The 59,379-nt window shown below is 34.3% G+C and overlaps 3 protein-coding genes across 4 annotated transcripts; 2 read left to right on the top strand and 1 right to left on the bottom strand.

Moving 5' to 3' along the window:
• Nucleotides 1-1,855: 1,855 nt before the first annotated feature.
• On the top strand, nt 1,856-6,022 carry LOC114194812. Its single transcript, XM_028085223.1, has 4 exons — nt 1,856-2,026; nt 5,210-5,266; nt 5,363-5,509; nt 5,612-6,022. Exons 1-4 carry the CDS (start codon nt 1,856-1,858, stop codon nt 6,020-6,022), a joined length of 786 nt encoding a protein of 261 aa, XP_027941024.1.
• A 4,103-nt stretch (nt 6,023-10,125) lies between these two features.
• Nucleotides 10,126-32,996, bottom strand: LOC114194451 (protein FAM135B-like). Of its 2 annotated transcripts, XM_028084670.1 has the most exons (17): nt 32,810-32,947; nt 31,905-31,932; nt 31,557-31,642; nt 31,381-31,466; nt 28,010-28,164; nt 27,134-27,198; nt 26,816-27,010; nt 26,602-26,656; nt 24,547-24,792; nt 24,323-24,456; nt 23,780-23,969; nt 23,603-23,662; nt 23,288-23,527; nt 20,740-20,998; nt 20,460-20,665; nt 11,466-11,516; nt 10,465-10,755 (listed from the first exon to the last, which is right to left on the bottom strand). In XM_028084670.1, the coding sequence occupies exons 3-17, from the start codon at nt 31,625-31,627 to the stop codon at nt 10,465-10,467; spliced, it is 2,304 nt and encodes a 767-aa protein (XP_027940471.1). In that variant the 5' UTR covers nt 31,628-31,642; nt 31,905-31,932; nt 32,810-32,947. The 2 variants fall into 2 exon arrangements, with proteins under 2 accessions (XP_027940470.1, XP_027940471.1); XM_028084669.1 differs by having other exon boundaries at nt 10,126-10,755; nt 31,557-31,932; nt 32,810-32,996.
• Nucleotides 32,997-44,214: 11,218 nt separating this feature from the next.
• LOC114195258 (lachrymatory-factor synthase-like) lies at nt 44,215-44,903 on the top strand. The gene has a single exon (XM_028085661.1). It carries the CDS (start codon nt 44,266-44,268, stop codon nt 44,797-44,799), a length of 534 nt encoding a protein of 177 aa, XP_027941462.1. The 5' UTR covers nt 44,215-44,265; the 3' UTR covers nt 44,800-44,903.
• The last annotated feature ends 14,476 nt before the right edge of the window (nt 44,904-59,379 follow it).

Raw genomic sequence — 59,379 nt, 5'->3', positions numbered from 1 at the left:
TAAAAAATTATACAGGTACCCACATAACGGATACCCAACGGATATGGATATGTGTACGGGGCATATATTTATCCAGCGGGTAGGGTATAGGGGAGCTACTACCCGTAACCTACCCACCCCATTGGCATCTCTAATCCGGATCATTGAGTTTAGAGTCATTTGTTTATGATGCATTTGTTTGATTATATGTTTTGTTGGTGAATTTGATTAGATTTCTAATTGTGATGTATAATTCTATATATATTAGCTTACCCTTGTTCTATGTTAATTGCAATGATCACTTAAATATATGAAAAGAGAGTAGTGCAGGTGAGATACTCCTTTATTGGACAACAATGAGTCTATCTAGTAGGAGTTGCATAGTAGTTGTAACTTGTTTTGTTATGTGTGTTAGAACTCGTGCTTCCTTCGTCCTTGTATCTTTTACATACGTATGAATATAATTTTGTTGCTGATATATATATATATATATATATATATATATATATATATATATATATATATATATATATATATAAAAATAGCATACTTTTGACAAACCCAAAGTTTTTATATTTGTATAATTTAATATAAAATATAAAATATATTTTTTAAAATTTAATATTTTTAATATATTTTATATATTTGATATTCTAAAAAAATTTATACATCTATATTTATATATAAAAAATAGTCTATTTTTTGTTTTATATATTTATTTTTCAATTTTACCTTTTAAATATTTTTAATAAAAATAATTATTTTATTAACATTATCTTTAAGTGATTTTTATTTAACTATTTTTTTATTTGATTATTTTTTTAAACTTAATAATTACAAAGGAAAATTAAATATATTAAAATTATTAAAAAAGATTATATTCAATTTTACAATTATAATAATAACAATAACAATAATTATAATTTTATTATGTTTTATTATCATAAAAAAAGTGAATACAACATTTTTATTAGTTTATATAAAAAATGTTTTGAAATATTAGCTGAAGATCCACCAAAAAAAAAAAAAAAAAATATATATATATATATATATATATATATATATATATATATATATATATATATATATATATATAAAAGCAAATAGCAGAAAAATAAGATAGAAAAAAATTATATATATATATATATATATATATATATAAAATATTGTGTTTAGTATTTTATGACTATTAAATAGTATATTACTTAAATGATATACATAATTTTGACCATAAATTATTTTTAATTTTTTTAAAGCTCGCTAAACCGCTCTAAGAGCTGCTGCATTTCTCTATTTACACCCAAGAACCCAGCTGTTGGCCCTTTTCCAGGTAAGGGAAGCTAGGGTTCACCCTTTTTGTTGTGTATATTTCGTTTATGCTACTGTTGTACCGTATATTATGCTTGGTGTGCTATTACAAATATGTGAACGACCTTATGGAACCATGTGTGGGCTGTTGTGTGCTTGTATACGCGAGAACAGTGGTGAACTCTGGTTTTCTTGCCCAAGCGAGCATGTCTTGCCTAGGCGAGATCAACAAAGGCTCGCCCAAGTTGCTTCACGCGAGCGGTCGCTAAGGCAACCCACGTCCTTTTTGAGCGAGCGAGCGTCTCGCCCAAGTGAGAGGGGTCTCGCCTAAGCGAGATCTCGCGTGGTGCTACTGTTCCCCTTTTCGAGCCCTCGCCTAGGCGAAGGGGGCTCGCCTGAGCGAGAGCCTCTCGCCTGAGCGAGACCCTTCAGCCTGAGTGAGGGGCTGGGCGAGGCAGTATGATGATTGATTGTTTATTGTTCTTGGATGATTTGCACTTGCTTGGGTATGATTGCTATGATGAAAAATATATAATGAACTGCTATCTATTAGTGATATGATTCATGGATGGTGAATGATGGGTATGGTATGAATTTGGCATGCAAACTAAATGAGATGGTTGGTGTTAAAGTGGCATGGTATTGGCATGAACTGAAATCCCAGATCTATGGTTTGAGAGAAATGGATGGGTATAGAACCACTGAGAAAGAAATGAAAACGGTGAATTATCAAGAGATGGTATGTGATGTATATGTGTATGCGTAATAAACCTTTATTGTTTGGTCTGGTATGCTTGGTCCGTGTCAGTGCGTAATTCCTTGGAAATCCCTGGGTGGGATTTCAGGGTCGTGCTTCAGTGGTCGGGACGTAATTCCATGGCCTCTGTTAGTGGGTGTCCATGGTGGTGCCCCATCTATATAACTTGGTAAGGATTCAAGGTAAGGATTGCATCCTGACACTCTAAGGAGTCAATTAGTCTCACTTAGAGCGGACTGACTCCTGTGGTGAGAGTAGTAGGAGGCCTGAAACTCATTAAGGGCTAACCTTGTGTGTGAGGGAAATTGATTCATTGTAACACTTGTAACACATAGCTCGGGGGTGAGCAGAGGTATCCACCACAAGTGCAAGCATCCGCCGAATCCGACCAGGTTATATGTATCCAGATGAGTCGAGTCGAGTCGTAGTGTATTGATTTGGAAGGTCATAACATGTTTGGGTGATGTATGTATGTGGAACTGTGAACGTATATCTGATTGCTTGATGAAATCTTTATGGCTCTAGCTTACCCTGTTTGCTTGTTTGATTGTCTTGTATGTTGTCCTTCTACTTTTGCGATGATCATCAACTTGTTGATGTGAGCAGATGTGAGAAGCACTCGAGATCAACCAGGAAGAGATGATTCCGCTGCATAGTCCGTTTGTGCTGGACATCGCGTTTTGTTGGGCTTTTGTTAGGGCTATGGCCCATGTATTGTTTTACTCTTTAATACTCTACCTTTACCTGTTAGACTTTTCAATTGGTTTACTGTTGGCATCGTGGTGTGCCTAATTTTGTAGAGATCGTGTTTAAGACCACAGAACTGTGTTGTACTATTTGTGTGTGACGTTTCTTTTAATTGCGCTTATTAATTAAATAGGTGACAGAGTGTATCCACATTTTTTAATTTTTATAAGATCAATAATATTTATTTTTAAAACATATATAATAAATTTTAAAATAATTGTTAAATAAAATAAATGTTAAAAACATGTTTTTAGAATAACAGTCAAAATAAAAAGATTTAAAAAAACGGTTAAAAAAATAATTATAAAATAAATAATTTTTAAAATAATAATTAAGGATAAAATTAGAAAATGAAAAATAGACAAAAAAAAAAGAATTTCCTTTATATATTATTATAGATTATTAATATAAAAAAGAATATAGATATTTTTAAATATACAGGTATAAAATTGTGGTAAATAAATATTACTTATTAACAATTTACATGCATTTTTTATATTATTTTAAATACATTGGTATTGTTCTAAAATAAAATATTACTTACTAAGAATTAATGTAAAATTTTGATAGTCTTACAAAATTCATTTTATAAAATGCACTTATTCCACGAATTCATTTAAAAAAAGGATTTTTCATTTTCTCGTAACTCTTTAAAATTCGAATTATAAGAATTCAAATTTTATCTTATAAACCCCTTTCTCATCTTTTTAAGTATAACATAAATATCTTTCTAAAAGTTAAAATTGTTGCTCCTATTTACTTGCAAAATTTAAATCCTGATAAATATTAATCAAGACAAAAATTTAATAAATGTCTATAAAATTATAATTAATATAATTATTTAATTACAATTTCTCTATAATAAATATTAATGAATGTAATACTGAACATATTAGTTAATTATGATTCATCCATGATCCCAAATTAGACAACAACAAATTTCAAAACAAAATCTAAATTGTGATCAATAAGTTATTTAAAACACAATAAATGCAATCCATTCCTCTACAATGACTGTCAATATACAACAATTAACTATTGTAATTCAGTATGCTATTTTTCAAATAACATAACTCATTTAAACGTAATAATTAATTATAATTCATCCTTCTTACTAAAAATAAATATTTTTACCAATAAATATAATAATCATTTATAATTGATATTTTTGTAATTCTTTCTTAATTGTTAATGACTATAAAGAGGCAATTATATGTGATCCAATAGGCACTCATTTTATTTGATAAATAGAACGATCCTGCAGAGAAGCAATGATCTTGTTCTTTGTATTGTGATTGGTAAATAGCCATGATAGTTATAGAGTTCATGCGATTCAGATAGATGATTTTGAGTTAGAAAGACAATTACAAGTTATTAACAAACCCTCTCTCAAGAGTATTCAAGTATATATTCTTCTTCTATTTCATTCTATTTTACTCTAGTTATGATTATTTTTTTTATATACTTTAGTTACGATTAATTTTTTTTTTGTATATTTTGTATTTTAAATTTTATAGACAGAATTTAGGTATATTGTTGATTGTGTTGATATTTATAAACAATTAGCATTTGATCATCCTCTATTAAAAGACCATAAATTACAGGTACATTCTCTTTTCTTAATATCTTTAAATGAATTAACTTTTAGTCAAATTTTTTTATAATACTTGTTTCATTTATTTATAGAGAAAACCTAGCTTTCGAAACTCATTTGAAAAGACAAGTATAAATAATTCATCCCGTGAATTCATATTTGGACTTCCAAAAGAAAAATGTCCAAAGGGAACAGTTCCCATTCGAAGAACAAAAAAAGATGATCTCATTCAAGAAAAATCATCATTCTATAATCAAAGCATGGTTCAAGATGTTCCCGGTGTTCATGTAAGTTTTTTTCTTAAATTTCAGATTTTGTAATTTTATTTATATTGAATTCATGTCTCATTCTTATTTTATTTAATTCAACTTTGTAGATGGCAGAAATATATGTTACTGAAACTTTTAGTCCTTTTTATAAAGTTAAGGATATATGTTACTGAAACTTTTAGTCCTTTTTATAAAGTTAAGGGAACAAATAGTGTTTATAATCCAAGAGTCAATAAAAAGAACCTAAATCAAGAAAGCATTTCTCATATCTGGGTTCAGAACGGAGGCACTAACAAAATCGCTTTTGGGTGGCATGTAAGTTTTAATTCATATATTATTTTTAGGTTAAATATGTTTTTTTGTTATCAAATTATTATAAAAAATTGTGTTTCGTTCCTAAACTAAATTATAAAGTATTTCATCCCTACATAAAATTTTAATAATAGTTTTGAGAATAAAAATATATTTAACTCATTATTCCTTTTGTTAAAAAAATAACACCCTTTTACATTTATTGAGTTTTAATTGATACTTATCATTTAATTTGTGTTAAAGGTGGCTCCACAATTTCACAATGGTAGTACTGGAACTTACGTCTTCTCAGCATGGACAGTAAGAAGAGACTTATTTAATTGTTTTTAATCTTCACTTTCTCTTTTTTTTTGTAAAAGATTCTTACTAACCTTATAAAATTATATAATGTTGTAGTCGGATAATTTCAAGCAGACAGGATGTTATAATCTTCAGTGTTCAGGTTTTGTCCAAATTAGTCAGGATAATTTCATTGGTTCACAGTTGCACAAGATATCTGTCTACGGAGGGCAAATGGCAGATATTACAATTTCTATTACTATGGTGATGTTGATTCCTATACAATTTCACAATCAACTATATAAAAATTTCACTATGAAATGTTAAGAATAATGTAATATTGTCAATAACTATATACATTTTCAGGATCGATATACTAAAAATTGGTGGTTGAGTGTTGTTGGACATGATATTGGATATTATCCAGCAGAATTATTCTCAAACATGGCCTCAGCAGATCGAGTGGGATGGGGTGGGAGAACAGTTACTCCTCCTGGTCTTCCCAGTCCTCAAATGGGATCTGGAATTTTTCCAGATGGAAACTTTCTTCATGCTGCTTACTTTAAGTTTATCTCCTTTCAAAATGAAGATAGAAAAGATGTAGCACCTAACAAACACATGATAGATGCATTTGTCGACAAATTCGATTGTTTCAACACTACGGAGAAAAAGGAGGAGATTTCGGAAGTATTCTCCTATTTGGAGGACCCGGTGGCATGTGTGGCGATTGATGATAGGAATATACAGCTCTCTAAAGTTGAAAATGAATCAACATAGCATTTGTATCCATTCATGAATAAACATTATAAAATCTTCAAAATTGGCTTGTGCTTTTACACCTTTAATTATTTATTTCCTCTCTATTGTTTTCTTCTTTTTTCTTTTCTTTAACATAATGAATGTCTTTTCTAGTTCTAAAACTCATGATGATGTATGCAAAGTAGGCATGAAAATGAAACTTGGAAGTATGGTTGACATGATGAAGATATTATTCTTTGTATTGCGGTTGTTATATAGCTATGATTGTTATAGATTTCATGCTATTCACATAGATGATTTGGAGATAGAAACACAATTACAAGTCATTAACAAGCCCTCTTTTCAAGTACATATTTTTCTTCTATTTCGTATTATACTTTAGGTACGATTATTTTTTTTTGTATGCTTTAGGTAAGACTAATTTTTTTTACTTGTATTTTGGATTTTATAGACAGAATTTGGATATGTGGTTAATTGTGTTAATATTTACAAACAACTTGATCGTCCTTTATTAAAAGATCACAAATTACAGGTGCTATCCTCTTAATATCTTCAGTTGGGGTTAACTTTTAATCAATTTTTTAATAATACTCTTTTATTTATTTACAAAAAAAAAAAACTACCTTTCAAAACTCTTTTGAAAGGACAAGTATGAAAAATTCATTGAATGAACTCGTCTTTGAACTTCAAAAAGAAAAATGTCCAAAAGGAATCGTTTCCATTCGAAAATCAACAAAAGACGATCTCATTCAAGAAAAACCATCATTCTATAATCAAAGCATGTTTAAGATGTTCCCAGTCTTCATGTAAGTTTTTTTCTTATATTTTAGATTTTTTATTTTTATTTTTATAGAATGCATGTCTCATTCCTTTTTTTTATTTAAATCATTACTTAATTCAATTTTGTAGATGACAGAAATATATGTTACACCAAATAATGGTTAAGAGAAGGAGAAAAACATTTGTATCCTTTTTGTGATCTTGTAAACCCTAAGAAAGCTTATCAAGACCAGGACTGAAATTATGAACAAAACATGAAGACCCGAAAACTCTTAGAGTTAAGGAATGAAGAGGTTCATGAAGGAATAAAATGGAATGAGGTATGTTATTATCTAAAACCGAAGAAAGCATGTGATTAATGAGATAACCTGCAGTAAGAATAGTATCACCCCAAAAATGTTCAGGAACTTCTCCATGAATTAAAAGAATGCGAGTTGTTTCAACAAGATGTTTATTTTTACGTTCAACTATACCGTTTTGTTGAGGTGTATAAGTACAAGAAGTTTGATGCAAAATACCGTGAAAAGCCATAAAATGTTTAAACGAAAGAGAAAGATATTCCCAACCATTATCACTGCACAAAACTCTAATGAAAACACCAAATTGAGTCTTAATTTCCTTAAAAAATATTCAAAGATACGAAATAATTCTGAACGATTTTTCATTAAAAATAACCAAGTAAATATGGAATAATCATCAATGAAAGGTCCCCAAATGTTAGAGTGAACCACAACAAAAGGGGACAAAGCACCACGTGTGACACTACGAGGAAAGGAAGTACGACTATGCTTGCCTAATTGACACGACTCACACACCAAATGAGACAACTTGGATAAGGCAGGGACAAGCTGATGTAACTTGGCAAGGCTTGGATGACCTAACTGAGCATGACGAAGAGATGGAGACTTCATAACTGCACCAACATGTTTTGAGGGACAGAGATGATAAAGACTATGAGACTCACATCCTGTGCGAATAACCTGTTTTGAACTCTGGTCCCGTAAACACACAAAATTATTGGTAAAAGAAACAACACAATCAAGAGAACGAGTTAGACGACTGATGGACAACAGGTTAAAAGGAGACCTAGGGACATAAAGAACATTATCAACGATTAAACAAGGAAAGAGTTTAACAGTGCCAACACCATGAGATGATACTCTAGAACCATGGGCCAGTGTAACAGAAGGTAAAGGATTAGGAGGATAAAGAAGAGAACAAAGAATTGTTACCGGTAATATGATCAGTGGCTACTGAATCAAAAACCCAAGGACCAGGAGAAGAAGATTGGGTCAGACCAGCAAAATATGTACCTATGTGTACGACAAACACAATGGAACTAGAAGATTATTGATCCTTATACCACTTAAGAAATTTGTTGAACATAGTAGGTGCATCAGACGAAACAAAAGAAGGAGGATTCCCAGCATATGAAGGTCAGGAAAGATCGGCCTGAACAACTGCAACAGATCGAGGAGGACGATCGTGTAATGCATAACACTTGTCAATCTTGTGACCTGGCTTGCCACAATGTTCACACTCATGTAATGCATAACACTTGTCAATCTTGTGACCTAGCTTGCCACAATTTGCACACTTAGGACGCCTTTTTCCCTGTTTGCGAGGGCAATTCTGATCATCACGGTGAGATGCCAACATAGACAAATCATCAACAGAAGTAGGTGTATTAGTATTGGGTTTTTTTGGTACACGCAAAAAGAGTAGAATAGGTCGAAGTCAAGGTGGGAACAACTAGAGAACCCAAAATCTGATCATGAAGAAGAACTGTGTAATGCCTTTAGCATGAAGAAGTTTGATCGTTGCGGTCTCTGTGGCAGGGTCAGGAGAAAGAGCCAATAACTCATTGAACTCATGAAAAAGAGCATGAATTTTTCCCATATAATCAGTCATAGAGTCTTGATGTTTAGAGGCAATAAGACCTACAAATTAAGAACAGACACCATAGAGACGTTGAGTATCATTGGTGTATAATAACTTGGCATGCTACTAGATTTGAGCACACGTTTCATAGGAACGAAAAATCTGCTTTAAGAAAGGATCAAGAGTACCATTGAGAACCACACATAATTGAGCATCTATTGTGTCCCAACGGTCTTCCTCAACAGGAGTGAGAGGAGGTGCGTGCGGGGCAAGATGATCAATATACCTTTAACTCTTAAGCCATAATCTGATGTTTGATGACCATGTGGCATAATTAGGGCCAATTAACTTGTCAATGGATAAGTGCACATTAACATAGTTAGTGTAGATGGAAGGATTAGATGCAGCACTAGCAAAATTGGAAGTAGTAGAAGAAGCAGAAGAAGTCATTGGAAGTAGTAGAAGAAGTCATGAAGGGAGGAACAAACCCAAAAAAAAATGAAAGTGGTCTAATGGAAACACGAAGCCCAGATCTAGAAAAGTTGAGGATGAGGCGAGTGCAGCGGTGGTGATCGACATTGGAAACAATGATGCAGACACTACCACGCACAACGGAAGCGGACGACGACTAAAATGGTGCGACGGCACGTGGGAGCGCGTGACAACTCCGATGACCGTGAAGCCAACGACATTGAAGTCGCCTAGTAGAGGCGATCACGACCATGTGGTCGCCAGTTGAAATTGGATCTTTGGCGAAGTTGACAACGACGGACGATAGCGACGACGATGCTGACGACGTCGAACAGTGGCAGGTTTGACGGTGACAATAGGCAGAGGCAAAAAAATTTCAAACAAACACCTTAAGCTCTAGATACCATATTGAATATAGAGTAAATAAGGTTTGAGAATAATCTCCCTTGTGTATAAATCACACGTAAAGTAATCTATTTATAATAGAGAGAAGTACAACTAAAAAGAGTAACTGAAAATAAATAGAGTAAATAGAATATATTGTTTGATATTGTGATTAACAATATCTAACAATATCTTATCAATATTAAACAATATCTAAACAATATCTAACATCCACGATGCTTTCCTCCTCAGAGCCTTCCAACAAATGGAGGTGCGACAATGGAAGTCCACCATTTCGATAATGGAGGTGCATATGTGTGGAGGTGCGTCGCTTATGTGATGCGGGGTAAGGTTAGGATTTTCAATATTTTTTAATTAATGGTACTTAGGTCATTTTGATAGGGCTATTGGGGTGCAGGAAGAAGGAGCCTCCTACTCAACAGGGCAAAAGTTTGGTCCAAATTTCTCCTAATTTAAAATTGAAGTGTGATTCACACCCGCTGTCACAAACGAAAGGATATATATAGTTCAGTGTTTTTATACAATATGAACTCCCGTTTCAAATGTAAAGGAGCGTAGATTGAACAACTTAAAGCAATATAACAGAAAAAGAAAACCAAATTCACAGAACTGATTTTGTAATTGCGTTCCAATGAGTAAGATAAAAATTTAGTATATAACATTACATGGCATTAAGAGTCATCTACCCAACTAAAATAATTACATCACTATACTAAGAATTGTTCCTAAAGCTATGTGTACACGTGTGGCAAATAAACATCTTGAAGCAGCTTAGACGTCTATATCCTCCAGCCAATTTACACATACCAGGGAGATCATTCTGAGTAAACTTGTGACTGAAATCTGGCCAGAATTGGTCTCTGATGATATTTAGTGGGAATGCTCTACAAAACATGAATGCAAACAAGGATTTATAGGAATCACTACCGAAATAATTCCGGAAATGACCACATTATGAACCTTGCAAAAGTGTCAGACTCCAGAAATTCAATATGAGCAGCCCTTCCAATCATAGAGTTTAAATTCTTGCCGTAGGAAGTGGCATCAAAATTAACATCACAACGAATGAAAACTCGACGTTCAGAGGGATTGGCACGAATTTGGTCCAAACAATCATTCAGCATCTCTAGGAACACTCTACCCTTCTTTGAATTGTCATGTGAAGCAGCCTGGCATGACTCAATTCTAGCAGAATGGTAAGGCACATAACCATCCTGAAAAAATTAATTATTTACCACCAAATCAAATCAATCCAAGTAAAACCAATAATAAGAAGCCACAGGGATGGGAAAAGAAAAACGCAGAGATTCAAAGCGGATTTCCTTAACTTAGAAATAGTGCCTCATCGCACACCAGATTCCTTACATATTTAAGGTCTGCTTACTTTGAATAATTTTTTATTTATTTATAGTTTTCACTTTTAATTGTAAAAATGCTATCTTATTTCCATTTTATTTTCTTATTTACAAACTTTCTTCAAAAATAAAATAAAATGCAAAAGTGACAATAAATGACATTTTTATTATCAAAAGTGAAAGCAAAAGCATTTTCTGATACCAAACAACCACTTAGTATTCCATTTGATCTAAATTCAGAACGATAAAATAGTTCCAACAAAATCTTACTACTTTTGAATATAAAGTTCATCTGCCAGCTTTTTATTCTAAAAAAAAGGAAAAATCCAGAATTCTTGTTTATTTGGCATTTGGATTCATTTCAGATGCGCCATGATACTAGACACGTAACATTTATTAAGAAAAAATTATCAAACTTCGAATGCATTTATATATGCGAAAGATACTATCTATCAACTCCAATTTAAAATACCCATATTATACCTAAAGTGCAAGTGTATTCACTGTTAAGAAATGATAATAAAAGGAGTGTCCGGAAATGATTTCAATAGTCAGAGACAAGGGAAAACCTGAGGGGAAGATAGCAAGATTATATTTCTAAAATGACTCAAGGTCTTCCGCTGAAAAAGAAGAGAAATGTGAAGAAATATCAGAACTTCATCATCTGATTAATGAAACTACACACAATATATGATCCAGGTCTTAGAAGAAAAAGTATGTGTTGAAATATTGTGTAAATATTACACATTTACTGTACAATAAATATAGATTGATTGGATAATAAATATAGGTTTGTTTGCGAGAAATCCCTATAACTAAGGGATTGGGATTAAGAATTTATTTGGTAAATTTGCTCCAGAATTAAAGTCCTTATGTTTGGAGATTTATTTCGTTTATTTCAGAAGATTTAGTTTCATTTTTTGTTTCGGGAGATTTATTTCCTTTTAAATAGGATTTCGTTTTCCTTCAAATAGACCTCCATAATTATGCTTATTGTCTACACTTTTTTTTTTTCACGTGTTATCAAAGCTCTAGGTTTTTCCTAGAGCCCCTGGTCTCTATTCTTACCACTTACGACCTTCATTGCCATTTTATCTTCAAGAGGGTGAAGCCTTCATCCATGCAGTTCTAGTGTAACAGCCTTCATTCATTCATGCTTTATTGTTGTAAAAGCATTATTTCAGTGTTAAGAAGCAGTTTAGAGGAGTTATATGCTGACTCATAGGAAGTTGGGTAATGGGAAGTTATGTTTTTTAGTTTTGGGAAGTTGGTTTTTGTGTGTTGTAATACTGTAATTGTGTGTTGTAAAACAAAATAGTTATAGTTCTTCCCATCTGAAGATTTGTTTTAATTGTTGCAATACAACTTAGTTCTTGAAGGACCATTACTAAGAATGGGTATTACAGCTTTATTCTTAAGGGACATGTGAGAATAAAATCTAAAAGCATGGAAGTAGATTCAAATCTATCAACAATAGCACTACCGGTCTTCAATGGTGAAAATTATCATATTGGAATGTTCGAAGAGAAGCCTACTTGGAGGTTTTAAATCTATGGAAAGTAGTAGAAGAAGATTATGAAGTTTCTACACTACTCAACAATTGAGCAATGACTCAAATAAAACATTGCAAAAGGTGAACAAATTTAGAGAATACTCTAAAAGGCTTTTAGGCATAGCAAATAGAATAAGATTGCTTGGTAATGTGTTTAATGACTCTCGCATTGTTGAAAAAGTTTTGGTTACTATACTTGAAGGATTTAAGACAACCATAACCATGTTGGAAAACACCAAGGACCTATCAAACATCACCTTGGCATAATTGTTGAATTCTTTGCAAGCACAAGAACAACAAAGGGCTATAAGAGAAGAAAGATTTGTTGAGGAAGTATTACTGGCCAAACATGAAGATGGTGGGAGATATAAAAATAACATTAATATGGAGGGGCAAATAGTTTTTTCAATAAAAGAAAATGTTGCTTAGTTGTGGCACAAGATACTTGGGCATTATCACTATCAAGGGCTTCTCAAAATGAAAAATATATGAGATGGTCAAAGATTTACCTGATTTTGAAGTGATTTCGAAGACAACTTCGCTGTATTAGTCCAATAGTTTGGTATGAGTTGAAGTGAGGTTGATCATTGTGTTTTTTCGTCATTTAGGAGTTGAGTGTATCTATCTAGCAGTGTTTGCAGTGTTTGTTGACAAATTGTTCTTATAGGTAGCAATCAACATTACATTTTACAAAAAGAAAAACACCTTCGTCATCACTTTTAGAAAAAGACATCAAAAAACTTATATACTTCATGGGAATTGAGATAGCACAATCCAAAAGTGGAATTGTAATATCTCAGAGAATGTACACAGATACTCTAGAGAACATAGAGCTAATGAATTCCAAGCTCTTTGTTGGAAGTCTCACATCAACTAGAGATAAGACTAAATTATAGTATATAAGGTGAAAACCTTAACTTACAAGCGAGATTGGTAAGGTTGAGTTAGACTTAAAATCCACTTCTTAACATGGTATCAGAGCCATGAGTTAGAGCCTATCTTAGCGAAATTTGTTGTCTGCTAGGTTTATTGTTCCACTTGTTATCGGGCCGCCATCATACCACCCACTAATGTCTAGTCCCACGCTCCATATGTATATGCCTCGACAAAGGAGTGTATGTTGAAAGTCCCACATCGACTAGAGATAAGGCTAATTTACGGTATATAAATGGGTGCAAACCTCACCTTATTAACCGATTTTATAAGGTTAAGTTAAGCTTAAAATATACTTTTTAACATCCATTAACACAATTATGGATCATGTCAAGGAGCAAGTTGTTACGATAGCCAACATTAATTGCAGATTTTTTATTTATTGTGTCTTAATTAGTTGAGATATTGTTTTAATATTAGGAAGATTGTAATAAGAATAAAATCCTGTAGTTATAGGGATTTATTCTTTCTATGAATATGGTCCGTTACATATGTATATGTTTAAATAGGCCAGTTGACCTAATATCAATAAGGAATAAACAATTATTCCCTTATGTTTTCAAGATGGTATCATAGCTCCAGATCCTAGGAGTCTCTGACCGTAACCCAAAGCACTAAATCGCAATTGCCACTGTTGCGCAGCCTTTATCCATTTTGTTTCATCGCTGCCTATGTTTGTTTTTTTCACTACAGCCTTCAATGTTGTTTTTATTTATTATTGCAGCCCATTGTTGCATCTTCAAGCAGTCTTCATCACTGCATCTGCAATTGTCTTCTGCAGCCTTCATTGCTGCACTTTATCTTTTCCATTCCATTATTCTTGCTTTTATGGATGAGGCGGTGAATTTTGTCCCTGATTCAGGTGACAAATTCGTCCCTAATAATGGAGAATTGCAAAATATTCACTCTGCATACAGATTCAAAGGCAAAGGCAAGGGTAGTCATCTTACATGAACCATATTAAAAGGCAAAGGCAAGGGTAGTCATCTTACAGAAAATCCTCCTAGTGAAACAAAAACCAGATTCAGATCATGGGAAGAAGAAGATTCAATGATTATGGCGTGGCTTTGGAATTCTATGATACCTGAGATTAGTGACATGTGTATGTTTCTAAACTCACCCAAAGAGATTTGGGAGGTAGTCGAACAAACCTACTCAAAGGCTAAGGATGTTGCCCAAATATATGAAGTGAAGGTAAAAACTGTGGGAGCTAACAAAGGGAATAAATCTGTCACAGAATATGCTAATCAGCTCAAGTCCCTGTAGATGGAATTGGATCATTATCGTGTGATAAAAGCAAAGTGTTCAGAGGATTCAGTTCTACTCAATGAGTATATTGAGCAAGACCGTGTATATGATTTCCTAGTTGGCCTAAATCCTGAATATGATTAAGTTCGGATTCAAATTCTAGGCAAAGAAAGAGTTACAAGTCTGAATGAAGTCATAGCCATTATCTGAAGTGAGGAAAGTAGAAGAAATCTAATGTTGGAAATTCCTACTGCTGAGAGTACCGCAATGAAGGTAGAAGAGGGAGCAGCAATGGTGGTTAACCAAAAGAAGAACAATTTTCTAGCGGGGGAAAAGAAACAAGAAGAAGTGTGGTGTACTTATTGCAAGAAACCACGTCACACAAAGGAGAAGTGTTGGAAACTACATGGGAAACCACCAAAGCGAGAATGGGGCAGCCAAAAATTTTATAACCAAAAGAGGGGAGGCCAAGGACAAGTAAATTTTGTAACCGGGCAGAATGAAGAGATGGGGCAACTGAATCGTGAAGAGATAGAAAGAGTAAGATCAGTTCTAAGTAAGATGGACAAGTCTGCATGCATGTGTACCTTGATACATTCTGGTAAGATTCCATATTCTCTTGGCTTTAATGTTTCGGATACAAACTTTTCACACTCGTGAATATTAGATTCAGGAGCCACAGACCATATGACACCTCTACCTCTATATTTTTCCACCTACTCACCTTGTCCTGGCAATAAAAAATTTCTACAACTGATGGAACGCTTATAACTGTAGTTGGACAGGGAGAGATCCACATAACCCATCCCTCACATTAAAAAATGTCCTTCATGTTCCTAAATTATCCACTAACCTCATTTCTATTCAAAAACTTACAAAGGATCTCTCCTGTACTGCTATATTTGACAACAATATGTGTATTTTACAGGACAGGAACTCGGGGTGGACGACTGGACGTGCTAAAGAATGGAATGGTCTCTATTACATAGAAAATCCCAATTTGTCTACAAAAGTCACTCTCTTGTTACAGAATTTGCCATGATCGATAAAGAAAAAATTCATCTTCACCACTATCGGATGGGGCATCCTTCATTTCAAATTGTAAAAACTATCTTTCCCTCTTTATTTAAAAACATAGATATAGGGAGTATGTGTTGTGAAGTTTGCGAGTTAGCCAAACATAGACATCTCCCTTTTCCTATTAATAATAAATTGAGTGATCAACCTTTTTCTCTTGTTCATACTGATGTCTGGGGTCCTGCGAATATTCCAACTTTTTCGGGTGCTAAATGGTTTTTAACCTTTATTGATGATTGTACTAGAGTTACTTGGATTTTTTTATTAGAACACAAATCTGAAGTCAGTTCCATGTGTATAAATTTTGTCTCAATGATCAAAACTCAATTTGGTGTCACCATTAAGAAAATCAGATATGATAACGCCAAGGACTATTTTAACATTACTCTAAATTCTTTTTGTCAAAAAGAAAGTATTATTCATGAGTCTTCGTGCGTTCACACACCTCAACAAAATGGGGTGGCTGAGAGAAAAAATGGGCATCTTCTAAATCATACTAGAGCCCTTTTTCTTCAAAATCATGTCCCGAAAATTTTTTGAGGGAAGCTATTCTCACTGCCACATACCTAATCAATCGTTTACCCTCAAAACTTCTAAATTTACAAAGTCCTATGCAGGTCCTGTCCTCATTCTATCCCCAGATAGAGTCCTCAAACAAACTTCAACCTAGAATATTTGGGTGTATAGCATTTGTCCATGTTCACAATAATGAAAGGGGAAGACTTGATCCTAGAGCTGTCAAGTGTGTTTTTGTAGGTTACTCAAATACACAAAAGGGATATAGATGTTACCACCCTATATCTAGAAAAATTTATGTGTCTAGAGATGTTACCTTTCATGAACAGGAAAGTTATTTTAAGGAATCTCATCTTCAGGGGCATAGTATAACAAAGGAAGATGAACCATTAAGGGAAGATAAGCTTCTAATATTCTCAAGACCTTAAATTAATGTTGGTGTCATGAATGTGGACATACCTGAAAATAGTCCAACCCAACCTGAAATTGAAATACAACTAGAGACCGAAACTACTATCACCAAAACTCAACCTGAGATTGAACCTTTACAAATTAAAAGCCAATCTGAAACTGAGATTACTAATGGTAGAAATATTGGGAAAATTTTGGTATATTCAAGGAGAAAAACGAGGGTCATTCCAGCTTCTAGTCATGTTCAAGAATCCAATCTGGTACCACTATTTGAGATAACATCTACTAGTCCTGTAAATTTGTTTAATGAATGTGATGCTGGAATTTTGGAAACCTCAGAAGTACAGCAAGAAAACCTTAGCCTACCCAATGAGCTTGACCTACCTATTGCTCTTAGAAAGGAAACTAGAACATGCACTAAAAAACCTATTTATCCTTTATCAAATTTTCTATCCTTCACACAGTTCTCTCCTACCCATACAACTTTCCTTACAAATCTGAATAACATATCCACACCATCTTCTGCATCTGAAGCATTATCTAATAGAAAATGGAAATAAGCCATGGATGTTGAAATGGAAGCACTGAACAAAAATAAGACCTGGAAGCTTGTTATCTTACCTAGAGGGAAAAAGGTGGTGCAAATGGGTATTTACTGTGAAGTATAAAGCAGATGGAACAGTTGAACAATACAAGGCAAGGTTAGTGGCTAAAGGATTTACACAGACGTAAAAATGAATACGGTTAGAGTCATATTATCATTAGCAGTGAGTAATGGTTGGGACTTACTACAATTTGATGTAAAGAATGCATTCCTACACGGAGATCTTGAAGAGGAAATTTACATGGAGTTACCCCTAGGTTATGTTGAAATGGCAGTCTCAAGAACTGTATACAAGCTAGAAAAGGCCTTATATGGATTTCTTAGAGCATGGTTCGGTAGATTTTCTAATATGATGACAAGTTTGGTTATAAACAGAGTCAGGGAGACCATACTCTTTTTTTCAAACACTCAGTTTCAGGGGAAGTAACTATTTTGCTGGTTTATGTAGATGATATTATTGTAACCGGAGATGACAAGAGAGAGCAGCAAAAGCTGAGTGAATGTCTTGCAGCAGAATTTGAAATAAAGATATAGGGAAACTCAAGTATTTTTTGGGAATTGAAGTAGCCTACTCTAAGAAAGGAATCTTCATTTCTCAACAAAAATATGTTACGAATTTGCTTAAGGAAACTGGCAGAACAGCGTGTAAACTAGCAAGCACTCCAATTGATCCGAATATGAAATTAGGAAGTATGGAGGAGGATGTGGCTATGGATAAAGGGATGTATCAAAGACTTGTAGGCAGGCTCATCTACTTATCCCATACCAGGCCAAACATTGCTTTTGCTGTCAGCCTAGTAAGTCAATTTATGCACCAACCAAAAGAGGCACATTTACATGTTGTCTTCATAATTATTCAGTATCTAAAAGGTACTCCAGGCAAAGGGATTTTGCTCAGAAAAAACCAAAGCCTAAGTATTGAATCATACACTGATGCAGACAATGTTGGGTCAATTGTGAACCAAAGATTGACCACTGGATATTGCACATTTCTTAGTGGAAATTTGGTGACTTGGAGAAGTAAGAAGCAGAATGTCGTGGCAAGATCAAGTGCCGAAGCAGAATTTAGAGCCATGGCTCAAGGAATATGTGAACTTCTATGGTTAAAGATTATACTAGATGATCTGAAGATAAGATGGGAGAAACCTATGAAATTATATTGTGACAATAAATCTACCATTAGTATAGCTCATAATCCAGTACAACATGATAGGACTAAACATATTGAAGTGGATAGGCACTTTATTAGAAAAATTTGAAAGTGGGTTGATTTGTACTCCTTTTGTATCTACACAAGATCAACTTGCAGATATCCTTACTAAAGGTCTACACAGTATCACGTTTGAAGGAATTGTATCCAAGTTGGGAATGAAAAATATTTATTCACCAGCTTGAGGAGGAGTGTCAAGGAGCAAGCTGTTACGATAGCCAACATTAATTGCAGATGTTTTATCTATTGTGTCTTAATTAGTTGAGATTTTGTTTTAATTTTAGGAAGACTGTAATAAGAATAAAATCCCGTAGTTATAGGGATTTATTCTTTCTAAGAATATGCTCCATTACATATGTATACGTTTAAATAGGTCAGCTGACCTAATAATCATCAATAAGGAATAAATAATTATTCCCTTCTGTTTTCAAGAGATCACAATAGTAAACTTCCACCAAGTTAGGGGGCAAACTTCCAGATACCAAGAGATAAGATTGGCTAGGAAAATAAGCAACATTATGGTCACCCATCCTTACCTCTCCTTTGCGGTCGGTGTGATAAATCAATTTCTTAATTTTCCATGTGCATGACATTGGAATGCAATCATTCACATTCTATAGTACATTAAAGGAGACTTGGTTTGTTATATGGACACAATAGTCACTTAAGTTGTAGGATACTCAGGCCCTCCCACTAATAGGAGATCCACTTCCAAAATATATTGTCTTTATAGGTTCCTAAAAAAGCAAGAAACACAATGTAGTGGCAAGATCTAATGCAAAATCATAGAATAAATCTATGACTTCTATGTATATATATGTGTATATATATATATATATATATATATATATATATAACATGTTTCTTCGCTGTGCTTGAGACACAAAAGGATTTCACCCTATGACTTTGTATGCTTTATTCCTACAAATTATAATCAAGAATTCAATTTCTATGATTTGTTTGACATTGATTAGGGATGTTCATTGGATGATATTAAAAACACTTCCGGTTATTGCTTTATATTTGGTTCTAGAGTGTTTTCTTGGGCTTCCAAGAAGCAAGATATTGTAGTTTTATACTGCAGAAACGAAATCTACAGCTGCTATTGCAAGTTAATAAAAGCCTTGTGGTTGAAGAAAATTCGGGCTCATCAACATGTGCTTCAGACAGGCTCAACTAAAGTGTTCGTAGATAATCAACCAGCAATTGGAATTTCTAAGAATTCAATTTTTCATGGCAAGAATAAACAATTCAATATCAAGCTATATTTTCTTAGAAAAGTTAGAAAGAGCATGAAGTTCTGTTAGAGTATTGCAAGATTGAAGATCAATTGGCAGACATCTTTAGAAAGGTGCTTCCAAAAGGGTGTTTCGAGAACTTGACAGAGATACTTGGAGTCAATAGTACTAATACAAGGAGTTTTGAAAATCCAAAAGTATTTATTATTAGAGTTTATTGGAGCATTATTCCTATTGTTGAGTTTTAAATCTAAAAAACATGGGTGTTAATGGGTGGCAACAAATTTATGGGTAATTTTATTTTTGATTTATTTTCTGATTAGTGAGTGGAATTGTTATCAATTCTCAGGTATGTTTTTCTTGTATTTAAAGGTTATCAATATGAATAAAAAGTATGCGAGAATTTTTAGCCTTAAAAATAGGATCTAAAACGTAAAACAACCACAAAATGGATGAATGTTCTACATATAAAATAACCACAAAACATGATCTAAAACGTAAAACAATAAAACATCTCTATTTATTGCAAGAAAAGACCACAAAAAACGTAGAATTTTCTTAATAGCAATGGCAAGTTAAATAACTGAGGTATAGAAAAATGGGACAAAAATACTAAGAAAATTAGTGAAGAGATAGTAAATTGTGAAATTTAGAAAATGTTACGACCCCACAGTAACAGCTAAATGTCACATGTCAAATAAAGTTATTCAAAAGAATAGACTTTAAGTTAATGCTTCTGTTAATTGATTCTGACCATTGTAGAACACTTCTTACCTTGCATAGTTTATAGAGGAATGTATTTTGAATATCTTGATCATCTGTGAAGGTTAGTTGATGAATACACTGTGTACCTTTTAGTTTCTTCAAAAGCCACAATCCAGAATTAAACAAAGAGTTTGAACTGTAAAGATACCCTAAGTGTGGACCAGATACCGAAACATATGTATGTAGATATCTTAGAAATGGTTCCATCATGCTCTCTGCAAACATAAGACAAAATTTAGCTCCTAATTTAAATTAGATGAAAACCATCAATTCTAAAGTTATAACCCACCTGCTAGTGCTGTTCTTATAATGAGGTTACCAATAGAATGTCCAACAAAACTTAGTCTAATATCTCCTAAACTCCCATATTTTGCGGCTTTATCCATTTTCTTTTTAACAAAAGAAACAACTTCCTTAGCTAGCCGCCGACCCATTTCTCTGAAGTCTCCTGAAGTTTTATCCTCATTAGTCTCTGACATAAGATATTCTATCTTGGGGTCTAACAGAAGCCACTGGTTTCGAATAAGCCGTAGATCCAAATGATGCCCCTGAAATATTTTAAGTCATGAAGAATAAGCATCCAACCATCTTCGAACAATGAAAAATATACACACACAAGAAATTTGTGAACGTTATGCTTTCGTGCAATTCTTTACACAACCATTCCCAAGTCTGGATATAAAAGAGCATGGTTGTTAAATTTTACAACCAACGTAAAACTTTGTTGAATATTTATGACATCGATAGACAATGTAATTGTGTTAACTTAGGTGGTACAAGTAACTAATGCCTTGTTTTTTGTTCAACTCACGTATCGTTTCAAATTTTCAGAGTCCAATGTATTAGACCTCATGTGTAGTGGAAAATAAGCATGTTTCCTATATTTCATGAACCCAAGATTCATTTTGGAGCACGGAGTACTGTCACATTTACACATATATCTATGGAAATAGTCGAAACCATGATCAGGTGAAGAGAAAATAAGAGAATTAAATCAAGAGACATGAAGTGCATAAAGAACCAAATCATAAGGCTTTTGGTTGGTAGGTTATTTCTTAAGTTATGTATGCTATTTACAATATTATGTTTTTAGTCACTGAAATATGGATTAAACCCTTTTTTTAGTCCCTAAACACTAAATTTGGCAAAGTTTTTGGTTACAAAATAAAATATCAAGGAACAAAGGATGGTTATTTCATGAGTTATTAACGTACTTAAAGATTTTATAGGTTTAATTATGCTTTTAGTCTTTGAAATTTGGATTAATCCATTTTTAGTCTCTCAAATTTAGCAGAGTTGGTTTTAGTCCCTATTGAATAAAAAGAAAATATAGTAGATATGCTACAATAGGATATTATAATTAATTACATGTGTTCTTTTAGACGATTGCAGAGATCTCTTTGTATTCATTACTTTAGGGTTAGAGTTATCTGTATGTTGTTTCAAAAGTTTGATTCAATAAAATTTTCTCTTATTCTTTAATCTTTTTCAAGTTGGTATCAGAACAATATTAAATATAGTGAAATTAGATATGGGATTAATCTCCTTTGTGTAGAAAATACACATAAGAACTGTATTTATAATAAATAAAGTATAGGTTAAGCCCAAAATACACATGAAGAATAATAACAATAGAAACTGAAAATAAGATAGAGATAAGATATCTAATGATATCTTAACACCTAGTTTGGATAAGTGGGCAGATATTCTCACCAAGCCTCTTTCTTCTAACCGTTTTGAACTTCTTATGAGAAAACTGCCCACACCTTGAATTTGAGAGGGGTACTAGAGATATAAATGTAAACATTCAGTTATTCAACTGGATGTTAGTTACTTATATGGTTTTTCTACTTTCTACCATGATTAGTGTGTAACTATTGTAACCTCTCTTGAACCTATATATGCTCACCTTGTGTATTCTTTCTGATTCAATGAAATAATAATAAGTTCTCTCCATCTTTCCTCTCATTTCAAAATTTTGATAATTATATTTGTAACAAGTTTGGTGCATATGATTTATATACTCCAACTTGAGGTAGAGTATTAGATATATTATAGAAATATTTTATATTTGGGTTTGGGCCATTCCCTCTATAATGCTAGGTACGATATATGTATAAATTTTTCTTAGTTTTTCTATTTCTATCACATGAATATATACCATATCTCTCTACACCTAGTTCACACGGAAATTTGGAAAGAGGAAAAATAGAAATATACAATCCATTCTTGGCAAATCTCAACAACACTTTTACTATTATGCCAAAAAACTCTTTATGATGAGGTTAGGCTTTTTGCTTTGCCAGCTTTCTCGAAAGACAGCCAACTATCCGTTCATTTTTGCTTGACCCAATGTCTATAAAATAAGGTGGGCAATCCAACAAACTAAGATATATAAAAAATAGGGTTAAATATGTTTTTGGTCCCTTAACTTTCAGTAAATTTTGGAATTAGTCCACTTTGAAACTTTGAACCAATTTAGTCCTTCATCTTTTGAAATACGTGGATTTAGTCCTTTTAATCAAATTTTGTTAAATTTATTTGACATTTCAAGCGCGTTTCACAATAGTATTTGACTTAACATTAAAGCAAAAATGTGTCAAACAGTATAAACAACTCAAATACAATCTTAAAATGCGTACGAAATATCAAATAAACCTAACAAAATTTGATTAAAAGGACTAAATCCACGTATTCTGAAAGATGAAGGACTAAATTGGTCCAAAGTTTCAAAATGGACTAATTTCAAAATTCACTGAAAGTTAAGGGACCAAAAACATATTTAACCCTAAAAAATACAGTACTAATTCCAAAAAGTGCATGGGTATAAGACTTACCTGAAACCCATGAACAAACACAACAATCTTCAAGACACGAGGACTACTTTGTGGAGCAGATATATCGTTTGCCGAGTCCAAGTTGAGCCCAGTTTGTATGCTAGTGAGTTCTAAATTTCTCAAGTATGAATTATCACTGATAGTTCGGCGTGGTGCATTCATCACACGTTCAACAATCACAATTGGTATGTGTAAAGGATCTCCAAATATGTGCATATCTTGAATTGACCGGTTGTTAATCTGCAAAGATGGAATCCATTCAAAGGCCATGTGCAAATGAAAAAAAGAGCTACTGGTTCATGAGCTGATAACTACCCTCATTTGTGCTATGCTTCTTCGACGAAGTTCTGCACGTGTAGCAGCAGTCTCAGGAGGCTGTATAGTTTAAGGCAAAAGAAGATCATGCAATTAGTTATTTGCTCTAAAATTAATTTTACAAAGTACCTCTGCAAAGCTACTTTATAGAAAATGAAGGAACAGTAAAGTACCTACCTCATCAGGTAGCTTCCACATACTGGAAATTCTTTTGTTAGCTGCACGATGGGGAGACTCATCACTCTGGCTGTTTATATAATGATGAGGCATCTCAACCTTAGAGTACACCATCCATATTGACCATTCAGCTTTTCGATCCTTAGCCCATGTCTCATGCAAAAATTCTAGAATCTTTATTTTGTTATCCCTAGAAACAAGAAATGTTATAGCTGATTAAACAAGGTAATTTTTTATCATTATTCTCTTGCATGGGTAATGAAAAATGCTAAGTATATTGGCCACAGTTAACTGCAACATTCTCACGCTATAAGAATGCCAGCATGTGAAACACTGAATGTGGATTTGTATGCAAAAATATCATCTGAAACGAAATATAGAAAAGACTGAACAAGGGGAACAGAAGCTAATGTGTCATTTATCTGCCCCTAGAAGAAAACATTCCATAATTGACCAAATGGGCAGCTGAAACAAAATATATACTTGCATATTAGGTGAGTAAATAAACCCAGACTTCTGAATCATAGCCTTTAAAAAGCAAACCTGTGGAACTTCAGAAATATGTTCCATAAATACAACAATTGATTTCCCACTGAATGATAACAGTTCAACAGCTCTCTCGTTGACAAAGAACTAAGCTTTTCAGCATTCTCAGAAGCTAGAGCTCCATTTCCACCCTGCACAAGAGACCACTTAATTAATAAAATCCTAGAGTGACATAAAAGGAAAAGCAAGAAGCAATTGTTTTTTGAATAAAGCCTAAGGACCTCGGGACCATTTTGTGGCTTGTCTTGACCTGAAATTTCAACTTCAGTTGTAAACTGATCAAATTGCGGAACACAGTTTATTAACTTCATACTGTTCCGTTTGGACAGAACCTGTGAAACATCTATAGCTTGACCAACTGCTTTGCTAAGCTTTTGCAGTTCTTCAAATAATATATCATGAGCTGTTAGTAATGCTTTAACAAGCATGGCATTTTTCAACTTTACAGAGGCAACATCACTCGAAACCTAGTTGGTCAAAAAGAATTCAGTTAATGCCCAAAAGTAATGTATACAAAGGAAAAAGGTTGAAGGATATCTAAATTATGTTTCATCCCACACACATACATACCGGTTAAAATATAACAATAAAATAATTAAATTAAATTAAATTAAATTAGGATACGATCATCAAGAATCCCTAAATAATAGCCATACAATATTTCCAACTTCCCTTGTTTAAATAAAGATAAGATACAATATAACCAGTTGTTACAAATTTCTAGAAAATCAACCCTTACATAATCTCAAAAATTAGTATGATTAGTTCCAAAACAACACTCAATAGGTTAGCTAAGAGTGGCTGGGTTTCAAAGAATACTTGGTTGCTTAGCCAAGAGGGGCTGAGTTCCAAAATATACTCAAGTGACTATGTGTCCAAATAATATTTGGGTTTGTTAGAAGTGAGTTTAAAGCCTAACTCAACCCTATAAAACCGGCTTGTAAGGTGAGGTTTGCACCTCACTTATATATTATGAATTGGCCTTATCTCTAGTCGATGTGGGACTTCCAACACACCCCCTCACACCGAGGTATATTCATCTCGTGCGTGGGACAAGAAATTAGTGAGTGGTCCGTTAGCGGCCCGATATCGGATGAAACAGAATGTCCAAGAAAGTTCGCTAGGATAGGCTCTAACTTGGCTCTGATACCATGTTAGAAGTGGACTTTAAGCCTAACTCAATCCCACAAAACCGGCTTCATAGATCTGTTAGAGATTCTCCCAGCTCCTTGTGTTGAGGGTGGATGTGATAGCTCTTGTAGCACATATCCTGATTTTGATGCTCTTTGTCATGGGTCTCGGAGTATTTGTTATGCTTGCCCAACAGAAGTTCCACTGGCTGTGCCATTGTTTCCACCACCACCATCATCATCATCATCATCATAGTGCCTTCTTCACATGAAGGAAGAAACTTGAAGGAGTTTTTGGTGTTTCTGGTTGTTGGATCAGTTGGGGCTTTTGCGGGTCTATGTACTATTGTTTATTTCCTTTGGTTTGGTGCAAAGAGGGTTTTGGTAGGAGAGAATTAAGTAACAGTTTTGTGAAGCCGGTTTTGTGGGGTTGAGTTAGGCTTAAAGTCCACTTCTAATAGGGTTATTAGCCAAGAGTTGTTGTGTTCCAAATAATACTTAGTTTGTAACATGTAGCAGTAGTGAAACTCACTCAGTTGATTGATAATTGAATATAGTCTACACTATTAGAAGAATTGGTATAAAAGTCACAACACAAATCTTTCTTTCCTTTATATTTGTTTATTTCACTAACTAAAAGAATGAGAGATATACGAACCAAATCTTTAGAAAATACTTTTAACAAATGGTCTGTCAAGTAAAATCATCATCTGATTGTGTATTACCAAGAAGTTTTTAAAACACAATTCAACACTCTCTTGTATTTTTATCTATTTTTCACAGGGAACACTTAAATAGAAAGGTACTTTTGAATATGCGCTATGTATCATCTACATGGTAAACAGGTTCAAACAAAGCACAATGTAGAACTTGATAAGGTCATAATATAAGAACATGACACAAAGACACAGCCGACATATAATAATGAACAACTTTTTACCTTTGACTAAGCAAAGTTCACACAGTAATAGAGATTAAGAATGGCACAAATATTATGATTGAGGACCAAGTGCCAGTTTTCAAGAAGCCTAGTGAATAAATGAATGCAAGGATAAATTTGTAATATGTATTTTGAGAAACAACAAATGGATCAGTACTTCAAAGTGATCTCAATGAAAAAAGAGACATCCAATCTCTAGAACATACTTGGTTCAATGAGTCATAACTTCTATCAGCAACAAATGCAGCATTGCGAGAAAAGCTAAAACCAGAGCATGTGAAGAGGTTAGTCTATGTAATCAAAAACATACATAAAAAAACTTCCAATTAAATATTTTCTTAAGTGAAATTATAAAAAGAAACAGAAATTTTAAATGAAGGCCTTATAGATTCATACTGAAAATTAGCTAATGTGACAAACCTGGGTACCTTCGATGCAGATTGGTTAGAGGCAGCTTTCAGTAAACTTACATGTACACTGACATCAACCAGCACTGCATGTAAAGCATCAAAATGTACAGGACAATATGAATGCAATCCTAGAAGAGCTTTAGGAGGAATTCGGAATTCATGGACAGCAGCTGGGTAAGCATCCAAAGAAGCTTGCAAGTCAGCACTGTAGATGGTGCACTCCGGTTAGTGTACAGATTTCACTAAGGAGAGATGAACCAAAAAGGAACAACAGTGTGCTTTGGCAACATATCAATAACCCAGTGAATATACTACTTGAATCACTCACCCATTTTCAAATGTAGGAGCATACATAAGCTCAAACTTTAAAATTACACCTGTTGTAGGTAAAACCTGCAATTAAGAACCACAAAAACACAGTTAAATTGGATAAGAATATTGAATTAAAGAGCAAAGGTAGTCAAAATCGGACACTTAATTGTATAGTTAGACAGCTCTGTGCTGTCACTGATAGTGATCCCGTTCCTCCATCAGAACATGATTTCTGATCTAATAGGATCATACTGTTCAGATTTGTAAAATCACATACTAGCACTTCCAACAGCAGTCTCAATTCCCAAAGTCCAACAAAGACATGTTAGTGAGGTATGGCTAATAAAATAAATTTCGCAACAGAAATTTCTTGTCATGAACGAATGATACCAAAAATTTAAACTTTTACGTAAAGTCACATGAATGGTTCTATATGACATGTCAAACATGCACCATCACAAAAATTCCCTAGGGCAGACAAATGCACAACGCAAAAAGCCCACCTGAGTTGTGCTCAAATTTAACTTTTTTACTACAAGAATAAGGGATGAAGAGGACCAAACTGAAGAAAACTTTTATTATATAGGCTCAATACCACGTCATGAACTAAAAACTACAACCGGTCCTCACATCAACTAAATTGTAACTGAAAGCCATTCCGGGTCTTTTGTTGTTAGCATCACTGGACACCTGTGTCTCAGTAGACACGTCTATCATGAAGTGCATAAACAATGTATGAGTAATTAGATCTCAACTTTGTTAACACCTAAAATAGTATTAAGACCTAGGTTATCACCCGACAGATAATTTAGCACCCAACAATGGCAATGCCTAATATTTCCTTTCCCCTCAATACCCTATAGAAAGAGAAGAAAGCGAGATAGATCATCACCTCAAATCTACTTAGGGATAATTTGAATGAGATCATCATACATAAATGAATGTCCTGCCTAGCATATTTTATCCGAAAGGGCTGGGTCGAGAAACTATTGTCCGTGTCATCAATCCTCCAAATACCGTATATACTGCTAGCACGCAGATCATGAGCTGCAAATAAGAAATTTTCTACCACAGTCAATATTGTTTCAGCACATACAGAACAGCTTCTACAAAAGTTTTCATATGAATTAATATGCATTTGCACAAAGAAAATCATTCAGTGGTAGTTTCAAGAATTACAAAAGAAGATTCGGATCTCCTTTCTTTCCAAGAAGCCATCACAAACACCTCAAGTATCAACTTTCATTTCAGCAAGTAAAATATCAAGTAAATAACACTCTAAACTAACGTTGTGTTTGGACTAAAAAGTTGAAGAGAGCAATTTAATCTTTTGGGGTATTCAATAAAGAAAGTATTGCTATTCAATAAAATATAGTTTGGATAAACATAAAAATTCAAAACAATTTCTAGTATGCTATTGTTATAATTTATTAGTGGTATGTCTAAGTCAGTTTTTACTTTTATTTAATTTTGTACTAGCCGTGCAGCTTCATCACTCCAATTATCTCCATTGGAAGCAGCAGGTTGAGCCTGTGGTTAAGGCTCATAAACTCCATCTTTTGTTGTTAATCTGGTTATCCCTCCTCATTTTCACATTGAAGATGACCACGAATCTGGACTATTAACCCCGCATATGAAGAATGGGAAGTCTAAGATCAAATCTCACTTGCTTGGTTTCAATCCACACTCTCTAAGAACATTTAGTCTCATGTTCTTGGTACAATTCACTCTTATCAAGTATGGACCATATCCATCGTTAGATATCTTAGATATCTTATCTTTTATCTTCTACTTATTTGTTATTATTTCTTTTTATCATTATTTGTATTTTGGACTTAGCCCACATTTTCTTTAGTATAAATACAATACCCTATGTGTATTTTTTACACAAGGGAGATTAATCCCATACCTAGTTTTTCACTATATTTAACATGGTACGAGAGTTATGGGTTAAAGTTTATCCTAGCAAAGCCTATTGTTCCACGTGAAACTGAATTAGACTTAAAATTCACTTCTTAATAATTAGTACATATGAAAAAATGTGTAGGCGGTAAGCAATAAATGTGGAATTACTTTTCTTGATTTCAGAAAGAAACAATACATGGGTGCTTAAAAAGAAACATGAAAGCCTAATAAAACTAAATAAATCTCCTAAACTAAAGGAAATGAATCTCTAGAAATAAAGGAAACAAATATCCCGAAATGACTCTAAATCAGGAGCAAATCTACTAAATAAACTCCTAAGCTCAATCCCTTAATTTTAGGGATTCCTTACAATCAAATCTATATTTATTATTCAATCAATCTATAGTTATTGTACAATAAATGTGCATATTTACACCCACATTTCAATAGTACAGTTTATCATTCATTTCATTCTAGTACGATTTTTTATTATTAAAGAAAATTAAATCTCCCTTGTTTATTGTTTTCGATTCTCAATACAAATAAATCCACCTATGTTGTCTTAGAAACGTATGATTTCAGTTCAATAATTCTCTCTGTCTCATTGTTTAACAGTTATCATTTTACAGTAAGAAATTTTAAATTTCACTGAAATAGGTAGGATTTTTAAAATTCCTCACACTCCATCTCAATCCAACAAAACAAAATTTGTTTTCCCGTCACCCCACCTTCAAATTGTTGAAGAAACAAGATATTCTCTAGCACCATTGAAACCCTTTGAAACTTCTTTCTCTTGTCATCACCAGAAACGGTTGCAACAACTTCGAAAGCAACTCATTGAGTCCACAACCAACAATTTCCCCATTTAGAATCACCACACAACAGAGTAATAAACACTCACAGAACAATGTTATTTAGTTCCTTTTTATGTTCTTTAAATAGCTCATGAGTAATGAAAACTCTTAAAAAATTATAAATTAAGTCTAACTCAAGCCTACAAAGCTATTGGCAGAAATATGATTACCGTGATTGTAGGAGCAATATTATATAATGCATAAGTTTAGGGACGTTACTATGGGCACTTGATTTGTTTATGATTTGTTCCAAATTTCTTTTTATTCTCTGCATTAACTTTGTATAGTTGTCAAGATCTTTCTCTTAGGGTTGTACTCTTGTATATATTGTGGGCTTGGGTCCTTGGAATGAGACACAGAAAACAGTTCTCCATCTTCTCTTTTTACAAAAACCAATTTTTTTAAGTTGAGGTTTGCATCCACTTTATACCATAATTTGGTTATATCTCTAGTCAATGTTAGATCTCCAACACACCTCATCATACTGAAGGCTAGACATCTTGACCATGGGACTAGGGGAGGAACTCGATAGAGGGCAACACGATAGACCCAACAAACTTGTTTAGGATGTACTCTGAATGGCTTTGATGTCATCTTAAAAGAGTAGAATTTAAGTCTAATTTAATTCTACAAAACTGACTTTATAAGGTGAAATTTACATCTACTTATATACTAAAATCTAATGATAACCCTAGTCAATTTGGAATCTCCAACAAAAAACAATCCACACTTTTGACAACAGTTTCTTTGCTTGAAAATTTTGTTACAAAATCCAGGACCCTTCTAAATCATTTCTCAAATTGAAGATCATCAAACCTTTGATTTCTAAGAGTCATTACTCAAAACTAAGATCATCAAACCAAAGCATTCTTTGTGAGCATCAAGAGTTAACCATCAGATTTTTTCTTGTGTTAGCTGTGATGAGATAAGAAATCTACAAGAACAAAGACCGTATTTGTTAGATGAAAATCCTTGAAAAATTTAATATTCAAAAAATATTTAAGGATTGAATTGGTTTGTATTGCCCTTATTTTAATTACTTCACATTTCAAGTTCTTTGACAACTTAAAACACTTCTGAGAGAAATCCTCTCAGCCCTTGTTGACATTCAATGTATTGCAAAATTGAATCCCTCAATTTTTAGGATCTCTTAAACTATAGAGAAACTGGAGTACATGTGTTTATTGTAAACAATTACTATTACTATTCAAGTAACAGCATACAACAAATCAAATTTACATTGATTAAGACTACCCCTCAAGCTGATCTATACATGTCCTACACATTAAGTTTGTTACATATGCAACATATTGCAAATGACATGGTAATTTCTCTGATGAAATGGCAGCACAATTAAATGATTGTATTGATAGCATAATTACACTACTTATCAACAGGTTAAATTATGGGCAAAATTTAACTGAATATGTGGCTTAGTACAATAGATGCATATTCCTCAAACACATGGGTATAAATAATATAGAGCATAATTTTGACAAATTACCTTCATATTGAACAACTCTAGCTGGGATTCCAAAAGATACATCTTCATCATCTTCCCATCTCATAGTAAGTTTAATCTGATACCATCTATGTAACACAAAATATGCATGTCAACTAGTGTAACAAAGGAGTCCTTATAACAACACTTGAAAGAAGAAAACAGAAATTGATGTATACCCTTGCTGGAAAAGGTCAAGATTGTGAAACCTATGAATGTAGATGGCAATCTCCTGTACAGCTTCCAACATAGACACCGCCCTGACCTTAAAAGAGTGTGCCATTACATCAGGAATCCGTTTTACTGGCCGGGTACTATATATTTTTCACACCAACAAACAATCCTAGTTATGCCCAACAATAACATATAACAACACACTATGGCCGTTCTTGTATGTCATAACAAGTAGCAAATCCATGCGTCTTCCTTCAGTTCTTATCATATCATATATGCTGAATATTGCAAATTCTTAACCAAATAAATCATTTGCTAAAATGAAACGCTGGATGATAATCTGAAAGACTCACTGTCCTCACCCTCCACGGTCAACTGCAACTGCAAATAAGAACACAACAAGAGGACACAATCACAAGTGAGATCGTAACATAAAAAGGCACAACAAAAAATAAAATGATAATAGCCAGCTCTTGAGAAGCAATTGCAGCACAATCGCACGACACGCATACAGAATGCGCATCATAAACAATTGGCATAAACAGTCACTTGTTTCTTGGGTGGCGATTAAGTATTGCAGGCTCACAAGGGAAAAAGAAATGAAAACCAACTAGAACAAGAGATGACTTTCTTCCCTGCCATTTTATTATTTCAAAATTGTCCTATAAGGACCTTACATATACACTGAAAGAAAATTCCAACACCTATTCATTATTTTAACAGCAAATATTCCTACGTGACAGAGAGAGTACAGCTCCTAATCCAGTCAAATATAGTACCTGAACCATTTGGGCTTAGTAATTGCTCTAGGTGGTGACCAAGTATATATTAAGGTGTTCATGTCATGGTAGTCATCCTAGTACGACTAACTAAGAAGCGTTTGCATAATCTAAAAAACGCAGAATCATGGAAACAAACAAATTCACATTATATGAAGATGAAATAAAGTCAACTTTACGCTAAGATGGTTTTCCTATATAACCAATACACCGTAGCGAATGATTCGGCGATATTACAAAAAACTAAGATTTCTAAAAGGAAAATAAACAACTAATGTGGTGATTAATTGCGCGTAATTAAGGCACAAAATTGCATGCATGTCAATTAGCAGGCACTAATAAATCCCAAAATGATGCTTCGGCCAAAAGAAAAAGGTTGGAGGAAATTAGAAGGACAAGGCAATGAAATGAACCATAGTAAGAAGATGTAATAAAAATTCTAAGAGAAACTTGAAATTAGGAACCGCTGGTGTTCGTACCTGTGTGAAGGATGGTTCAATTGTTGCAAAAAGAAGTAGAAGGAAAGGGGGATAATAGAGGAAGACGCGCACGCTGGGGTTCGTATCTGTATGAAGGATTGTTCGTTATTGGGAGGGTTTGAATAACGTCTTTCCACGTTTTGATTGGTTTGCGCCATCGTTGGACTTTGAATTTCGACAACTTGTCATTGAAAAAATATTATTATTTCATTACAAAAATTCACAGTGTATATAACTTTTAAGATAACTAATATTTGATATTTAATATTTTAATATATGCAATAAATAGAACAATATTTTTTTGTAAAATAAATTTATGTTATACATTTTATAAGTATATAATTTATATTATAGTTGAGATTGTTAATAAATAATTATTTTAACACGTAAAGTATATTTTAGATGTATATATCATCATTTGATATTATTTCTATTTATTGATGTAAAAGTAGAAATGGAAAAAAAGAAAATTAGAAATAGTAAAAATTATATTTTTTAAATTAAAAAATTTAAAAATATTAATATTTGAGCAATGCAATATATACTTGATTGGTGTATTTGAAGCACTTTTAGAACAAAAGTTTTTATGTAAATACATATGAATATAAATTAATGATTTAATTGAGACTAGAAGTGACAATACCAGTTGAGTCACCTTGTTTTGCCTCGCTGGCATTTGATACATGAAAAGTGGGTTAGACCAGCTCCTCCCACATAAATGAATTAGTTTCTTTGTTTTGTTCCACATAACATTTGACCTACGCATAAAACTTGTTTATTTTTTTATTTTGTAATTTTGAATTAACAAGCATAATACATTGCATAGAAAATAAAATAATTTAAACATAACAAATAAAATATTCGTTCAAAACAAATTAACAATTATACCTTTTGAATCTTGATTTTTTTTCATTTGTGGTTTTTAAGACTTTTTATTGAAATTATAAGCACTATTAATCATAATGGTTATATTTGCAAATTTATCTAAATGTTTAATTAATAATCTTATACACACATATGTTACACACATATGTTGACAAAAAAAAAGATAAACATCTTTATTCAATAAGGAGTTTCAATGATGATGACTTATGAAGAAGTATGGAAGATTTGATGATGATGCATGGAAAAATGTTGAAGACTTAAAAAAATGCTTCAATTCAAGAGATACATTGAAGACTTAGGGATTTAGTTGTTTAAGTCTTGTAATATGTGTATGTTATTTAAAACAGTTCAATTAGTATGTCAAGAGTCAAAAAGACAAAACCCTAGCAGTAGAGCACCAAGAGAATTTTATTTATTTGAAAAACTCACTAGAATAATCGATTATTCTTAGTGATAATCGATTATCTCAGTTAAAACTGATTTTTGAGAAAAGTCTCTGTGATGATCGATTATCAAGTGATAATCGATTATCACTTACTAATAATAGATTATCATGGCTGATAATTTATTATCACAGCGAAAAAAATGTTTTTATAAAAGTTTATGTGATAATTGATTATCACTTATGATAATCGATATCTATGGCAGTTATGACTTAACTTTTCATATTCTTAACCTAATTTCTAAATAGGTTTCCATAAATAAAGTAGTTGGCTTTCATTTGAAATATACAGAAGTTAGAGAAGTCTGAGTACTTGAGAACTCTCTGTGGGAAGGCTTTGAAAAATCTAGTGTGGGTAGAGTGATAACTTTCATCAAGTGGGATCTTGAGTGATTGAGTGTTGTTGTGGTTGCTAGGAGAAACCAGTCATCCTTTGTGTGATTCAAAGGAGGTGTTTTCATCCCTTGTGGATTTGAAGGGAGGTGTCTTCATCTCTTGTGTGATTCAAGAGAGGTGTTTTCTAAACCCTAAACTTTATTATCTATGATTGTATTGTGATTTATTTTAGTGATTAAGTTAATCTTGTTGTTTTTAGATTAACAACTAGACGTAGGGTCTTTTGATCCGAACTAGTATAAATACTTGTGCAATTTTCTCTTCCCTACTCTCTTGATTTTATTGTGTTTATTAAAATAAAAAAAAAAGGAATTTTAACTCAACTTTGATATTAAAAGGGGAAAATTTTAAAAGCATAATTTTTATTAAGAACCCAATTCACTCTCCCTCTTAGGTTTTTGTTCAAACGTTAATCATTCTGCAACGTTAATCATTCTGCAGCGCGTTTTTCAACAACATAATGATTACTATTGCATTATGGAATATTTGTCTTTCCATATAATATTAGAAACATATAATTTATTTTGCAATTTGAATTTATACGAGCTATGTAGGCCAACTCGCCTCCCCCTATCATTGGCTTGCACGAACCGTAAGCTATACGAGGTGGTCCAAGAGGGTCAGCGAGCTCAAAAACTCAATTCGTCATGTATTGCCACCCCTAATTAGGATTGATCTAAATGGGATTAAATGAATTTTAATTTAAAATATTAATTAAAACCAGATTTTAAAGTCTTCTTAAACGATAGATGTTATAGGTATATAAAATGCACTAGATATTCTAACAAAAAGACACTAATTAGATAGTCTAGTTTATAGAAGTTATCTAGACAACTTAATGAATCATCTATGATTTGAGCTTTGATGATATTATATTACTACATAGATGTTTCTTATGTGTTTTTACATGTGCTTTGTGTAGCTGAAGTGTAATGAATCATCTAATGACCTTATAAATGATACAAACATGACTAAATTGGAGATTTTTTTGATGACTAAGAGAAGTCAAGATCATAAGTTTGAAGAAGAAATAAAGTGTTAAATATGAAGAAAAAATGATAAAAGACAAGTCATCTAGGTAGCATGTTGCTAAAGTCACTAGTCAAGGTATTGTTTGATTAGTGTATCTTTAAAGTCATATAATCAATGTATGGTTAGATTTTTCTACACAATGATTCACCAGAATCATCTTATGGACTTGTTTAATGAACTTATAAAGTTGACTCATTTAGCGGTATTGTTTATTGTATATTGTCTAATGATTTTGTCTTAAAAGTAACGTTGAAGGATCTCGTCTACTTGTATCATTTAACTTGTTAGGGGTCCCTTCGATTGGTTTCTAAGTTCAATTTTCTACACATAAAAGTTGTTGCTTTAGATAGTATTTTTTTCTTGAGATTTGAGGGACTTTTTGAAACTAGAAAAACATTGTTATTCACATTGAATATTCAAGAGATAAATTTGTCTTTAATTCCTTGAATTTGTGCTTGTTGATAATTGAGTCTTATACTTTAATTACAATTCTTAATAGTTTGCTTAATTTTGATAATCTTTTGTTTAAGTAAAAGAGTAATTCTTTACATCTAGACGCTAGGAATATGTAATGTAATAAAACACTTAAGTTGTAGACGCTTGAAATAAATAAAGTGTTAATAGGCTCTCACTTATGGAAACTTGAAACAAATGAGGAACTAGATGAGTTAATTTACACTTGTTTAGTTAATTCAAACTTGTATATTAGTTTGTTCAATTGAAAGTGAGAAGAATGAAGTATTTAACCATAGATAATGAGAATGAGTAAAGTATTACTGTAAGGCCCATTTATTCTGCTCCCTTATTCTAAGGGCTGCCCTACAACAGTTAGGCCTAAAGGCTGGCCCATAGGATAAATGCCAAATTCGTGTTGCCCTAATCCACATTTGTCTCATTTTCAGAAACAAACCTAGAACTATGCCGTCACACTCTGCTGCCGTAAGGAGCTCTGCTAGGGTTTAGGTTTTCTCGATCCAACAGCGCTTAACTCCATTTCCATATTCTACGTAAGTATCCTTCCAACCTTGCTCGTAGTTCTACTACTGTTACGTTGGATAACCCATTTTCCCCTTATCTCTCATCTCTTTCCAACACCTTGAGTCGCTCCTTGTATTGTCATTCACCGCTGTTTAAGATCGAGGTCTCATGGTAGTCTTTTCCAGGTAGGGAAGCTAATACCTTGCTCATTTGTCCTGTTTTCCTCGTCGTTTGGTTGTCGATTTAAGTTTGTATGGGTGATGTGATGCTATACTGATTTGGAATGCATGAATCCGTCATATGAATCTGTTATTGAGCTGGTACGAGGGACTGTTGCAGGAAAATAGTGGCGAGACCTGCTAATCTCGCCCAAGCGAGCCAGTCTCGCCTAGGCGAGATGAGCAGGGACTCGTCCAAACCCTATTTCGCGAGTGGTCGCCCAGGCGACTTGCTCATTATTTTGAGCTAGCGAGTATCTCGCCCAGGCGAGAGGGGTCTCGCTGATAACGCTGTCGTTGACGCGATCAAATTAATACTACTTATCTAGAACAACTTCAGTATTGTTAAGATAGTAGTCAACAGAATAGAAAGGGTAAAGTAACCCAAAGTCGTCTCCCAACGAACACGGAATTGATTTTTAACAAATTAGTTCTTATAAAACTATACAAGAGTTAGTCAAATAAAATTATAAAAAAATATAGGGGATTAAGATAAACAAAGATAGAAATAAAATTTAAAAGATAAAAAGAAATAAAAATAATAGTAAAGAAAATAGATTGATTCCATTGCTTTTTCAAAATAGATTCATCATCGGTTATCTAAAGATTATTGCTCAATTAATTATTGTTGTAGATTTGCAAATTAATCAATGTAAAGTCTCAATTAATTTGTTGGCGTTCTCACTTTTAACCAAAGTACAGTCTAAATTAAAAGTGAGAACTTTTAGATTATCCATAGTAAATTCAATCAAAGTACAGTCTCAATCAAATTTTACTATGCCTAATCATGTCTATTCTTTTATCTCCTCACCAAATAAAAAGCTTAATTAATCAAAGTAAAGTCTCGATTAATTTTCATTAGAGTAAATACCTTTAACCAAAGTAAAGTCTCAATTATTGGTAAAAACTCATTTAATCACATGAAAGTTTCTAAATAAAATCAAAGTAAAGTCTCAATTAAATTTAAAAACCCTTGAACTCATATGATCAACATGCATATAGATTTAAAATCATTACTTTTTATGAGATTCAAAGATAAAAGACATAGATGAATTAAAACCTCAACAATAATAAAAAGAACAAAGAAATTAATTCATTCTAACCTCAAAATCAATAATGAAATTACAATGGAATCAACCCAAGAAGTTTAGAACTCCACGAATACAAAAGAAGAATAGAGAGAAGAAAAGACAGAGAAATGAAACGAAATTAGGCACCCCTAAGGATTCCAAAACTCCGAAGTCCTGAGCTTGTCCTACTTCTCCTGCTAATCCATGGAATTTGGGTAAAAGATGGATTAACCCAGACTTAAGCTCACATTCTCCATCTGGATATTGGATGCACATGTTTTGTGTAATTGCTGCATCTGGTGAAGCCAACTCTCTTATTGTTCTTTCTTCCATTCTATCTTCTTGAATTTCTAGTTCAGGTGATGGATCAGAAGATATATTAATCACCAGAGGTGATTCTAGCGGTACACTTTCAGTGGTAGGTTCAGATGATGACGGTACTCCTTCAGTAGAACACCTGAGTTCAAGTCTCCTACGTGATTTACGCAAGTTCCTTTCAAGTTCTGAATCAAGTTGATAAAATTGACCCGGATTGGCCCGAGTCATGCACTATGCAAGTCCACCTGAAAGTGTTTCCCTGTGTGTTTTTTTTTTCTTCCTATTCTTGTTTTGGAGAAAGATTTCAAGAAAGAAATGAGTTAAGATGTCGTTGGGTCTACTCCCAGGAAAGAGAGGTGCGTCACAGTGGACAACTTAAATACCAAGTCTTTCCTAGACAGAGTTTTCCAAACTAGTCTCAAAAAATTTCTTAAAAGAAATTCTTAATCAAAACAAAAATAGAAATTTGCTTGGATTATATTAACAGAAAACTAGATACTACAAAATAACAAACTATATCAAATGTATATGCGTAAAATAAAATAAAAAAATAAATAAAATAAAATAAAATAAAATAAAATAAATAAATAAAAACAGAATCAAAATAAAAGAAATACTAACCGTACTCCCCGGCAACGGTGCCAAATTTGATATCGCTGTCGTTAGGCGATCAAATTACCACTACTTTAGCAACTTCAGTATTGCCAGTTAGTAGTGAACAAAATAGTTAGGGTTAAGATAACCCTAAGTCGTCTCACAACGAATACGAAATTGATCTCAAATATTTGATTCTTAAAAATACAATTAAAACTAGCAATTATAAAAATATGGGGGTTTTGATATGCAAAGAAAATGACACGGAAGATTGTAAACACAGTAATAGTAAATAGGTCAATTCCACTGCTTTTTCTAAATCAGATTCTTCATTGGTTATCTAGAGATTATTGTTAAATTAATTATTGTTGTTGATTTACAAATAAATCAATGTAAAGACTCAATTCATTTGTTGGCATCCTCACTTTTAATCAAAGTACAGTCTCAATTAAAAGTGAGAATTGTTAGATTGTCCATAGTAAATTCAATCAAAGTACAGTCTCAATTAATTTTACTATGCCTAATCATGTCTATTCCTTTGTTTCTTTACCAAATAGAAAACTTAATTAATCAAAGTAAAGTCTTGACTAATTTTAGTTAAAGTAATTACCTCTAATCAAATTAAAGTCTCAATTATTGGCAAAAACTTATTTAATCAAATGAAAGTTTCTAAATAAAATCAAAGTAAAGTCTCAATTTAATTTAAAAACCTTTTAGCTCATATGATTAGCATGCATGTAGATTTAAAATCATTATTTTCTATTCGATTAAGAAGCAAAGGACATAGATAAACAAAAACCACAACAATAATCAAAATAACAAAACATATAAATTCATCTAACCTCAGAATCCAGTTAAGAAATTACAGTGGAATCAACCCTAAAAGCTTAGCCCTCCATGGCTTTGATGGAATACATGATGATATGATGAAAAGAAAATAAAAGAAAGTATGAGAGATGTGGTAGAGATGGTATCTGCCAAAACCAGAGAGTTCTAAGTCTGTAAGCTGTAAGCTGTCAGTCGTAAAATGTCAGTCCCTTCTGCTCCCTCAAGTCTCTTTATATAGGCTTCAACTGGACTTTGGGCTTTATCTGTCAGTTGCTAAAATCTTTTATTTTTATTTAATTAATTAGCAACTTAATTCCTGTCCAATTTCCAATTTTGCCCTTCTCATTTAACCATATTTGCAGTTTTGACCAGAGTTGACTGCTGACTTTGACCAGTTGACCAGAGTTGACCAGAGTTGACCAGCTTTGACCATTTCAGTGTCCATTGAGAGACTGCCACGTGTCAGCTCTTCCAAATCAGATTTCTCTCTCCTTCCTTAGGGTTTGTTCCTCCTTTGACGGCTGAAACGTGATGGTGGCAGCGGCAAAGCTCGCGGTGGTTGTAGGTGCGTGGCTGTTGGTTCCGGCGAAGTGTTGCAGGTTCGTGGCTGCTGGTGCACGGTGGTTCAAGCGAAGGTGGAAACATTCATCTCGTTCGATCTGCGGTGGAGGCGCCAGTTTGCTTCGCAGTGGCAGTTTCCATGGCTGCTGCGTGAGGATGGTGGAGTGTTCGCGTTGTTGCTGCAGATGCGGAGGCGAGAAGATGGAGGTGTGGTGGTTCTGCAGTGGTGGCGTGAAGCTGCTGCCATGGTTGTGCGAGAACAAGCTTCACGGAGTTGTGGAGGTCTGCGGTGATGACGGAAATGGCGCAGTGCTGTTGCGGTGGTGCTGTCGCTGCTGGTGCGTCGCCGGCAATGGTGTGATGGTGATGCAGTGGTGACCGGTGAGGTGAGGAGGTGCGGCGGCGGCTGCCATGGTGGTGGAAGGAGAGGAGAAAATTAGGGTTAGGGTTTTGGGAGATGAAGATGATGACGTGGCAGCCTTCCATTGGACAGCTTGTTAGTGCAAGGATTGTTGCCACGTGGCTTGCTTTGGTTGGCTAATTTTAAAAGGTGGGGATTGCCACATGGCATGATCTGGTTGAGTGGAGTTTAAGTGGTAGGAGGGGTGCAACTTAGTGAAAACTAGGGGTGCAGAACAAGTTTTTGTGGTCCACTTGAGGAAGGAGTGTGCAAATAAAATCTGGGGGTGCATTTAGCTCCTGATTTATTCTTTTCCAGAATTTCTTGATTTTGGACTTATTTTGTAACTTTGAATATTTCAAAATCACACTATTAATTGACCAAATATAAATTCCAGCTCCATTAACAAACGTTAGAATATCCAATAATATTTTATGCAACTAAAATCAATTTTTACGCCACTTTTACCAAACTTAGTCAATAAATCCAATAATCACAAATCCTAATTAAATCAATCTTTAAGCACAGAAAATTCAATTAAATACCCAAATTTAAATATTAAATGAGGGCAAAAATTTGAACTCATCACTCGCCTAAGCGAGATCCCACGTGGTTTTCCTGATGCCCTTTCGAGCCCTCGCCTAGGCGAAGGGGACTCGCCTGAGCGAGCACGTCTCGCCTGAGCGAGATCCTTCAGCCTGAGCGAGGTGCTGGGCAAGGCAGGGCGCTGTGTGATTGTTTTCTTGACTTGGTTGGTGAATGTATGGCTTGAATTTAAGTATTGTGATGAGAGTATGAGATAAATGAGTATGCATGTGTGAGGTAAATCATGAATTGTGAATAATGGGTTGGTACGATCTTAGCATGAAAATTGTATGAGATGATTCATGAAATTGAAATGATGAGTTTGGTATGAATTCAACATGAGACATGAAAGAGTTGGTATCAATGTGGCACGGTAACGATATGAGATGGAGTTCCATATTCTGGGTTCGAGAATAAAGAGTTGATATGGCTTGGTTGAGGATACGAAGGCGATGAATCATGAGAAACTGTATGAGATGTATGTATATAATTGTGTGTATGCATGATGAATCTGTTTTGGTTGATTAAGGAAGTTTGGTCTGTGTCAGTGTGTAATTCCTTGGGATTCTTTAGGTGGGACTCACAGGGTCGCACTTCAATGGTCGGGACGTAATTCCATGGCCCCTGTTAGTGGGTGTCCATGGTGGTGCCCCATCTGTATAACTAGGTAAGGATTCAAGGTAAGGTTGCATCCTGACACTCTAAGGAGTCAGTTAGTCTCACCTAGAGCGGACTGACTCCTATGGTGAGAGTAGCAGGAGGCCTGAAATTCATTAAGGGCTAACCTTGTGGTGAGGGAAATTGATTTATTGTAACACTTGTAACACATAGCTCGGGGGTGAGCAGAGGTATCAACCACAAGTGCAAGCATTCGCTGAATCCAACCATGGTTATATGTATCCGGATGAGTCGAGTCGTGTCGTAGTGTATTGTGTGAACAGTCATAATATGCTTGGTTGATTTGAATGTATGATATTGTGGAATTATATCTGATCTGATGGATAAACTCTTCGTACTCTAGCTTACGCTACTTTCTTTGTTGTGTGATCTGCTGTGTGGTACTCTCTTTTGCGATGATCATCAACTTGTTGGTGTGAGCAGATGCGAGGAACACCCGTAGGCGACAGGGGGGTGGAGATTCCGCTGCATAGTCCGCGTGGACTAGTTTATATTTCCGTATGGGTTTATTTAAGGTTGCGACCCACGTATTTGTTCATCCGTAGATTTATGTACTTTGGTTAACTTTTCATCTAATTTTCTTTTGGGCATCATGGTGTGTCATGGGTTGTATGGAATTGAGTTTGAAACTCCTAGACCGCGCTTTTATGTTATCTTCCTCGTAACACTTCCTTTAATTTCGCGTACTTAATTAAATGGGGTGTTACAATTACTAGAATTTCAGTCATAGATATTAGGTATAAATGAGAATCTTAACGGGTTCGTTGAAGTTTATTTAATTAATTTGAAATTTATATTTATATATTAAGTAAATAATAATCATAAAATAACTTATAAAGAAGTCAACTATAAAAGAATTGTAAAATCAACTTGTCTTTTTATATTTATTTTAATTTTTTGGGTTAAATATGTTTTTTGTCCCTCAAGTTTCAGTGAAATTTTTGGAATTAGTCCCTCTTCAAAACTTTTGACCAATTTAGTCATTCATCTTTAAAAATATGTAAATTTAGTCATTTTAACCAAATTTTGTTAAGTTTATATGACGTTTCAAGCACATTTCATGATAGTATTTGAATTGTTTACACCGTTTGACACATTTTCGCTTCAATGTTAACTTAAATATTATCATAAAATGCGTTTAAAATGTCAAATAAACTTAACAAAATTTGGTAAAAAAAGACTAAATCCACAGATTTATAAAGATGAAAGACTAAATTGGTATAAATTTTTGAAGAGTGACTAATTCCAAAATTCACTAGAACTTGAGGAACAAAAACATATTTAACCCTATTTTTTTTATATTGTCTACTGTTTTAAAAGCTTCTTTTATTGTCATCCCTATCGATTATACACACTCTTCATTAAATGATCAAACTTAATATAATCGATTATAGTACTGGAACAGAAAAAGTTAAAAAAATGTTTTTGCAAATAATCAGTCATACCAACATATAATTAATTATATTGTTATTGCAACCTCTAAGATTAATATGATAGATTATAATAGATTACGTAATCAATTAAAAACGTTGTTTTACATTTTTCATAAAATTTAAGTTTTAGAAAACATTTTTTCTCTTTTCAAGTTCCTTTTAATTGCAGTGTGCTATGATTTAATTGTATTATGTAAAAACACAAAACAAATAAAGTCAATTCTGATATTGAATCTTCATGGACATCTTTAAACATCATCAAAGCAGCATGATGGAGGCTTCTTTCCAGAAAGTCCAGTTTTCTACTTCCACATATTTTGTATTATTAGACGTGTCATTTATGTTTATAGTAAAAATTTCTTTCTAAAACTCTTTTAATGTGTAAGACATGAGATTTATTTGTTATAAATAATGCTTGTGAGTGATAAGAGTTTAAAAAAGTTATAAAGGAAAATATAATTTTTTAATTTAATTATATTAAATTTTTTTAATATTTGATGCTAATATTTTAGTTATTTATAGTATTTAACACGTTTTTATTTTAATATTAACTATAAATTACACTTGACATGTCTACACAATTTTACACAAGGTTAAATATGTTTTTGTTCCTCAAGTTTTAGTGAAATTTGAAATTAGTCATTCTTCCAAATTTTTTGACCAATTTAGTCTTTCATCTTTAAAAATGCATGAATTTATATCTAATGTTTCAAGCACATTTTATGATAGTATTTGAATTGGAATGGTTTACATTATTTGACACACTTTCGCTTTAATATTAACTCAAATATTATCATAAAATGTGTTTAAAATGTTAAATAAACTTAACAAAATTTGATAAGAAAGACTAAATTTACATATTTATAAAGATAAATGATTAAATTGGTATAAAATTTTGAAAGAAGAACTAATTTCAAAATTCACTTAAAACTTTAAAAAACAAAAACATATTTAACACTTTTAACATGTGTCTATTATTTTTTAGAGTAAAGTAACCTTCCTTTCCATTGTTTGTTTGCTGTGTTGCTTTCCACCGAAATGGAGCAAGATTCCCATCATCACCAAAGATGGGAAGGCAAGGTTTCAGCGAGGTTGCGAAACGTCACCAAAGCACAAGCATGGCCTCTGGTGAAAGACTTCTTCAATCTCCACAAGCGCTTCCCCACGCTCGCCACGTGCTACGGGCTTCACGGATCCAACGGTGATCCTGGCTGCATAAGATACTGCGCCGGCTTCTCCATCCCATCCAACGGTCCAGAAAGCGTGAGCTGGTCCAAGGAGAGGCTGCTTGCCGTTGATGATGTTGACTTCTGGCTCAAGTATGAGATAGTGGAGAGCAACATTGGATTCAATTCGTATGAGTCCACGATGAAGGTCACGAGCGATGATGATGATGATGATGATGATGAGTCAAATGGATGTATGTTGGAATGGTCCTTCGCCGTTGATCCTGTGAAAGGGTTGGAGCTTGAGGAACTGGTTGGGAAGTACCATGTGGCCCTTCAGGTTATGGCCCAGAAAATGGAGGAAGAAATTCAAAGTTTGGTGAGTGGAATTTTGAACAATACATGATCAGATCTGTTTTCATTTGTTTACTAAATAATCACTTTTATATTAAATGTATCATGTAATTTAGATTTTGGTTTTTATTAGTATGATTGAGTTGTTTTCTTAAAGTATGAATGTTTTTAGAGAAGTTTATCTATAAACCAAATTGGCTCTGCAAAAACTTCTACTCTCTTCCTTCCTTTCACACCTTTTCTTCGTAGCTTCACAAACAAAATGTTGGCCGGTGTTGGTCCAACCGGCTCTCATAATAGCTTACCCATAGAAGAACAAGTTGATCGCAAAGAACATGTAAAAACATTCTCTTCACAAACGTCACCGCACCACAAACATTACTCTATTTATTAACTTTATCAACTTTGTTAACAAAATGTTTCTCAAAAAATAATTTTCCTTGTCATTTTACTACTACCTCAATTGATCAAAGAAAACCCAATTTTTAATCCACAAAATAACATGTTAACCTTATCTTTGTACAAAGAATTTTAATAATTACATGAAATTAAAATACAAAGGTATTTAAAAAATTTATACTTGAATTATCTTCATTTCTTAAATAGTTTGTTTAAATGAAATAATCAAAATATCTTTTTGGATAAAAAAAGTTAATTTCTCTTTTAAGATGAAATTTTATTTTAAAACTATTTTGATAACTCGACTTTACCATTTGGTTTGAGTTGACTTAGCATGACTTTCGGCACAAATCAACTCATCTTGAGTCATCTTGACCGTGAGATCAAGACAAGTCATCTTGACCGTGAGATCAAGACAAGTCGTCTTGACTGTAAGATCAAGACGAATCGTCTCGACCTTCAACTTGGATCGATTTGTCTCGACCCTAGACTCAAGGATGACACGTCTCGACCTTCAACCTAGGTTAATTCGTCTTGACCCTGAACTTGAGATGACTCGTCTCGATCTTCAACCTGGGATAACTCAACTTCGCCTTCGTCCTGAGTCAAAGGTTGGATCAATTCGTCCTAATCGAAGGTCAAGCCAATTCAGCCCAAGCGAAGGTTGAAATGTGCATGTTAGGTCGAAGGTTGTGATGAATCAGTCTGGGTCAAAGGTTATGATGAGTCAGTTAGATACCAAGATGATAAAAGAACCAGATACCTACAATATCATTGAAGAATTTTGCTACAGAATAATAGAAACTTTGAAAGAATGGTACCACAATTTGGGAAATGTTAGACAAAATTAGTTCCATGAGCTCAAACAAACATCTACAGTATTATATTTGTAATAGTAAAGTAGGATCTTTGTGGGGCTTTAATCATTTTGATCTGTATATGGATTGAAGCACCCCAAGTGCTTCCTATATTTTAATTTTTTCTGCTGATAAAAAAAAGTACTAGGAACACTTCATGAAGAATCCATCAGAAATGGTACCATCATTGATAAAAAAAAAACTCATACAAGAATCCTTTGTGATGAAATGTTGCTCAATTAAAATCACAAACTTAGAAAAACATTATCAAATAATGAGAAAAAGATTTTATCATCTCAATGGACTTCATGATCAAAGTGTAAAGAATTATGTTGCATCCCTCCCTACTTGAGATTCAACATGGACTAAACATGATGGCTATCTCTATCCAAAAGGATTTCACATCCTCCACAAGCAAATTGTCAACACTCAATTTCATCCGGATAACAATGATAAAAATAATAATAGAAAAGAATTAATTAAAGTTCAATTGAGAAAAATAAATAAATAACTAATAAAATAAAAAGGTAAAAAAATATGTTTTAGTTTAAGAAAGAATAAATATCTATGTTTATTTTATTTTATTTTATTTTTTAATTTAATTTAATTTTGTTTTTTTTGTTTTATTTTATTTATTTATTTGTGATTTTATTTTTATTTTTATTTTTATTATTACTATTATTTTATTATTAGATTACTTTTATTTCTTTTTATTATAGTTCCATTTTGTTTTACGTCCCTCATTTTAGTTATAAAAAAAAGAAGAATAAAAATAAAACAAAAGAAAAAAAAGAGAAGGAAAAAAGAAAAAAAGAGAGAGCTAGAGGTTAACGTAAGGTCTCTGTTATCAGCAGACTCATGCCTTTTTAGAGCATTCTAGTTATAAAAAAAAGAAGAATAAAAATAAAACAAAAGAAAAAAAAGAGAAGGAAAAAAGAAAAAAAGAGAGAGCTAGAGGTTAACGTAAGGTCTTTGTTATCAGCAGACTCATGCCTTTTTAGAGCAGACCTATGCTTTTTAGAGCAGACCTGTGCCTTTTTACCATTGGCTAGTTGAAAGATGTTCAAATGCCATCATTATTTTGAATTGGGAATTACATGTAATAGCTAGCTGGCCATAGTCATGATTACTGAAGGAACAGGAAGCAACATCTGCTCTAAGTCTTATCCGACATCTCAAGATTGGAAGGGACAAAGGGAAAGAGAACAAAAAAAGAAGAAGAAAGAACTACATAATAGGAAAAAAAACTAAGATTGAGGGGGTACACAATAGAAACAGAAAACACAACCTCAACGAGAAAATTGCATCCAGAAGGAGAATATAGTGAAAGAGATTTTTGAAAGATATTTTACAACAAGGTAAATGCCTTTAACTTCTTCACTTTTGTTACATGGTTTGATATTGATGCTTATGAATGCATGAATCAGAGTTTAGTTGCGCATTGTTCGTGTTGTTGTTCACTTCGTTTACACCACTCACGTTCATCATCATATTCATCTTATTTGTGTCCCACAGGTCGAACCAATATTCAATATTTTCAAACAAAAAAGTTGTTTTTTAAGAACTACGTGATCCTTGATTCTCCTCTGTGAGATACGTAGGAGCAAGGTCAATCCTTGTCAGGTTCACCTCCAAAAAATTAAATCATTTTCCAAATAGTTTTTTTTTTTCAAATATCTTTTAAAGAACTACGTAACCCTGATTTCTCACTTTAAATGAGAATACGTAGGACCAAGGTCAATCCTTGTCAAGCCCAAAAATAAAATAAAATAAAATTATTTTGTTTCTTTTAGTATTATTTGTCTCATTATTTTTTGGGTAAAATTAATGTTTTGAAAACCACATCAACTTTGCATGTTTAATTAAGGGTACCGCCCTTGGGCGAGCGCTGTAAGGTGCTAACACCTTCCTTACACGTAATCGACTCCCGAACCAAAAAGTTTGGTTCTTCGTAGACTTGCTTTATTTTTATGGTTTTCTATAGTTTTCCAGAAATAACTATGGTGGCGACTCCAAATCTCTTTTAAAATTTGTTTTCTTCGTCCCGTCGCAATTTCGATTGCGACACAAATGTATCCTTAATGGGACCCACTAGCTTCGATTGTTGATGGCATCAACTGTTGTTCCTTCATCATCTTTGGATAGTGCAGTGCCTTGCACAATTGGATTGCCAACCGAGTTGCACTCTGTCATGTTGAACCAAGCTAACATCTCACGAGCATAGCGTCTTTGGCAAATGAAAATTCCAACATCACTTTGTATAACTTCAATTCCCAAGAAGTAACTCATTCTTCCCAAGTTTGTCATGTCAAACTTTATTTGCATTGAACTCTTGAAGTCCTCACACATTTGAGGATTGTTTCCAGTAAAAATTATGTCATCAACATATAGGCTAACGATTAGAATATTACCATGAACCCTTTTAACGAATAGGGTGTGTTCGCTGAAGCATTGATCAAAGTGTTCTTTGGAAAAATATGCTTCGATCTTGTTGTACTAAGCTTGTGGGGCTTGTTTAAGCCCATAAAGAGCTTTCTTGAGCCGATACACTTGATTTTCTTTGCCCATTTTGATAAATCCTTTAGGTTGCTGGACAAATACTTCTTCTTACAACTCACCATGTGAGAAAGCATTCTTTACGTCAAGCTGGAAGACCTCCCATGTGCCTTGAGCTGCCAAGGCTAGTAAAACTTGAACTGTATCAAGACGAGCGACTAGAGCAAAAACCTCTATATAGTCAATTCCAAACTTTTGAGCATAACCTTTGGCCACTAATCTGGCCTTATATTTCTCTATCTGTCCACTTTCATTGAGTTTGGTCTTAAATATCCACTTCACGCTGATAGGCATAATTCCTTGTGGAAGATCCACAAGTTCCCAAGTGTTATTCTTTTCTATTGCTTTGATTTCAGTGTACATGGCATCTCTCCATTTTGGGTTTGTGCAAGCTTCTTCAAATGAGGGAGGATCTTCAGATTCGCACATAATCAAGGCTAGTAAACTCGCTTCTTCTTCTGCTATAGAGAGATGAGTTTCATAATCGGTCATCCATGCAGGTGGTCGCCTGTGTCTTGTGTCTTGTTGCCCTCCCTTCAGTTGGAGGATGATGAGATTCTGAGTTAGGATTAATTGATGGGTCTAAACTGGTGTCATGACTGTTTGGGAGCTCATGTGGAGTAGAATCTACTAGTGTATCATCTTCTAGAATTGAGGGTTCACCTTGTCAAATATCATCTATGCACTCCTTTGCATTTTCATGCTAGTTCCAGCTGTTGTCTTCCTCAAACACTATATCCCTGCTTATGAGGACCTTATTGTTAGAAGGATTGTATAATTTGTAAGCTTTTGATTCTTCACTTACCCCCAAAAGAATACATGGTTGAATTTTATCATCTAATTTGCTCTACTTCTGGTCTGAAATATGAACGTGACCAATGCAACCGAATATCCGAAAGTGGCCCACATGTGGTTTGAATCCACTCCAAAGCTCTTTTGGAGTTTGGTGATCCGATTCTGGACATGAACACACCATCGGACAACATCAGGCCAAAATTATTTTGGAACACCTTTCTCATGTAAGACTGCTCGAACTACATTCAGGATAGTGCGGTTTTTTCTCTATACAACTCTGTTTTGTTGTGGAGTGTAAGCTGTGGTCAATTGTCTTGAAATACCATGATGATTGCAATAATTTTCAAACTCCTCAAAGGTAAATTCACCACCTCTATCAATTCTTAGATAGGTAATGGATGTGTGGGCTTCTTTTTCCACACGAGCCTTGAAGCTCTTGAATGCACTAAATGTTTCAGGTTTTGCATGCAAAAAGTAAAACCATGCCTTGCGAGAGTAGTCATCAATGAAACTCAAAATGTACCTTTTGTTGCTGTGAGACGAGGGTGAAATGGGACCACACACATCAGAATGGATTAGTTGAAGTTTCCTCGATGTTCTCTAAGAACTTTTTTCTTGGTATAGTGTCCCTATGTTGTTTGCCAGTGAGACATGACGTACATAATGCATTGGGAGACTTTAGGAGGAAGACCGATTACCAAACGCTTATTGGCAAGTGTGCAAAGTCCTTACAAGTTTAGATGACCAAACCTTTTATGCCAAAGTTGTACTTCTCGTTCAGAAACTTCATCTACATGAAGGCACTATGATTCATGAGGGTTCATTGTAGATGTTAGGTAAAACATCCTATTTCCTTTCATACTGGTATGAAGCAGTAAGCCATGATCTGGATGGAAAATTTTACAAGTATCATTTTGAATCAACACAGCCAAACCTTTCTCTTGGAGTTGCCCTAAATTTAAAAGATTGGTTTTAAGTTCCGACACGTAATATACATCTGTGATGGTATGTGATATGCCATCAATACAAACTCGAATGTTCCCTCCTGCTGCTACTGTCATAGTGGTATTATTGCCAAGTTTGACAATCTTGCACAATCCCTATTTGTGTATCTTAGTAAACCACTGTTTATTGTCGGTCATGTGATTACTACAACCAGAATCAAGAAACCAATCTTCCTGCTGCACAAATTGATTTGTTTCTTCATATACGACCAGTAATATTTCATCCTCTACCTTTGATGCTTCCTCATGCATTGCATAATGCGCTTGTTTTCCCACCCGTGGGCACTCATATTGGAAGTGTCCTAGTTTGTGACAGCGAAAACATTCTACGAGTGCTCTATTCAATGATTGTCTTTCGTGACCTCTTCCATGAAAACGACCACCAACTCCACCTCCTCGATTGTGTCCACGACCTGTTTCTGATCTGTTATCATGAGTAATTTCAACACTTGTTCATCAGGTTGAGATTCCTGCATTCACTGCTCATGAACCAACAAGCTTCCATGAAGTTCATCAACACTTAGCTTACTCAAATCATTGGATTCCTCTGTTGAACATACAACATAGTTGAACTTCGGGGTAAGTGATCTAAGTATTTTGCTAACCATAGTACTTGAGTCCATCACCTCTCCATTCGGCTTCATCTTGTTGACTGTACTGAGAGTACGTCCCAGATACTAATCAATGGTTTTTGCGTCTTTCATGGTGAGTAATTCAAACTCACGTCTCAAGGCTTGGAGCTGAGCTCGCTTGAGACGTGAGTTTGGACCTACAACCACAAAACTTGATCTTGTTTTACCAGACATATGGATCCATATTCCACTTCTAATGATCCATTATGAACATCAAAAGTTACTTTGGGAAGTGATTAGGTAGTTGAGTATTTCTCATAAAACATTGGTACAATCATAATTATTTCTTTCTCGAGAATATTAGCCATTCATCGGCCCACACAAGAGATATATACTCACTACCTAACCTTGGCGATGCCGAGCAGGTATCGGATAGTCCCAAGTTTGGCCTATGAATATCCTAGTCTAGTGTGTTATTCTAAACTATCCAGATATTCACCTACTTGGTAAAACTTCCTTAGACCCCATCATGGTCCTTGCCTTTCATCCCGCAGTGTACCGAACTGTGACTTCCCAAAAATAAACACTCTGACACTGGTTCAATCTCAACTTATTGAAACCAGACTTGACTCTTACTTAACTGACATACTCTTGATATTTTCGAAGGTCATAAAATATGATGACTATCAAATCATGTCATTGTATAAACTATACACAAAGAATATAAAATAACAATAAAATGTACATGTAATTTTCTTCTATCTAAGCTTACTGAATAAAGTAATATTTACTTTTACTTTACATTTATTTATTTATTAATTATAAAATAATGATAAAATAAGAATCAAAGTAAGAACTTTAAATAAATAATTAGATAAGGATTAGAATGTTATAAATAAATATAATAATAAAAACATAAATTAAACAGGACCAGTGCGTAACTGGAGATATATTAATTGACATAAATAAATAGGACCAGTGCATAACTGGAGATAAATAAAATAAATAAATAAGACGAGTGCATAACTGGAGATAAATTAAAAAAAATAAATAAATAGGACCAGTGCATAACGAGAGATAAATAAAATAAAATAAATAAATAGGACTAGTCCATAACTGAAGATAAATTAAATAAAATAAATAAACAGGATCAATGCAAAACTGGAGATTAAATAAAATAAATAAACAGGACCAGTGCATAACTGGAGATTAAATAAAATAAATAAATAAGACCAATGCATAACTGAAGATTAAGTAAAATAAATAAACAAGACCAATGCATAACTGGAAATAAATAAAATAAAATAAATAAATAGGACCAGTGCGTAACTAGAGATAAATAAAATAAAATAAATAAATAGGACCAGTACATAACTGGAGATAAATAAAATAAAATAAATAAATAGGATCGATGCATAATTGGAGATTAAATAAAATAAATAAATAAACATGATGAGTGCATAATTGGAGATTAAATAAAATAAATATAAGAGGATAATAAATGAAAATAAGTTAAATGAAAGTAAATAGAATAATATATGAGTCAAAATAAATAAAAGATTAATATAAAACTCATGAGTTTATCAAGATTAATAAAAAAGAGCTTAACCTCACTCCTCCCTTACCTTATTGATTGAAGGACACAATAATAATATTTGAAGAGGACTAGGATCTCTTTGAATCTTTACTCTAAACTTTCTTTCCCTATTTTCTCTTTCCCTCTCTTCTTTCTTTTTCTCTTTCTCTCTCTCTTTCTCCTTTTCTTTCTCCTTCTTTCTCCTTTCTTTCTCTCTCTCCTTTTGTAACACCCCATTTATCTAATAAAGCTAAATAAAGGATATGTCACACAGTATAATATAAGAAGCGAGAATAAAAGAGTATGACGTCGCTCCTACAGATATCGCAAACTTAAAGGACGAATAAAAGTAGCATACCACGATGCCAAGTACTAAGTAAAGTAAGAGAGAGTGATAAAGACTTAAACAAATCCCCAGGGAAAACAATACATTGGCCTTAGCCCTAAATGGAGAGCCCAAAGGCATAAGTCAATCCAAAGGCTAAGCAGTGGAACCATCACCTCCATGTTGACCACGGATGTTCCTCGCATCTGCTCACATCAACAAGTTGATGATCATCGCAAAAGAGAGTACCACATAGTAAAACACACAACAATAACAGTAGGGTAAGTTAGAGCACAAAATAATTTTATTATGTAATCTGATACACTTTCACAATCAATAATACATAAAACACCAAGCATACTATGACTCTCAAACCAATACACTAAGACTCGACTCGACTCATCCGGATACATACGATTTGGTCGGATTCAGCGAATGCTTGCACTTGTGGTGGATACCTCTGCTCATCCCCGAGTTGCTCACCCCCGAGCTATGTGTTACAAGTGTTACAATGAATCAATTCCCTCACACACAAGGTTAGCCCTTAATGAGTTTCAGGCCTCTTGCTACTCTCACCACAAGAGTCAGTCGGCTCTAAGTGAGACTAACTAACTCCTTAGAGTGTCAGGATGCAACCTTACCTTGAATCCTTACCAGACCATACAGATGGGGCACCACCATGGACACCCACTAACAGGGTCCATGGAATTACGTCCCGACCACTGAAGCACGACCCTGAGATCCCACTTAGAGATCTCAAGGATTTACGCATTGACCATCGATCAAACATGTTCATTCAATCAAGAAAGAATTATCATGCATATATGTATTTACCCTATATCAATCCTTATGGCCAATCCCTTTCACGTTCCAACTCAATCCATACTAATTCATGTTTCATACTCCATTCGTGAATATACCATTCTAACTCATCTCGTTATCAAGCCACTTTAATACCAACCTCCTCATTAAGATCACATGCTAAGTTCATGCCAAACCCATCATTCCCAATTCATGAATCATATCACTCATGCATATTTATTTGTCTCAAACATTTAACACAATAATAAAATCCAAGCAAGCATTGATCATTCCAGATTCAAGGAAAGAAACACACATCACACTGCCTCGCCCAACTCCTCGCTCAGGCTGAAAGGTCTCGCTCAGGCGAGCCCCCTTCGCCTAGGCGAGGGCTCGAAAAGTGGAACAATAGCCTAACGCAGGATCTCGCTTAGGCAAGACCCCTCTCGCTTGGGCGAGATGCTCGCTCACTCAAGAGCAATGTGGGTCGCCTGAGCGACCGCTTGTGTGAAGCAGCTTGGGCGAGCCTCTGTTGATCTCGTCTAGGCGAGACATGCTCGCTTGGGCGAGAAAACCAGTGCTCACCACTGTTCTCTCGTGCTCAAACACCCAACAGGTCGCCAATGGCTCAAAATTATCATACACAGGTTCGCATCGACACACCAAACATTTTAAAATGGTAAAACAGTAGCACAAGCAGCATAACTCAAAAGAAAGGGCGAACCCTAGCTTCCCATACCTAGAAAAACAAGCTAGCGGAACACTCTGACGCACACAGTGAGCACGACTATCCTAAGGATGGCCAAAGAGATGAAACGAACGGTAAAACAGAAAAAGGGACAAGTTATTATCAAACCCTAACGGTAAACAATGGACATAGGCCCAGAAAAGGGGAACCGTGAGTTGAGGAGTGACTTACGTGGAGCGGAAACTTGACTTGAGCTAGCTCAAGGAAGGTTGATGGCTAACCCTAGCAGAGAGTGGCAACAATAGCTCTAAGGAGGTGAGGTTTCTGTTTTTACGAAAAGTGAGCACAAGTTAGGGTTTGGGGCAGATTAAGTATGTTTTCCCCTTTGGGCCAGCCCTAAGGCTCAATAGTTAGGGGCAACCTTAAGAAAATGGCAGAATGAAAAGTGGGCCTTACACCTTTCTTTCTTTCTTTCCTTCTCACTTTTTTTTATCTTTCACGTAATCTCATTCCATATATATATATGCCAAACCACCATGCATGTGCTAAAATCATCATTAGTTTCACTAATTAAGAGATAATGTTTATCTCTTCTTATCCTCCTTTTTTCTTCCTTCTTATCTTTTCTCATGTTCTTCTTATATTCTTCTTCTTCTTCTTCTTCTTCTTCTTCTTCTTCTTTTCTTTTCTTTTTCTTTTCTATATATTTTTTTATCTCTTTTAGAAGATTCTTCATTTTTTTACACACACCTATTTAATAATATTTTTAATTAATATACATATTTTATTAGTTTTGTTTTCTTCTTATTGTTATTTTTAATAAGTAAAAATTATATCATGATAAAAAATATTTTTAATGTTTAAACTACATCCTAATAAAATACGAAACATTAGTAAAACTAGAAGATTTTATAAGTGTTTTATTTAAAATAAATAATACAGTTTATTAAAAATAGGGATGCTACAGTGGGAGCGTTTAAGGCATTAATTATTGATTTATATAATGTGAAAAAGTACTAGCTCAAATGGTTGAGAATATTTGATTGTGTGAGAGGACTTAGGTTCAAGTTCTATGTATGCCAATTGTGTGTTATTTAATTTATTATTATTTTTAATAATAATATGCTTGATCATGTTGAGTGATAATATAATCATAGAATTATATTAAATATCACGAAATATGAATTGGTTAAATATTAAACTTCCTTTTTGCTAAAATTAGTTTTGGCATGAAGGTTAAAGGGTGGAGAAAACCCTAGATGAATGAGTAGCCAAGGGAGGATGGGAAAATAGTCCACAAGTGACTTTGAATGACAATTAAAATTAGTCTTAATGTCATTTTCGTTTTCCCTTCATTATTGTTAATTAAGACACCATTAAAAGACAAATTATGAAAGAATAGAGGGGTTTGGAGGTTGGATTTTTGAGAGCATTGTAAGGTGTACGAAATTAAGAAAAAATAATGATTAGTAATTGAATTAGAAGAGCTAAATTGAGGTGGTGCTAAGGAGACCATTGGTAGCATTTGCATTTTAAGCAAGGAAACCAGGTTAGGGGAGCTTTTACGCGCTAATTTTATTTTAAGTTTGATGGGCATGCTAAATAGAGTAACCTTATGCGTTAACTTTATTTTAAATTTGATTCGCATGCTAAATAGAGTAACCTTACGCGTTAACTGTATTTAAAATCTGATTCACATGCTAAATAGAGTAACCTTACGCGTTACCTATATTTAAAATTGGAATGGTATGCTAAATAGGGTAATTTCATGCGTTGATTAATTTAAGTCTGATTGGTATGCTGAATTTGGTATTATCATGCTGATATTTTATTTCCTTTTAATTTATTGTTTTTGGAAATTTTCAAAAACAGTCTGGTTGGCGATGAACTGCCGCCAGACGATCCTTTCCATTCTAGGCCATTTAGGGTTCTTACAGAGGAACCATCTGCCAAAGATAGTGTAAAAATAGCCTATTTGACCAACGTTGACCGCCCTTGCCCAGAGTTAACTGGTTGACCAGTGTTGACTCTTTGACTGTCCCGTGAGAGGCTGCCACGTGTCAGAGCAGTCTCTCTCCCAAATCAGATTTCCTTTCTGCAATTAGGGTTTGGCGACCGTGAGGGTTACCGTAAGGTGCGTTTCGCAAATCAGAGACCTGCGAATGGTAGAGGCTCTGCGTTGCATCACATAATCTTGGTTTCCCTCACGGTGAAGGAGAGCAACAAAGGTTGGTGGTGCTCCGCGAGTGATTCAGTGAGTTCATGGTGGTTGTTGCGGAGGCTGTCGAGTTGACGGAGTGCGGGTTTGAGGGAGGTCGCGACGCGTAGAGACTCGAAGCTGCGCAGAACAAAGGCGCTCCGACGGTGCAACGGTGGTGTTTTTGAAACGAGCAATAGTGATGGCAACGTGATGATGAAGGAAGAAGAAGGTGTGATAGCCATGGATTCCGGCAGTTCTGCGCAGTTCGCGACAGCCATGGATTCGTGTTCGTGAATGTAGGGTTGTCCCGACAGTTCGTGCACGAAGGAAGTGCAGCCATGGATTTCGGCGTGATGGTGGCTGCAGGATCTGCGAGTGCAGCAATGGGGATTTTCGACAACGGGACGACGCAGAGGAGTCGAGGCGCAGCGGAGACAGTGGTCTGCAGTTGAAGGCGCGGTGGTTCTGTAAGTCATGGATGTTGGTTCGAGAATGGTGCAACTTGGTGGCAGCAGGACGCATCGGAGAAGACGGTGGCTACAGTTCCGGCGAGCTGCAGCGGTGGTCGGAGGTGGTGACTGTGGAATGGTGTTGGTGCAGAAAAGAGAGAGAGAAGGAAAATTAGGGTTAGGGTTTTGGTTGTGTGAAAGAGAGAGAGTGATGAAGTGTCACTTTATGATTGGTTATTTTAGTGAGTGAGAGATTGAGGACGTGGCATATTTTCATTGGTTAATTTAGTAAGTGGAGGATTGCCACATGGCAAAATCTGGTGGATTGGAGTTTAAGTGACATTAAGGGTGTAACTTAGTAAAAAGAAGGGGTGCAGAACAGAAATATAAAGTTCAATTATAGAAGGGGGGTGTACACCTGAAAACAGGAGGTGTAGTTAGCTCCAGAAATATCCTTTTTCTAAAATAGATAATCCAATTGGAAAAACGGGTGTAAACATGAGAATTAGGGGTGCATTTAGTACCTAAACTATTCCTCTCCAAAATTCTTATTTTGGGACTTATTTTATGACTTAAAATATTCACTATTTATAATCTTAAGGACCTAAATTAAATTCTAGTTGCGTTATTTAACTTAAGATTATCCAAACAAATATGATGCAACTAATATCATCTTTTAAGTGCGAAAATAATGTTAAATTCCCAAAATTTAAATATTTAATGTGAACAAAGGTTTGACCCATCACACCCTCCAGGCGGTCTGGAAGCGCACAGTGTCTGGTGGTACGTGTCCCCCGCCAGGCGATTGTACTGCAGCGGTATTGGTGTTCTTACTTTGACGTGCGTGATCTATAAAGCTTTAGTGATGCCTTAAAGGCCGGCTTGCTGGTGTTCCTTGAGTTGAGCTCGGAAGTATCTCTTGAGTTGAGCTTGGGATAGGGGTTAAGCACGTGGCATTCCTCGAGTTGAGCTCGGAATGACATCCCTCGAGTTGAGCTCGGAATGGCATCCCTCAAGTTGAGCTCGGGATGGCGGATGAGCACGAGGAACCCTTGAGTTGAGCTTGGGTTGGCGAGTGTTGCCAGTGTGAGTGTGCTGGTTGTGGCTAGTATGGATGGGTCCAGAAAGATTGCCCTCCTCAGTAATTAGCTTACGAGTTTGGTAGTCTTGGGGCGTTACGAATTATGTTCGTATATGAGAAGTCCACCTGGCGTTACAATGTATGATCCGTAGCATGGTTTCCCGTACGTGCTCTATCGGTTGTGGCCGATAGGTATGGGAGCAAGACATCTTAAGGTAATCGCTAGAAGACGTAGAACACGATTAACATGGTTGTGGCCATGTGGTATGGAATCAAAGGAAGGAATTCCTTTGGTGTGATTGTGTGATATATATAATTGTGCCATATTTATATATATATATATATATATATATATATATGTGTGTGTGTGTGTGTGTGTGTGTGTGTATGTGTGTGTGTGTGTAATTTTTTAGCTCACCCTATCTGCTTGTGTTTGGCGATGATCGTGTACGCGATACACGGGAGTAGAGATGATATTGTAGGTGGATTTGGTGAGGCGTAGAGCCAGAGCGGGGCTAGACTTGGGAGATTTTTATCAGAACTTTTATGAAGTTTTTATGATTTCAAATAAATTGTAATTATGGATATTACTTGACTTTTGGATAATTACAATATTATTTATACTTATGGATTTTGGTTCATTATTGAAAGTAATAAAAATTTTAAATTTCCCGCGTTTTTGGGAAATAATATTTCATTAACTGCAGCTTAATTGTATTTCTTTATTTTATTATTTTAAACCCGTAATATCCAGTCGGGATGTTACACTCACACTGTTTCCCAGACCCCACACTTCTTTCACTCAGGTTCACACTCGTATCAGGCCCCTTACGGAGCTATGATACCAATTTGTTAAAACTCAGAGCACAAAATATACTCACACTGTTTGTAGATGAAAAATACTCTGATGCATTTCAATTGAAACAATATGGCTTTTATAGGCGTTTACATGAAGCGGTTAGAAACTGACACTATGTACATGGCTACAAAGTAGGCCACACATACATAAAGAATAGCTAACTGACAGACTACTTCAACCCCGAGAAATAGGGATGCTTTATTAATAAATGCAAAAATAAGCTAACATTTCCATGTATTTTGTTTTCTGAAGTGGATTTTTGCTTTATAATTATTTGGGTAAAATTTGATAATGAATAGGAGGTTTTGTTGATTAGGAAGAGAATAAAGGCTTTGTTTGTGTTGTAATTTGTATAGGAGAAGAATGTTGTTGTGTTAGTGGATGGGAAGAAAGGAATTTAGCAGAAGAAGAAAAGAGAGAAGAGGTGACCTATGGGTGGTTTTGTAGAAGAAGGAAAAACAAAATGGGGA

Source organism: Vigna unguiculata, chromosome 8 (genome assembly GCF_004118075.2).
Source record: "Vigna unguiculata cultivar IT97K-499-35 chromosome 8, ASM411807v1, whole genome shotgun sequence".
Taxonomy (NCBI): Eukaryota; Viridiplantae; Streptophyta; class Magnoliopsida; order Fabales; family Fabaceae; genus Vigna; species Vigna unguiculata.
This window is presented reverse-complemented; position numbering and strand designations above follow the sequence as displayed.

Excerpts from the sequence above, each read along its gene's own strand:
- LOC114194812 (XM_028085223.1), top strand. The coding sequence starts at position 1,856 with ATGGTGAATGATGGGTATGGTATGAATTTGGCATGCAAACTAAATGAG. Across the intron at positions 2,027-5,209 it reads CGGTGAATTATCAAGAGATG|GTGGCTCCACAATTTCACAA; the intron begins GTATGTGATGTA and ends TTTGTGTTAAAG. Across the intron at positions 5,267-5,362 it reads ACGTCTTCTCAGCATGGACA|TCGGATAATTTCAAGCAGAC; the intron begins GTAAGAAGAGAC and ends ATAATGTTGTAG.
- LOC114194451 (XM_028084669.1), bottom strand. The coding sequence starts at position 31,660 with ATGGCACACTCTTTTAAGGTCAGGGCGGTGTCTATGTTGGAAGCTGTA. Across the intron at positions 23,970-24,322 it reads ATATTTCTGAAGTTCCACAG|GGATAACAAAATAAAGATTC; the intron begins GTTTGCTTTTTA and ends TCTTGTTTCTAG. Across the intron at positions 23,528-23,602 it reads GAAGCATAGCACAAATGAGG|ATTAACAACCGGTCAATTCA; the intron begins GTAGTTATCAGC and ends CCATCTTTGCAG.
- LOC114195258 (XM_028085661.1), top strand. The coding sequence starts at position 44,266 with ATGGAGCAAGATTCCCATCATCACCAAAGATGGGAAGGCAAGGTTTCA.